The sequence below is a fragment of the Chenopodium album genome, chromosome 11 (assembly GCF_948465745.1).
Source record: "Chenopodium album chromosome 11, dcCheAlbu1.1, whole genome shotgun sequence".
Classification (NCBI taxonomy): domain Eukaryota; kingdom Viridiplantae; phylum Streptophyta; class Magnoliopsida; order Caryophyllales; family Amaranthaceae; genus Chenopodium; species Chenopodium album.
The window spans coordinates 22,335,820-22,403,911 of NC_137844.1; the positions used below are offsets into that span (position 1 = coordinate 22,335,820).

The 68,092-nt window shown below is 33.6% G+C and overlaps 1 protein-coding gene across 5 annotated transcripts; it reads left to right on the forward strand.

Moving 5' to 3' along the window:
* The first annotated feature begins 55,211 nt into the window (after positions 1–55,211).
* Positions 55,212–60,609, forward strand: LOC145568735 (serine acetyltransferase 5-like). Of its 5 annotated transcripts, none has more exons than XM_081628150.1 (3): positions 55,212–55,376; positions 57,831–58,067; positions 59,575–60,609. In XM_081628150.1, the coding sequence occupies exons 1-3, from the start codon at positions 55,257–55,259 to the stop codon at positions 60,493–60,495; spliced, it is 1,278 nt and encodes a 425-aa protein (XP_081484276.1). In that variant the 5' UTR covers positions 55,212–55,256; the 3' UTR covers positions 60,496–60,609. The 5 variants fall into 5 exon arrangements, with proteins under 5 accessions (XP_081484276.1, XP_081484275.1, XP_081484279.1 ...); XM_081628149.1 differs by having other exon boundaries at positions 55,213–55,376; positions 59,572–60,609; XM_081628151.1 differs by having other exon boundaries at positions 55,263–55,376; positions 57,929–58,067; positions 59,572–60,609.
* The last annotated feature ends 7,483 nt before the right edge of the window (positions 60,610–68,092 follow it).

A 68,092-nucleotide genomic window follows, 5' to 3' on the forward strand; every position in this document is an offset into this window, starting at 1 on the left:
TCAACGTAGTGAAACTACTAATAAGTCAGTTTCTCAAAGACTTAATAAGACACAAGGTCTATGTGACTTTTATCATGTTTTTCTTGATGTTGTTTCTTAGTAGAGAAGCAAAGAAGGTGGCAGAGATTTCAATAATTTGAGGGGAAATAGACATTTAGCTTTTGCTAACATTGGGATCTTAGTTCATGCAAGATCTTTGTATACTATTCAAGCTTATGTGCTCTTTGAAGAGAAGTTCATCAAAGGTACTGCATATGATCATCGAGATTCTGGTTTGCGTTTTCCTGAATATTCGTATCATCTTTGGCATCCTGGGAAGGACATGATTAAACATGAAGTTGTTTTTAATAAAGAAACACATACAATCTTTTGCACTTGCATGTTCTTTAGTGAAACTGGTTTGCTTTGCTCTCATTCTCTACGAGTATATCATTTGCATTGTGTGTGCAATATTCCACAAGAGTACATAACGAAACGGTGGACAAAGGCTGCTATGTGTAGTCATGGTATTGAAGAACCAACTTTGAGAACTAATGTTGTGTCTACTAGTGTGTGGAGGTCACAAACACTAAGGAAATTTGTAAAGTTGGTAACAAGTTGTCAAAATTCATTGAATGCAAGGGCATAGGTTGATTGTTATTTTAACCTTCTAAAGGAAAAGGTTGAGAGTGTTTCTGGTGCTATAGATTTTAGTGAGCCTGCTGAAGGTATTGAAATTGTTGGTCATGAAGTCAAGAATTCACCAAAATCAAGGCCTGCTGGTGAGAGGAATTTTAGGCCAAAGAGTGCCTTAGAGAAGGCATGCAACAAAGCAAAGGGTAATTGGAGGAAGAGAAAGGCAATATATACTCCATATATAAGAGCTAAAGGTCAAGCTGTTGTACAGGTAATTATGATCATTTATCTTTTCATATATGTTCATTTAATTCATTACATACAGTTATATCTTCAGGAATGAACATTTATATATTTATATTTGATTATGTATCTGAAATATATTTTTATTTTACTAGGATTTTGATGAGAATGGATTTGCTGTTAGTTATGCCAATTCTATAAATTACCCTTCTGACTTGATTGTAGAGAATAACCCATTACATCAGGTTAATTTATTTATTTTCTATGTTTTATCTTTATTTTATTTTTATTTTATAAACTATTAATTTATAATAATAAATTGTAGGTTGGTAGGAATGTAGTTATAGAAGATATGCCTTCTAGCTCAAAGGATTCTGATCAGAGTGTTCTGAATGATGCTGATCAGGTATCTAAAGAATGTTTAATAGTTGCATTTTGTACTTTTCATTTTATATGTACATTATTAACATTTTTTACATGTGTTATTTCAAAGGCTACTGGTGAAAGCTCTCTTCAATCCAATATATCTGTTGATCCAGATATTTGTGCTATTGCAAAGGTTATATCATCTTATTTGTTTATTTTATATTTTGAAATTGAACATTTAATTGTTTCATAATGTTTAATTATCTTGTGTAGGAAAAGGATTCACATATATCTACAAATGTCCAGAAAAGGGTCCATTTTGGTTCTGTTAATGATAATGCTGTTGTTGGTATTGCTCCAATAGTTCCAATATTTTCTACTGTTGTTCCTTCTATTCAAAAGAATGTTCAAGCCGGTGCTAGTGGACATATATCTACAAATGTTCCGAAAAGGGTCCATGTTGGTTCTGTCAATGATATTGTTGTTGTTAGGGCTCCAATAGTTCCAATACGTTCTACTGTTCTTCCTTTTACTCAAAAGAATGTTCAAGCCGGTGCTATGTCTTCAAGGGTTAATAATGAAAGTGCTTCAAATGTTACAAGAAATGATCATGTACTTTCTGAACAGCTTTCTACCAAGTATGATAGATTTTTAGCTTTTTTTGATACTAATGTAGCTAAGAGATAGGCTAATAGTGGTAAATAAGAGAGCTCATTAGTATTTCATACTTGTAGAAAGAATTATATTGTCAAATTATATATTCTACACCATTAATGATATTATAATGTGTTTCTACAAAATATTATTGTTAATACAATTCATTAATTTATAAAGATTATTATTAACACTTGCAATTTTGTAATATATATGCTAAAAATATATGGTCAAATAAAAGATCATAATTTAATTTATGTTTAAATATGAACATTTATGTTTATATAAATGTTCATACAATTACTTACTACATGTTCATTTTTGAAACGATAAATGTTCATTTTTGAAATGATAAATGTTCATAGAAATATGACTATATTGCTATTTATAAATGAACAATTTATATGTAATATTGTTTATACATAAAATTGATTTATAAGAAATATCCAAATACAAAACTTTGTAAAATAATAAGTACCCGTCTATATATGAAATATAACCAGTCTATATATGAAATATAAAATATGACTATATTGCTATTTATAAATTGAACACTTTATACTACTGTTTTTCCAACATTTTGGCTTTTCTTCTATTAATCATAGACTCAGTGTTTTCTTCAAAAAGCATCAGTTCCGCTGTGTGTTACATCCTTAGTTTCCTTATTTGATCAACCTGTAAATGAGAATGAATTATAAGTTAAGAACAATTCTATGTTATATAAATGAACATTATGTCTTGGATAATTGAACATTTGATGTACTTACATTGTTTGCTTTCAGGTCACAAATCCATTGTTCATTAGGATCAGCAGTGAAAGTTTCCATATGCTTCATGATGTAGACTCCACAGTTTGTGTAATCTGCATTGCTACGCCATTTCATCTTTTCCAATACAATTTGATAATCTTCTATAGAACTTGTATCTTCATACCCAATGTGTTTCATGTATGCAACCATTCCTTTTAACTGATTTGAACATTTAACAATCAACAAATGAATATTTATCAATCCGAAAATGATCATTTAAATTAAACATTTGTCAAAATAGATTTTAATATTTATCAACGAAAAAATGAACATTTAAACAATAAGTCAATTATCAAATTGTTATAAAATTTTAACTTATAATCATTTTTGGTTGGTCGAGATACTTTTGAGGTACTGTAGACACCCAAATGTGTCTCCCCAAAACCAAACCCAGTGATGAATATCCTTCACATCGCTTGGTTATCGAACAAGGTAAAATGTGAAAATTCTAGTGATGTGGTTGTTTTTAATAAAAATACTTCTTTCTGTTTTCGAAAATATTCCTTTTCGTACCCTATTTATGAAAAACTTACAATATTATTTAGTTTGGTCCATGATAAGGGTCCAATAATAGTGTAGTTGGATTGGGCTTGAAAAGACCTTTCCAACGATATATTATAAGCGCAATTCCGATAAATAATGAGGAAGTTATGGCCAAAATATTAAACTGGGCCCAAACCGGATTTTACCTACGACCCAATGATCATGTGGAGGGTCCAAAGGTTTAATACCATTTCTAAACTAATTAGGATCAACTATGAGTTTCTAAAATATCTTAATTATCCTTTTTGAAAAGATAAAATCAAAGAATTTGAAATTGAATAAAACTTTTCTTTTTTAAGTCCTAATTCTATTCGAATTTAAAGATGTTCAAAGACAGTCAGATATTATTTTTGTCCCTCATAATATTTATCCAAATCTTATATGGTTGGATAGATCTTGAAATTATCTTTCCAATGATATATTATAATATTAATTCCGAGGTATAACGAAAAAGATATGAATGGAATACGAAACTCTATCCAAAACTGACACCCTTCCACTATTTTGGCCATATCTTTTATTATACAAAATATTCTAATCTGATTCTAACTGGGTTGGAACGTAGACTTCAAGAGCTTTCCATCGACATATTATATGACTTATTTGGACTTTTGGATCAAAAGATATGATAAAAAAAAAATCTGCAAAAAATTGTCCCAGCGCTAAACGACAGGTCTGTCGCCTGGCGCTAATACCTGTCGCCTGGCGCTGCTCCTGTCGTCTGGCGCTAACTCCTGTCGTTGACGATAGGAGGTCTTTTATTCTGAGTGGGACTCGAACTCTTTTCTATCGTATCCCGAGCTATTTTTTCTATAAATAGGGGTCGTATCTCCCCGTTTTTAATCATTCACAACAATCATCTCTCTCTATTCTCTCTCTAAAAAAGCTAGAAGCTTTTCTTCTCTCTCTAAACCTTCCCTCTTACAAAATTCCACATACATTAGCTCTAGACACACCTAGCCAAGTTTGAGGTTGCCTTCGCCCTAGACGTAAAAGGTTTATAATTTCTGAGGGTTTGGTCCCAAACCTTATTACAATTCTTTGATTAGATTTACTGTTTTAATATTTTTCCTTGAAGTTACTAACGTGTGTATTTTGTGATTAGAAAGAGGTACGAGACATGGAAGTAAGTACTTTAATGGCTTTATTGATATAGAAATAATGCTTAGAGTATTTTGTTGATTCCTAGTATCATGTTAGGATGTTTTATTGCTTTCTAGTATCATGTTTAGGGTTAACTAAAATTTCTAATATCATGTATATTTTGTTATGATGCTTCCTATTTCTTTCCTAATTGTAATGCCCTAAAATTTTCTTTTTTAAGTTTCGAGGACGAAACTTGTTTTAAGGAGGGTAGATTGTAATACCCGGACATTTTACGATTTTATATAATATATTTTATGGAAAAATAAATAAAATAATTTTTAATTCCTATTTTATGTCCAGTAGAACTCTTGTTTACGAACTATAAATTATCTTAAACCCTAATGAAGTTATTGTATTTTAGAAATAAAAAATAAAAAAAATAAAAAAATAAAGAAGGGGAGCAGTGGTTTTCGTTTCTTGTGCGTGGTATTTGTTAACCAATACCAAAACTTTGATTCTTCTTAAAATTTTCTTTTTCGTTCACCAATTTCCATCATCATATCAATTGTTTTGTTTGATGGTTACATCATGATGAGATCAATGGAGAAGCCACATGATATTTTTTTTTTTTTTTTGTAAAATCAAAGCCTACGATAGCCTATTTCTTGCCGTAGTCCGAAGTGAATTCATCCGTATGGTAATCACACAACTTCATGTTTGATTATTATTCATTATATGTAATCACACTTGATCAATTTGGAGATGTTTGATTGTATTATTTATTATGTGTAATCACACGGATTTACTTTGAAATTGTTTGTATAATTATTGCTTTATATTATTGTATGATTTGATATTTATATGTTTGAGTTTATAGCTATGATTGATGTATAATTTTATGATATAATCTGAGTTAATTGTCTTGTTATTATTGCTGTATTGATTGATTGTTCTATTTTTTCTGGGATTTTTTTAATGTTATTGTTATAGGGAGTATTGTTTTATTGAGGTTTTAGGGTTACTAATGCAAAGTATTTTTGGGTTAAGATTTAATTAATTTTGGGAACTAGTTTTATTGCCTTAAGAGTTGAGATATTTATGAATCGAATTGTTATGTTATTTGGGAACATGTGCCAATATTGAGATATTATAAATTAATTTGTGAATGGTTATTTGATCGATGTATGAGATAAAAAGGTTGAGAATTATTGTTTTGTTATTGGTTTGAAGCTCGACGTTATAGACCTTAGTCCTTGGCATATTGGTAATGAGATAATGATCATGAGTTAAAAATGAGGTACAATCTTTATTTATATTTTTATGTGGTCCCCTATAGTGGGAATTGACCCGTATGTGGTCTGGTTTAAGGTGTTTTTTCTGGTTATTGAGAGTATTCAAGTTTTTATACTTGTTGGTTTGTTATTCGAATTACTCATGTCCAAGGCTAGGTTTAGAACAAAGAGTATGGCACACTTATGGGATAGAGATTTGTAAAAAGAATTGTATTTTTATTCGGGGTTGGGTTTGACAAAGGTTACTTCCAGAGTACAATGTGTAATGTAGTTTTAAACTACATTATTTAATTGAGCTAGTAATGTTGATTATCCTATTATACTCTGTATTCTGATATGTGATGATTACTCAGCTTTTTGTTGACGTGTGTGTTGTTTTGTTGTGATACTTGTGTTTGCGGCCATGTCTTTTTCTTATGGTGGCCCTGCGACGATCTATTATGGAATTTGTCCTTAATGGTGAGCAGTCATGTTGTTTAAGCAGGTTGATCAAGTGATCGTAGCTAAAGGAGCTCAAGTGTTTCGATTAGTATGCTATAACGAGTTTGTAAAGTTATATAAATAGCTCACCTAGTTTATTGGGTTGTAATTATTGGGATTTTGTAAGCCTTAAAACTTGACAGGTTGTCGAGTGTGGCAGTAATACCTCCAATTTAGGTGTATGCTTCCGCAATTTTATTCAAAGGTTGTTTATTTTTCCTTTAATTCATATTTATTATTGGTTAGTAAATCGGGGGTGTTACACTAATAGCATGTTAGTGTCATGTTAGGGCTAACTGATTTTTATTGTTTAGTGACATGCTAGATTTTGTTATTGATCTTGTTAGTATCATGCCTAGGATCTTGCTATTATTATTAAGCTTTGATTGTGATGATTATTATTATGTTGCTTGATATATATTGTTGTTATTGCTTGATTACGCCCTCTCTTGCAGGATTAAAGGGAATTTGTACTTTTAATCACGCTTAATAAGATAATTAATAATATTGTTTAGGCTAATATGATTATAATTCAAGTGATCACCAATAATAGATTTGTTTGTGCATTAATATTCAACCAACATAGATTAAACAGGTTTAGGGTAAACCTATTGATTGCATGTTAGTCAGAAAGAGCACATGAATACGAGAAGAATAAAGTAGAGGCCTATTTTTAGGGCAAGTTCAATCTCTTTTAGGTTGGATTTGTACCTTCATCCCCGAACTTCCAGTCATGGTTCCAGACCTATGGAGTTAACGATCTCCTAGATCGTTAAGGGGTGTAACCTTCACCCTGTGAACGGTTTATAAGTTCCTAAAACTTGTTGGCGACTCTTTTACTCTAGCTTCCTTCCCTTTGGACGCCATAATGCTTAAGTGTATGGTCACAGTGGGGCTCAAGTGTGGGATGCTTGAAATATTCCCTACAGTTTTTTGGAGACTCCACTGGGGAGGATTTCTATTTTAATTCCTAAAATTTATTTTGGCAATAATTTAGAATGAGTGGATGAGACTCGAAAAGTTCTAAGTATTTCATGTGTGTAATTTTGATTAAAATTATTGGCATAACCATATAAAAGTTCGCATTGGAAAGACCATCCGTAACGCGTCAAAAACATAGGATTTTTACACGTAGGAAATTAGGGAAATATCTTTCACAACTAAAGTCGAAATAACGCTACGAAAAAAACTGGAAAATTCAAGAACAGAAAGCTGCCGAGGCATGTAGGAATTAGCGCTGAGAAAACAGAGTCAGCACCGAGCGATGGCTCTGTCGCCTGGCGACAGTACTTGTCGTCTGGCGACGGAGGCATCGTCTGGCGACAGACGCTATTTTCTCGCGCCGAATTCTTCCAATACCGAGCCATAAATTTACCTTCTTGTTTCGACTAGTTTTCTAGTACTGTTTGCTCGGTTTTACTTCCTAATTGAGTTTTTCCCTTTTTTCTAAAACCCATATGTGTTCTACATATGGCCATAACCCTCTGGGAATTCACGCTCCATCTACCCAATTGAACGCTCCTGGCAACGACGAGTACATCCGAGTTTGTGAATTCACCAAACCATGAAAGTGAGTTTAACTCGCAGGGTCCCATCCGCTCGCGCCAACCCTTCCAAAGGTAAGGCTTCCGCGCGGTGCATCCGGACTCATAACCATGGACCCTTTTTGACTAACCCATATCCTGAACTTTAGAGAACTAGAGTCATGGTTAGGTTGCAAACTCATTGCATCATGTTGTGACTACTTGACTACTTGTGCATTATTTGCTTGTGCATAACCTATATGTGGTTAAACTAACCGTTTGGTTTGACTTGTAAGTATGAATATGCTTAAATAAACTAACCAAGGACTAAAGGACTTTGCTTAATTAATTGATTAATTAATTTGAGCTAATAAATATGTCTAAAATCGAGTCATAGTTCCTTTGAGTCAACCCGGTTTTTTTCATTCCCGTATACTACACAAGCGTCAACTTGTTTTGGTCATAGCCGGAGTTCTAGATTACGAGTCGTACAAACTATGGATATGTAGCTCTGAGTTTTATCTTTTATTTGGCGTGGTTTCGTCAAATTCGGAGTCACAGATAAAAAGTTATGACTAAAATACTACAGCCTGTCCAGTTTAGTGCACATACGTGAAGTCTTAGCTTAGTCCTTAATTAAGTCTAGTCACATAGTCTAGTCCCATGGTCATGACACGAGTCAAACATGTCACCTACACTCACTAGCCTTAGCACACACTTTGTGTATATGTCATCATGACCATGTCTTAGGTTCATGCACGAGTCGATTTTTCCGTCATTTGAGTTGGGGGTACATTCTATTCCTAATTTTTTCATATCTCTCCATCTACATCGTCTTTTCACTCTCCACATGATTTCTCCATACCTATCATTCTTCTCTTTCTTCCATGATCTTTTCCCATTTATTGTATGTTGAATAGAGCTTGAGTAAAAAAATTTAACAATAAGTATCCCCGATTTTCCTTTCTACAGCACTTGGTCAAGGAGAGAAGGGAGATTAATCAAGGACAACACCATTGTTCAAGTACTACTTTTTGACAAACCAATTAGCCGGAAAAGAAAAGCTAAGAAGATAATGGCGTCTCAGGATGAAGTCAACGAACTTAGGAAGAACGTGGCCAACTGTAGACACCCATTTGTGTCTCCCCAAAACCAAACCCAGTGATGAACGCCTTTCACGTTGAACCATAATCGAATGAGGTGAAAGTGGTTGAAAGTCAAGTGTTGCGGTTTAGTTTTATTAAAATTCTATTCTATCTGTTTTTGAAAATAACTCTATTTATTTGAAAATAGCCAAAAAAGTTTAATTTGGTCCATAATTAAGGTCCAATAATAGTGTAGTTGGATGGGGCTCGAAAAGACCTTTCCAACGATATATTATAAGCCCAATTCCGATGAATATTGAGGAAGTTATGGCCAAAATACTAAACTGGGCCCGGTTAGTTATTTACATACGGCCCAATGATCTAGAGGAGGACCCAATGTTAATTATTATTCCTAAAATTATTAGAATTAATTATAATTTTTCTAGAAGTTTCTATAAGGTTCTTTTTAGTTCTAATAATATTAGATTTAATAATTATTTATTTTAAAACGGACTTTTATTTGGAATAAAACATTATTTTATTATTATTATTATCTTAAATATACGTATTTTATCTTCTGTACGGATTCCGTAGATCAAGTTGATTAAAGATCGGATTCCGCGTGGAAAAAACGCGCTAATACAGGTTGTCGCCAAACGACAAGTCTGTCGCCTCGCGACAGAGTCAATTCCTGGCGACAGCGTGTAGTTTTATTCCTTATCAAATTCTGTGATTTTTCCGGACTATTTCCTTATAAATAGGGTCTCAAACCTCTGTTTTTAATCATCAACTTTCATCAATTCTTACTATCAATTCTCTCTATCAACTCTCCTCAAGAATTACTTAATTCTTATTTTCTCTCTCTTTCTAAACCAACCTTTATTAAACACAATTTTGCATTCACAAGATTTAGAATCACTTAGCCAAGTTCGAAGTTGCCTTCGCCCTAGACGTGCAAGAAAGAGGTACGAGGCTTCAAAGTAAGTAGATTAGCTTACTCCCTATTTTATTCACAATGTCGAAAGCATGTTTATTATTGTTTGATATTCCTAGTATCATGTTAGGATGCTTTTAATGCTTTCTAGTATCATGTTAGGATGTTTTTAATGCTTTCTAGTGTCATGTTTAGGGTGCCTTTACTCTTTCCTAATATTGTGATATCATGTTAGTACCATGTTAGGTTTAAAGCTTTGATCTTTAATGCTTAGTGACATGCTAGGATTTGTTATTAATCTTGTTAGTATCATGCCTAGGATCTTGCTACTATTTTAAGCTTTATTATGCCTTATCATGTTATTATCATCATTATTATTATTTATTGTTTTTTATTATGTTGCTTGATACATTTTATTGTTATTGCTTGATCACACCTTTTATGTATGTTAAAGGGAATTTGTACTTGAAATCACGCTTAATAAGATAATTAATAATTTGGTTTAGGCTAATGTGGTTTTAATTCAGGTGATCGCCAATAATAGTCTTATTTGTGCATTAATATTCAACCAACATAGATAAACAGGTTAGATTTAATATAATGTTTGTATGTTATTCGAAAAGCGCACATAAATGCGAGCAGAACAAAGTAGAGGCCTATTTTATAGGGCGGGTCCTTTCTTTTGTAGATTGGATTCGTACCCTCATCCCCGAACCCTGTTTGGTTCAAGACCTTATGGAGTTGATGGTCCTTTTGGATTGTCTTTTGGGTTTACAAGTTCCTAAAACTTGTTGGCGACTCTTTTGCTCTCTTTTTCTTCCCTTTGGAACGCCACCATACTTAAGTGTATGATCACAGTGGGGTTCAAGTTTGGGGTCATAATGCTTGAAATATTCCCTACACCAACTTAACTAAATTGATGAAGAGTATGGCTCTTCAAATCAATGACTCTGTGAAGCAACAACAAATGGAGCTCATGCAAGAAAGCATGAGCAAAATATCCAATGATTATAGATACCAGGGCATTAGCTCACAAGGGGTCTCAGTGGATAAGGAACTTCTTCCGCAGAAGTTCAGTGCCAATGACATCCCTAAATTCAAGCCAACTGACAATCCTTACTTTCACTTAAGAGCTTTCGAGACTATAATGAACATTAAGGGGATTGATAGGAAGATTTTTCATTCTTTGTTCTCACTATCTTTAGAAACCGTCTATCAACAATGGTTCTTTTCTCTTGAAAAAGAGAAAACCTCTTCTTGGGATTCCATAATAAACGATTTCATAAATAGATATAAGTGCAACATTCAAGATGAAACAAACCATATACAACTTAAGATGCTAAAGCAAAAAGAAAACGAAGGGTTCACTTCTTTCTTCAACAAATGAAGGGAAACTTCTGCTAATATGGTTAAGGTTCCTACTGAAAAAGAGTCTGTAAGGAAGTTCATCAAGAATCTTCAAGAAAAATATGCAAAGCACTTAAAATACAAATACAACTTGAATACTTTCAAGGCTGTCTATAATATAGGCATTGACATTGAAGACGATCTTTTGAAAGATAAAAATGCAAAAGGAAAGAAGAACGACCATCCTTTTTCTTCCTCCCCCATTAATGAAGTACATGCTATGAACACCTCTAAACAACGAATCCAAAGGTCAAAAAGAGTGTTCACTCCACTTGGTATAGTTATGAGGCAACTTTCGAAAAGCTACATTACAAAGGACTAGTCATGCCCATAGGACCCATCAAAGACCCGGTTCTAGAAGCTAGGCCACCTAAGTGGGATCCTAATAAACACTGCAAGTATCACTAAGGAAAGGGTCACGACACTGAGGAGTGTTGGAAACTCAAAGAAGCTATTCAAGACCTGATCGATGACAATAAAACTTCCGAGATTCTAGCCATCGCAGAAGATCAAACATCCTTCGATCCTTCACTCCTTATCACACCTGTAGGTGAGCCCATGATCGAGATAACTTATATAACCTCTATTGATGAAGTGGCCATGATTGAGGAGGATAAAAGAATCTTCTTAGATAATACCGGGGATAATTTGTTAAGTCTAAAAGAAGACGTTCGAAAACTGCAAGATGTCATTGCCATGCTCTGAATGTGGTAGAAGGACTAGCAAATCAGATGATGTTTATCGAACAAAATTCTCACCAAGAATTTAATGAAGAACTCAATGCTCCTAAGCCACGGGCAAAACGGACCATTGAAGAATACACACCAATAGAAATGACTTATGATGAAGCTTTTGAATTTCTTCATGATCAAGGTCTCATTCATCCCGTTGGCCCCAGTCAAGATCCACCCCCCGAGAAACGATCTCCCAATTGGGATCCAAACTCTTATTGCAAATATCATAGAGGCCATGGTCACACCACCGAAAAGTGTTTTACCCTCAAGGATCTCATTGATTCAAATTACCTTCATGTTCCTCTGAGCAACAGGAAGGCCAAGAATAGTAACAATAATAACAGTGGCTGCAAAGAAAAGAAGAACGACAATCATTCTTCTTCCAAAACTACCCACTCAAATAACGTTAGCACGTTTAACTTGGATGAGGTCCTTGCCATGAACAAACGAGGGCAAAAGAGAAACTTCACACTTATTGGTGTAAGTTATGACACAGCATTCGATCGCCCTCATGCTAAAGGTCTCATAACTCCTATTGGACCATTTGAAGATCCACTAGTCGAAAGGAGGACGGCTAGCTGGAACCTCAATGCACACTGCAAATACCATCAAGGTAGGGGTCATACTACTGAGAGCTGTTGGAAGCTAAGGGAGGCCATCCAATATTTAATTGATAATAACAAGCTTCCTATACCTCCAGCCGGCAAGAAGACCAAGTGATAATAAGAGCGCAAGACACGAGGCGAGCTTCAACGACAAGATATCGTGACCTCTTTTTCTATCTTTTTTTATTCCTTTCCCCATTAAGTCTAGCATAGGCACCCTCTTATTTTCCTTAGTTTTTATTTTGTAGGATTTTTCTTTTTTTTTTCCTTTTAATAAAATGAGCATTTCTTTTCTTGCATATGATCATTGCATTGCATTAATAAAAAAAAAAAAAAAAAAAAAAAAAAAAAAAAAAAAAAAAAAAAAAAATCCATGTCGAATTAAGCACAAGGTATACTAATGATTTGAGGTACCCCTTGTAGCCATATCATATTACCTTTCACCCTTCAAATATACAATCCTTTCTTGATAAACCACTTTGAGCCTCGTCTAACGATAGACCTTTCTTTCTTTGACCCACATCTACCTAACCTTGGGATGGGATGGTGTGTAACTTATGCAATTTTCAAAGAACAAAAGCTTGAGTAATTTCAAAAAATTAAAATAAGCAAAAATGATAAAAGTGTACAAAAGGGCAAGTGTTCCAATGTCTTTGATATGAATATATCTTTGATAAGAACACGTCTCAGATTGCGTCTCTTATCGAGTGCCAGGTACCGTGCCTGAGAAACATGAATGCCAAGTGAGTGATAGACCGTATAATCGGGATTGCCCACACTTATCAAAAAACGCAAAAGCAAAAAAAAAAGAGCAAAAAAAAAAAACAAAAGAAATAGAGTTAAAAAAGTGAGGAAACCTCAAGCATAAAAATATAAAGATTTCAAAAGCAAGGTTGCACACCTTGGGGGCTTATCTAGGTCTTGAGCCTTCATCCCCTTCTTCTTCAACCTTTAGCTTAACCACGTTACAACCCTTCAAAGACCTCTTTGAGGTATACACATACTTGTGCGAGGTTCAGCTAGAGCTACGTTCGGCCTGATTCCTAACGGATACGTAGGCAACCTTACATTGGGTGCGGCCGTAATAAAAATGCATTCATATTTACGTTCATAATTGATCATTTCAAGGGATCTCCTATGCTCATACCTATCCATTTAGAAGCTAGACTTGGGGGCTTGATCCCTACATCATTAGCTTACCTAGCCTAAGAGTCACCATCATTTGACTCTTCTTGAAATAATATCTTTCCATACATTTAGCCTTTGCGACCTAACTTTACTATCACTTTCACACACATCACAGATACATGACCAAATAATCCTACCTTTAGGAACCCTTTGTCATGAAATCTTAACACAACGTTGAAGCATGCATGCCTTATCATATCGAAATCACTCATCGGTGTAATCATCATTGCATCACAAAGTATGAAGTGCTTAGCCTCCGTGCCTAAGTTACCCAAATAATTTCATCATCAAATCAACAATTCAAATAGCCTAGGATGAATTAATCCTTTCACTATGAGATACAACGTGGACGCATACATTTGACTAAGCTCATTCAACATACCATCCAACACTTCACTTCTTCCTTTTTGTGTCTTTCTTTTTCGGGAGAAAGTCGGTACCCTCCACAAAAATGACGGAAAATTTTTGCTTTTTTGCATTTTTCGAGTCACACAATCACATTATAATGCACACACGAGTCATGTACGTTGAGTCATGTCACCTCGAATTGAGTCTAACACATGTGTCAAAACACATTAAGTCACACAAGAGTCACACACGTGTCAAAACACATTAAATCACACAAGAGTCACACACATGTCAAAACACATTGAGTCAACCTCAAGTCAGTCAATCACCTTAGGTCAACCCTAAGAAAAACACCAGCAAAGTCTTTTGCAATCTTTTGATTTTTACAGGATACAACCATTCAGCAAAGCTCCTATTCACAGCCAACCGGACGTTCTCAACAAACATTCAAGTATCAAAGCTCTTTTGTTCAGAGACGCGTGGACATTTCTTTTCAAGCTCTTTTGCTCAGAGACGCGTGGGCATCCTATTAAAGCTCTTTGTTTAAAGACACGTGGGCATTTCTTTTCAAGCTCTTTTGCTCAGAGACGCGTGGGCATCCTATTAAAGCTCTTTGTTTAGAGACACATGGACATTTCTTATCAAGCTCTTTTTCTCAGAGACGCGTGGGCATCCTATTAAAGCTCTTTGTTCAGAGACGCGTGGACATTTCTTTTCAAGCTCTTTTACTCAAAGACGCGTGGGCATCCTATTAAAGCTCTTTTGTTCAGTGACGAGTGAACATCCCTCCAAAAGCTCCATTGTTCAGAGACGAGTGAACATCCCTCTAAAAGCTCCATTATTCAGAGACGAGTGAACATTCCTCAAAAAGAAGCTCTTATGTTCAGAGACGAATGAACATCAACGGCGACGAAGCACAACCACAACATCAACAACGGCAAGATGGCGTTCCCTAGCTAGTGGAACGTTGTCACAACAACAATGCAACAACAAAAATCGATTACTCCAGAGACGTGTGCTTGTCGGTGCAAGATACGCGTTTCTTAACTCTTTTATCTGATTAACTAACGCTAGTTTGCAGGTATCGGCGTTACAAGAATGATTGAGGATCGCAGAACGTTTTGAATCATTCTCCGTCCCTATCGCTACTTTGACTTTTGTTTTCGAAACTTGCGTTTCATCAAACTCAGTCAAAGTGGGGGCTTCTGTAGACACCCAAATGTGTCTCCCCAAATCCAAACCCAGTGATGAATATCCTTCACGTCGCTTGGTTATCGAACAAGGTAAAATGTGAAAAGTCTAGTGATGTGGTTGTTTTTAATAAAAATACTTATTTCTGTTTTCGAAAATATTCCTTTTCGTACCCTATTTATGAAAAACGTCCAATCCAGTTTAGTTTGGTCCATGATAAGGGTCCAATAATAGTGTAGTTGGATTTTTCTTGAAAATACCTTTCCAACGATATATTATAAGCGCAATTCCGATAAATAATGAGGAAGTTATGGCCAAAATACTAAAATGGGCTCAAACCGGATTTTACCTACGACCCAATGATCATGTGGAGGGTCCGAAGGTTTAATCCCATTCATTAAATAATTAGAATTAATTAGAAGCTTCTATTAGTTTCTAAAAGATCTTAATTATCCTTTTTGAAAAGATAAAATCAAAGAATTTAAAATTGAATAAAACTTTCCTTTTTTAAGTCCTAATTCTATTCGAATTTAAAGATGTTCAAAGACAGTCAGATATTATTTTTTTGCCTCGTAATATTTATCGAAATCTTATGTGATTGGATAGATCTTGAAATTATCTTTCCAATGATATATTATAATATTAATTCCGACCTATAACGAAAAAGATATGAATGGAATACAAAACTCTATCCAAAAATGACATCCTTCCACTATTTCGACCATATATTTTATTATACAAAATATTTTAATCTGATTCTAATTGCGTTGAAACGTAGACTTCAAGAGCTTTCAAATGACATATTATATGACTTATTTCGACTTCTGGATCAAAATATATGATAAAAACAAAATCCGCAAAAAACTGTCCCAGCGCCAAACGACAGGTCTGTCACATGGCGCTAATACCTGTCGCCTGGCGTTGCTTCTGTCGTCTGGCGCTAACTCCTGTCGTTGACGACATGAGGTTTTTTATTCTGAATGGGACTCGAACTCTTTTCTATCGTATCCCGAGCTATTTTTTCTATAAATAGGGGTCGTATCTCCCCGTTTTTAATCATTCACAACAATCTTCTTTCTCTATTATCTCTCTAAAAAAGCTAGAAGCTTTCCTTCTGTCTCTAAACCTTCCCTCTAACAAAATTCCACATACATTAGCTCTAGATACACCTAGCCAAGTTTGAGGTTGCGTTCGCCCTAGACGTGAAAGGTTGATAATTTCTGAGGGTTTGGTGCCAAACCTTATTACAATTCTTTGATTAGATTTACTGTTTTAATATTTTTCCTTGAAGTTACTAACGTGTGTATTTTGTGATTATAAAGAGGTACGAGGCATAGAAGTACGTACTTTAATGGCTTTATTGATATAGAAATAATGCTTAGAGTATTTTGTTAATTTATAGTATCATGTTAGGATGTTTTATTGCTTTCTAGTATCATGTTTAGGGTTAACTAAAATTTCTAATATCATGTATATTTTATTATGATGCTTCCTATTTCTTCCTAATAGCATATTAATGTCATGTTAGGGCTAACTGATCTTTATTGTTTAATGACATGCTAGAGTTTGTTATTGATCTTGTTAGTATCATGCCTAGGATCTTGCTATTATTATTAAGCTTTGATTATGATGATGATTAATATGTTGCTTGATATATATTATTATTATTATAGCTTGATCACGCCCTCTCTTGCAGGATTAAAGGGAATTTGTACTTGTAATCACGCTTAATAAGATAATTAATAATCTTGTTTAGGCTAATATGATTATAATTCAAGTGATCACCAATAATAGATTTGTTTGTGCATTAATATTCAACCAACATAGATTAAACAGGTTTTGGGTAAACCTATTGATTGCATGTTAGTCAGAAAGCGCACATGAATACGAGAAGAATAAAGTAGATGCCTATTTTTAGAGCAAGTTCAATCTCTTTTAGGTTGAATTTGTACTTTCATCCCCGAACTTCCAGTCATGGTTCCAGATCTATGGAGTTAACGATCTCCTGGATCGTTAAGGGGTGTAACCTTCACCCTGTGAACGGTTTACAAGTTCCTAAAACTTTTTGGCGACTCTTTTACTCTAGCTTCGTTCCCTGTGGACGCTACCATGCTTAAGTGTATGATCACAGTGGGGCTCAAGTGTGGGATACTTGAAATATTCCCTACAGGTACTGACACATGTTGTGGTAGCTTTCTATTGTCGATGATATGGATGGTATCCTTCATATGATTGATGCACAATACGAAAAAATGATTGGCATTTGCTACTGGAAAAAATATCTGAACAAATAATAAATTGTTAGTGAACATTTAATTCATTATAATTGAACATTTAATTTATTATAATTGAGCAAATTATAAATTGTTACCTGTTTGTATCCAACAATGCTTTTGATTTTGTACAGCTGCAACTCGTTGTCTGTTCTTTCTACGAATTCTTTAAATCTTTTTTCCATTGTTGACCCTTCCTTGTAGACTCTATTTGTGCCCATAATTTGCTGCATTGTTGTACATGTAAACATTAATTAATAAATCATTTGTTGAGTAATACATATCAAAAATAATTGATGTCAACTTACATGTGGCATTGTTGAGAAATATATCTTGTTTTTTGTGCTCTAATGATTTAGGATTGTAGCCCATGAATCAATGACACAATTCATAACTTGTACATCATCTCCAAGTGTTTTCATTTATTGAGTCCATCATGATATAAAAGTGCACTGGAAATGAACATTAAGCAATGTATAAATGAGTAATTTCCCAAGAAAATTATAAAAAAATTAATGCAGTATGAATAAATTACCTTTCATATTCTCCACTATAAGCAAAGTCACATACAAGTTGATTCATTGTTTTCTCATCCTTAAAAAGATCTTTGTATTTGACCATGTATGGAGATCTAAAAGCAAGAGGAAGAGTTTGGGATTGACGCTGTGGCCTCTTTGATGAACTGAACATATAATGAATTAAATGTAATCATATATGTATATACAAATGAACATTTAATACAATTTGAAAATAAAGGTTTGTAATTTATACCTCTCATCTATGTTCTTTGCAAATTTTTTTTGCTCTTCTCTGATTGTGTTTCATTTGAGTTCTCTTTAATTTTTTTCATATTTTCTTCCCTGAACAAAAAGTTATTTATATATGAACATATTGGTTCCCACAAATGTTCATTTATTTATTGAGGGAGATATATAATATATTTACCTTTGGTCAGTCTCTGAGGAAGATATATCTTTCTTCTTGTTCTTCATTGTCAGAATTTTCTTCTCTATCTCCACTGTTAGAATTTTCTTTTGTTTTCTGAAAAATCAAATCAAGTTAGTAACATAATGTTATGTTTATATTTTAACAACCAAATGATTAATAGAAATCATTTAAAATTAGTTTACATAACATAAAAACTAATTAATATTACAATAACATATTAAAATTCATAAATTACATAAACCTTAATTGTTCTTGATTAAATAAAACATTCTTCAGAGTTACATAAACCTTAATTGTTTTTCGATTTAACAAAATAAACTACATTATTATTAATAATACATAGAGCATCACTAATTGCTGGGGGTTTTGTTTTTTACCCCTGTTCCTATTCACTTTCCTTGTCCTCCATAACTTCACTAATTGCTGGAGTTTTGTTTTCTGAAATGTCTTCTCCATTTTTTTCTTTAAGAGGCTCATTTTCAACTTCTACAGAAGCAGAGGCTTGATTTTCAGTGCTTTTTGGATTTGTCAATCCTGCAGTTTTTAAAATGAATATTAACAAATATAAATATGAACATTATCAAATATAAATATGAAAATTATATATAATAATTATGAAAATATTATTTTCTTTTTAATTTACCTGTAGGAGAAGATTTTCCAGTATCATTTTCAACTGCTATAGAAGCAGAGGCTTCAGCTGCAATAACACCCATTGTTGTAGATGTTGGATGACTTGGATCTGATTTTGTTTTTTACAAAAATTTGTTAGTTAAACATATCATTAGATATATTGAGTATAACATTTAAAAATTTATATTTTGCTCCTACCAATTTGTGGAGATGGAGGAGTAAGTCCCAAACTGAATGCTTTGTTGATATTGTACTCCTCCTGTTTCTGTTTTTCTTTTTTGTTTTTTTCCATATCAGCTGCTTTAAAAAACTCCCTTTCAGCTTCTGCAATCGCATTCAAGAAATCTTCTGAGCTATAGATTTCTTCATCTTGGCTTAAGATTGATGGTTCTCTTGCCACTTTCCTCATAACCACAACAACTTTTTTTACCAAGTCATTTTCGGGGAATATTTCCATTGCTTTCAACAATTTATTTGATAGTTTTGACAAGGAACGACCAGTTTCAATCACCACATCAATGAAATCATTCATGAAAATCTAGATTATAAAGAAATTATTAGATTTTAAACAATACATTTCATATTAAAGAAATGAACATTTATGTATTTCAAAGTGTTCATTTTAAATCAAAAACATATTGACACCAATTCAAGTTGTTAATTCTTTCCTTGTGCATTGTTGAATAGAGAAACTTGTAGTGGCACCGATTGTTTTGTATGCACTTTATCAATACATTCACTGCCACCACCAAAAAGTTTGTAATGAAATCTTCATTGTCAGGTCTGTCTTTCTCAAACTTTTTGTCAGTGTATTTTGCCACAATTTGGCTTACAGAAGGAATATTTCCATTCCATTTTCCTCTCCACTTCTTCATAAAACTTTCAAACTCCTCACTTGCTTTTTCTGATTTTGCTTCAAAAATGGATATTTCTCCTATTGGTAGACCATATACTACTCTAATATCCTCTACTTCCACTTCAATCGATTGATTTTTTGGAAGTTCAAAAGTTTGACTATTTTCTTCAAAACTGTTCAAAATCCAATAACAGAAACTTTGGTCCAACTGAGGTAACTGGATTTGAAGTAGGGGTCCTAATTCAATCTCCTCTATCACTAATTTCTATTCTTTACTCATTATTTTATCCATTGCATCAACTTCACATGCCCCCTTCTTGTTGATGCTTTCTCTTCCTGAAACTCCTCTTCATCAATTTTCTCAACTTCCTCCACCTCAACTATTTCTGTTTTTTGTTTCCTTTTTCTCCTACCCTCACCTTCTGGCTTAATACACAACCAAATCTTGCACCTTCTTCTCAGCCTTTACTAGCTTCTCCTCCTTCTCCTTCTTTGCCTTTTTCTTCTTTGGCTTTATTTCAACCTCCTCCTCCTCCTCCTCTTCCAATTCATCTTGTTCCTCACTGACAGGTTCTTGTTCAGCTTTATAGACAGATTCTTCACTATCATCACCAATGTCAGTTGAACTTTCATCAAAAGGATCTTAAGATGGTTCATCAGATGATACTTCTTGTATTTTTTTTTCTCTTCCCAACATTTTTCTTGGCAGGGCTGACAGCTGAAAATTGAAATCAATATAAAAGTCATCATATATGATTATTCAATGTATTGAAATGAATTTTAATCAAATGATAAAATGAACAAAAAAAGTTTTTATATGTGATCATTATATACATTGAAATTGAACATTTATCACATATCATTATATACCTGCTTTTCTTTTGTCAGCAACCTTAGAAGTTTTCTGAAGTTGTCATGTAGATCTCTTTTTTCCGCCTACATAAATTTTAAAGTTTTGTATGTTACATACAAATTTTATATTTTATAATACATAACAAACTTTTAATATATTGAACATTTACCCTTTTTGCCTTGTTGTTCTACAACTTTTTCAGCAGAAGCACCAGCCATTTTTTTTAATAGGTGTTGCAGCATATTTAGCAGGGGCAACTGCCATTTTTTTTTATTGGAGTAGGTGCTGCAGAAGGTGCACCAGCTCTCTTTTGAATAGTAGAAGTCCTTGGAGAAATTCTTTTTTTCAGACCTTTTTTTGCGGATCCTTCAGCAGGCTAAGCAGTTCCTTCCTTCTAGTCTCCCTTAGCAGATTCATCTAACAGAACATCTATTGTGTTTTTAAATTTTTTGTTAGTAAAGTTAAAAATTTTCTATTTAACATTAAATACAAAAGTATTATCTTTACCTTGGCTTCTTGTAACTCTTCCACTTGGCACTACAGGGGTTTTATTTTTGTTTTTTCTTGCAACTGTTTTGTATCTTGATTTCCTTTGGCTTGATTATTCACTCTTTTGAGATGATGGACCTGGCTCCTCACTTACATGTGTTGTAACCATATCTTCAGATATCAGATCAGTCTCATCCTTAATTCGATAATAATTATATGTCATTTCTGCTGCATATTAAATGATCAAATATAAAATAGTAAATGAACATTTATGTAAATAGAATCAAAAGTGTTTATTATATACAATATAAATGAACATTTTATATAATGAATATTACCATTCTCATTTCCAGTAGTATCTTTCATCTCTGTAGGCTTTGGCATATCTTCCTTTTGTCCTTCTATGCAAATTTTATCAATGAAATTAATTAATCTTCTTGAACATTAAATATTATGCAGATCCAAAATGAACATTGTATGTAATAAATATGTACATTTTACATTTTTACCTTTTAGCTCTGTTGTCTTTTGAGAGACATCTTCCACAATTTCTATTCAGGGCTTTTCTCATTTTCTGTCCCTTTTTCCCCTCGACCTTCTATGAAAATTATATCAGGGAAAATTAAAATTATTAATCTTTTTGAATATTAAATATTATGCAGATAAAAAATGAACATTTTATTTAATAAATATGTATGTTTTACATTTTTTACCTTTCTGTTCTATTGACTTTTGAAAGACATCTTCCACAGTATTCTTTTCAGGGCTTTTCTTCATTTCTGTCCCTTTTTCCTCTTGTCCTTCTATGAAAATTTATTCAGTGAAAATTGAAATTGAATAATCTTCTTCAACATTAAAATTAATAACTATACATGTCCAAAATGAACATTTTAAGTAATAATATATGTACATTTTTTATTTTTTACCTTTAATCTGTGTTGTCTTAGCTAAGACATCTTCCACATTTTTCTTTTCAGGGATTTTCTTTTCAACAAGCCCTTTTTCCTTCTGTTTTTCTTCATCTGCAAAATTAGTAGTATTATTATAATTTATATATATAAACATTAAACAGAAATATTCAATATATGTGAACATTTACCTTTCTTTAACTTCTTGCTTGCCTTCTCCATTATTTTGAGATTTTTCATAATTCTGATTGTTGATTCTTTGTGCTTCCTGTAAATGTGAGATAGTATTATGAAATTTTCATATATATACATTATTTATTTAATTTAATTTAGTTATTTAAATTTGAACATACTTTGGGTTTTCCTCTATGTCTAAATGTATTTGTTGCATCTTCGCCTTTAAAGTTGTTGTTTTTGGCTTCTGTTGATCATCATTTTTGGGTTTTCTGATAATATATTAAAAATATGTTTGAATTTATAACTTTGACTAAATCAATATAAAATGAACATAAAGTCTATAGAAAATGAACATTCAATTTATCTAACATTTGGCCAGGAGTATTCTTTTCAATATTGCTCTGACTCTCTGATTGAACTTCTTTTAGCTTGCTGAAATCAATATTAAGTAATACTATTAACAAAAATGCACATAAATGGTACACAAAATAGAATTTGAATTATAAAAAAATGAACAAATTTTGTATGAAAAATGAACATTTGTGAATACAAAAGTGAGCATTACCATACCTTTGATTCCTACTCTCTTTGTCAGTTGTGGTATGAGTAGCAGACATACTCTCAGTTGTGTTATGAGTAGCAGAGACTTTCTCACTTTTTTCAATAAAAAAATTAGAATTATTTTATATAATAAGTTTGATATATATAAACAATTTACAATTATTGCATATAATATATTTATACATATAAACTTAATTGTTTAAAGTGTATCTTTGATAACTACTACCAAATTCATTTTGTTCTATAACCTTATTTAGAGTTAATGGTTCAGATTTTCCATCTCTAAATTGAAGCAAGTGTTTCACTCTAAATGGTACATCACTATAATATAAATTAATTACAGGGTATTAGTTTGAATGTATACAATTGAGATGATTATTATCATATTTATATATTTTCAAGATGTTTCAATGAAATGTACATTTGTTGTTTAAGTCTCAAAAGAACAAATACAAATACAAATATATGATCATAACTATATCTATAAATGAACATTATCAGTATCAAATATGAACATTTTTAATGATATAACCAAAATCATCATAACATTATATATGATCAAATACAAATAGCATACTAAACAATGATCAAATACAAATACCATATTAAACAATGATATAACCAAAATATGATCAAATTCAAATAGCATATTGAACAATGATATAACCAAACTTATTATAACATTATATAATAAACAAATGAACATAATATATTCTGTAAATGATTATATACCTTAGAATTGGAGACATTTTTAAATCCGTACCACTTTTGGCAATATCTTTTAAAAGTTCAGGATCTACAATTGGAGTCTTTTCGCGGTTTTTTTTTCAATTTTTCTACTCTTGACTGAAGAGGTTCCTCATCATCATCTCTGTTTTGTTTAATTAGTTGTTAATATTTTTACTCATTTGTTAATTTTCAGTAAAATCGCACTACAATCGCAAGAAATTTAACAAAAATTATGGTTCATACATAAATTCGCAAGAAATTGAACAAAATTAGGGTTCATACATTTCGTCAGCATTTTTCACCGAAGTACTCATCTCTAAAGTGTTCTTCTGCAAAATTTTCTTCTCTGAAGTGTTCTTCTAGAAACTCACACTACAATTGCAATAAATTGAACAAAAATTAGGTTTCATACTTAAAATCGTACTACAATTGCAAAAAAAATGAACAAAATTAACAAAATTACTTACTCTTTTGCTAAATCTTGTTCCGATTCTGCAGTTTCACCTTGAATGTCAGACATTTGTACTAATTTTCGAGTAATTTTGTGCAATTTTTTCCTGGAATTGCTTCGATTGTTTGAATTTTATGAGAGAGAAAATGGAAGAATGTTGTAGAAGAAGGTTTTAGAGAGAGAAAATGCTGGGTTTTTTTTATTGTATATATAGGTGTGGTAGGGGCGGTTTTTAACTAGTTACTGTGCGGTTAGTGTGTTACTGCGGTTAATGTGCGATTAGTGGGGTATTATACGCTGCGTTTAAGGGGGGGTGTAGGTGTGCACTAGGGGGTAGGTGTTAGTGATTAGTTATATCCTTATAAGGCCCATTAATGGGCCTCTAACTTGTTTAACCCAATACCCTTGTTGTGTGACCTCATAGGATCCATTCTATTAGGCTTTGGACTATTTGACTAGCCCAAAGATCATTTATCATATATAGCAACAGACAATGACGACCTAAAAGAATGAACTTATTATCTCCTAATAGTGATCCTTAATATATCTAGTAATTGTACTTATCGAAGACATAATTTCTTCAATCTCCCACTTGTCTGAGGCAAGTGCGCAATATTCAAATTACTTAAGTCAATGTGCGTCGATTTGATAACATGATTGCATCTCATGTCGTGATCATATTAATCTACAAATCTTTTCTTGAAATCTGAGTTAGAATTACAAAACAAATGATTACTATGTAATCTATTTGAGCACGACCATGCATTTTCTGAATTCTCCCTCTTCAAGAGGCCAAGATATATTCCTAATTAAATAGGTAGAATCAATCCAATCTTGTGACAACCAAAGCTCCCAATCAATTCTTGAACTAACCAGTAAACATCCTATACAATCTCTAGTTACCGGCAGACGTTTGAATGTACCACAGTTAAATCAATCATTGAATGGAATCAGTGTTCCACTCATATTATAGGAATCCACTAATATATCTGAAAGCTCTATACTTGAACTTCAAATTAGGTCTATAATTCGATCATGCATCACTCATGCATATCCATGTGATTGGCCGAGAATCACTACGCTCCTATAGCCCATGAAATTGCGCTATCCAATCAAGCTTACATGCTAGTCCTTTTATTGAAATCATTTATGTCCACTTTAATGATTTCGAACTAGGAACTTAAATAATTTATGAACTTTGTTCACCTGTGGGGTTTCATTCACCAGGTCATCAACCTGATAAGCTCATCAACCCATAATTATTTTGGACAGTTTATTTAATATCAAAGTCATGATTAAATAAGATTAAAACTTTGTTTTAATTAATAAATATAATTCTACAAGTTGATGTATTGCTTTTGTGATATGTTTTCTCAAAACATATTGTAATACCCCATATTGTTTGTGACGTAAGTATTTTTAAAATGTATATTTATACTAGTATTTTCTTCAAATTAGTGCGAATTTTATTTTCTTATTTAAATAATAAAAATGATATATATTATTATTTTGAGTATTAATCGTCATAGTGCTAATTCGTCGTAGTAGTAATTTTAAGTTAAGCATGCGAATTAGTTTAATAGAGTATTGGACCGACCAAACTATATTACTCACTAATGTTGACCCATTTTTTTTTACTAAGTCACGTAAAAGGGAGAAATTAAAGGGTTTTGCTGGCTACTAATGCTCCTTGTAACCCCCCATTCTAATTACCTCTATTGATGATTGTAACCCCCAATTCCTTTAATTTTGCCTAACCCTCAAACTTTCCTCCTTCCCCTCTATTTTACCCTCACGCTGCCCATCCATATTACATTATTCTTGCTGCATTCTAGTTTCTAAACTCATGAAATTTCTCACAAAAAAATCCACAAAGTAATGGGTTTCCATTGGAAGGCGTTTGAAGTTTCGATCCTTGTTCGTTGGGGCTCGTTGTACTCGTTCGTGCACTCTACTTTCAAGGTAACTAGTACTATCCCTTAGACTACCGATTTTGTGCGAATTATATGCATCATGTGCCTACTATCTTCCAGTTTTAATGTCTAATTCAAGGATTAAAACCCATGTATAAATAATGATATAATGATCATTGTAGTAGATTTCTGTTTGTGTGGACTCGATTTGCGTGGTTTATTTCTCCATCATGTTTGGTGCATTATATCATATTGGACCTACAAGTTCCTATGAATCTATGTGTGTTACGGAGTTGACTGTCATGGATTATGATGATTAAATCTAATTGCTTGAATTTCTAGTTTGGTTGGTAATAATTTTAACTAGCATAATTGTTGTTCCGAGAGGTTGTATCTTCGGTTTCGTGGAGTAAGGTGGAGCGAACTGATGTATGATATTCTTATAAAAATAGTGTGAGTTTAGAAGTCTAACTGTCACTTAGAAACCATGTTAGGAGGCCTTGTTACATGATGTATTTCATATATTTAATTTGTACTATGACTAGTGATTAAAATATGTGATTTTTGGCTTGATTATGTCGTATTAAAATCTGAACTTTCATGTAAGCTGCTGGTTGGACTTAATTTAAGGTATATAGTCATGTTTAAAACCTTGTTTTGGCTCATATTATACTTTATAATACTAGTGTCAATGTTTGGGTCAATGTGTGTAAGTTTGGTAATTTTTAGAGCGATATTCCAATAATTGTGATATTTAGAAGTATGCATTTATAATTTGTAAAAATTGGACAGCATGCATATGTATGTGTATAGTGTGCGTATTTTCGATTAAAAGACTTATCATGGTGTTGGTAACACACTATTTAACCTATGCATATTGCGGTGTTTGATTTGATAATTCTTGAGTATAAGACCATATGTGGCATCTCTGCTGATCATTGATAATTTTTGATTAAAAATTATATTATTTTATCGATTCTTATATTGATTGTAAGTTAGGAGCCATTGGATTGCGGGATTTTAATGGTTAGGACATGCCAACTACTTGGCTGCGGGATTCAAGTAGTATAACCAGGGTTAATTGTTGTCGTCCGGGAGGTTCGGAGGTGTAAGACCATATTTGGCTTCTACCCGGAACCGGGAGTTTGGCCATTCTTAGACACAGTCTCCTGTGAGTTGATTGGTGGTTCGCCTGACAAACCTTAAGAAGTGGACTGCGGGCTTCCACTAGCGTTCGATCCTACTTTAGTCAAATTGTTTTTCTATGATTTAAATATTATTACAAAAATTGTTTTGTCTGTTTTGCCTGTTTGAATTATTAAATGAACTTTAACAATTATTTTAATCCATTTTCAAGTTTTAATTTACTAAGTAACCCTATTTTCCATTGAATAGTTTCTTTCTAATATCTATATTTTCTTCCAGTTCATGTCATGTGACTTTGTTTTCATATGCCTTTTTCTTTATTCTTACCTTGTCTTGATTCTTACTATTTGATCTTTTTGTCTTAGGGAGAACTGCTAGTTACTCCCCATTGATTGTGGAACCTAAATGTTATTTGCAGGTGAAAAGTAGCTTCTGTTGAGTCTGGGCTGAGAGTAGAGTGTTTAGTTTGTTTCTTAACAGTTTTATAGACTTCCCTATGTTATCTTTAGGCCATCTCTTTTGGGACAATTGAATTTGAGGTTGTTCTGCCTCGTTTGAAGTTTTTCATGTTTATTGAGTTTTCTTTCCCTTAAATATTTTTTATATAGGCTATTTATTTCTTCCCTTTATTTTTAGTAATCTTTAGAGTGACATTACCGTCTTGACGTTATTTCCGCTAACGTCTCACCTTCTATTTTAGATAGGGTGTTACACATACACAACTTAAATTACATAACTTGCTTCAATCCAAGAACCTTGGTATGACTTTCATACCTTGGTCATGGAAGGGGTTTAGTAAGTACAATTCATGAGACATTCTCATAAATATGAATTTTGCAACTTCTAAATTTTATAATATTATTCATCTCCATACACTAAGAATCTTCCTTCGTCCTTTCGCAAGGAACTTAGGAATTTCTAATTTGTATTCCAACGTTACATTGATTTCGATTGAAATCTATCATCACTTGTTCTTAAAACACGTGAATCAAATAAACGAGTATAGTCCATGAAATGCATGATGCATCCTTTGCAATCTGCATAAGGAGCATCACTCAAAACCTTAATCTCATCAACCTTTCTCAAAGCATTTAATCATGTTAAGCTTTAAGCCATGTTATATGGGATTGAAACTCTTTTCAATATAATGTTGAACCTTATAAGAATCTTATCAATATAAGCTTCTTAACCAAGCTCAAACATACTTTGAGACCTATCTATATAGATCTTAGCTTGAATCCCAACTGTACTCATCTTCCTCTTCAAGGTTTTTCATACAAAATGCATTAGCCATTACTTGACTTTTCAAGCAATGAATAATTGCTCTTTATACTAGACCAAGAAAACTTTATAGCTCCCACAGTCCCACTAAACATCTTGTATACATAACACTTTTTTTCATTTTATGAGAACATTAAAAAATTTTGATTAACTCACAAAAATTAAGAACATCAATTAACTCCATGATGCTAACTTCAATCCATTAAAGAATCTTTATGCATCCCTAGGATTATTGGTTCTTCAAAATCATTTTGATTGTATCCTATACAAATCTTCTTTCATGAGCAATTTCAAGAAAGTGTTTTGAAATCCATCTACCAAATTTCATAAGATAGAAATCACTAAAATATCTTTAATAGATCTTTGCAACGTGACTAATGTAAAGGTTTCATTGTAGCCATAGTCATACTATGAATTAGTTGAATTCTTTAACAAGTCTTTGCTTTGTTAGAAAACACTTTTCTTTCTTGTCTAATTTGCTTATAATGAGTCTTACCCAATTAGGCAAATTAATCAGGTGTCATACACTTGCTTACAGACTTAGAATCTATTTCAAATTCCATGGTTTTTAAACCATTGGAGTTATAACTTGTCAAATCATCTTTATTTCTTGCATATTTATGTTCCAAAATAAATATTTTAGAACTCTTAGTTAATATGAAATCATATTTCTTTGGTAGTTTTACATATTCTAGTCATCACTGTGGGTTTTTATGCAACAATTGAAACCTATACAACAACTTTGTTTAGTTTTCAATGAGAAACGACAATAGAGGATGTGCACTTGGAATGTACTGAAGGATTTATCTCTTCGTCAAGTGCAATTACTAGATATATAAAAAGAACAAATGGAGAAAATTAAGTTCGTTCATTTGGGTCATCGTTATATCATAGCTAGAGGTACTAACAACCTTGGGGCTAGTAAAAAAGGCCAAAGCCCAATAGGACGAATCCTATAAGGTCACACAAAGGGCCTAGATCGAGCACAAAGAGGACGAGGCCCATGATGGGCCTCATCCCTAAGGTGGCCGGCCATATGGAGTACTATGGAGGGTTTTGGGCTTCGTGACCAGTCTAATTATAATATGATGATATATAGACTAGATGCCTAGGGTTTTGGGTAAGTAATTCATTAATCAGTAAGATCAAACCCGAGTTAGCAAACACGAAACCAAGCCCCTCAAATCTCTCTCTCTCTCACACAGCTCTCTCCTCCTCCCTTGCGCCAGTTGTGGTGGTTCGTGGTGGTCAGTTTAGTCCATTAAAGGTACGGTGATCGTGGTTTTCCCCTTCACTTGACCAATCTAGTATTGGTGGAGGGCTCGTTCGAATCTCGTGGACTAAGTAGAGGAGCATCGCTTGAGGCTCTATTCTCTCCCTGATTTGCCAATTAAATAGCTTCGTAGAGATCACGCTTCATAGGTATGATTATGTGTCTTGTGTGTTATGCATGTGATCTTGGGATAGGTTCTTATGAATATGATTCATGTTTTTCCGCATATAGTACCTATAAACTCCTACAGTGGTATCGATTAGCCTCTTGCATGAACACGCTTGATTATAACAATACGATTATTTGAATTTCATTTTCATAATTTTATAATCAATTAAGAGGGAGAAATTTATTTAATTATGGTTCAATTATTATATTTAATGTGATTAAACTTTTGGAATTGATTAAATATGATTTAATTATGCTCAAAATAGCCATGAAGAGGACCGATTTTTCCCCTAATATGATTCGAACATTTCGAACCCTATACCCTAATATTCAAATTTTTCGAAATTCAAAGCCCTAAAATTTGATTTTTGTGCTTGTTTTTTATATAATTCCAATTGGTTTACGTTTCATAATTTTAATTGGATTGATTTATGCATAAAAGTGTTTTGTGTATGATCATCAATTTAATTTTAAGAGTTAGAATTAAATTGGGATTAATTTTATGATGAACCCTAATTTTAAAATTGAATGGGATTCAATTTTAATTTTTGAACTGATTTCATTTAATTTTTATAAAAGTTATTTTAATGAAATTAAAAAAAAAAGAATTTAGAGGCGGTAGCCACGGCTGGGTGGCGCAGCCATGGTGGCTGCCACCGCTGCTGGTCTTAAGGGGAGGGGAAGGGGAGGGTAGGTGGGCTGTGGCTGTGCGCAGCTGCGTGCAAGCATTGCACGACTGATGCCACGATTGTGTTGTTGTTGTTGTTGCTGATTCTTACGGCAGTGGCTGCCGTAAGGCAGTTAGCTAACATGGCTAGCCTTAGTTGGCTACGCACGGTGGCCTGCAGTGACAGTAGATGCTACTGCCACCCTGCTTTTATTGCGGCAGTGGCTGCTTTAAAAGGCAGCCAGCCACGTGGCTAGCCTCGGCTAGCCAACCACGGTGGCCGGTATAGTGGTGCACGGTTTTCAAAAAAAAATTATTTTGTTTTAAATTTATTTCAAGATAGATAAAAATTATTTTAGGATAAAATTATTTGATTTGAGATAAAATCTTTTATTTTAGAATAAAATCAAATCTTTCAAAAGTTGATTAATTTGATATTATCCATATTTAAAGTTATTAAATTTAGTGATTATCCATAATTAAAGTGTTAATTTCGGATAAGATCTATTAGGATATTTTGAGCATATTCCAAAAGGATAATAATCTATTTAAATAATGTGAATATCCCATAATTAGATTAGGATATAATGGATTCTAAAATTATTTGATTCGCTAGTAATTAGGATAGTATCTCCTAAATTTGTTAGGATAATCATGGAAGATTAAATATGATTTATCTTTCGAGATTAAAATATGATTTGATTCTATCTCATGCCTAAATTAAAATATATGGTATTTTATAAACGGTTATGAATAATATACGATATTATCTGATTATGATTTAAAATATGAGATATTTTAGGAAATACGTTAACTTAATTATGAACATTCGATGTTGTAGCTTGGACAAGCATGTTGAGTGATTTATTATATGGCATTTTATATAATATATGATATTATGTTGCTATATATAGACTAGTATGGCCCATAGATTCTAAATACGATCTGTGCATCGTGATATATTTTTGTAATCTAAATACGGTATGCAAACCGGTAAGTATTTTTGTAACGTTTATTTAAAGTAAATAGATTAGTTTTTTAAATAGATTAGTCCAAAGAAGCCCATAAAGTGAAGGCCCAAAGGAGCAAAGTGGATGGAGATCCATAAAGGTTCAAGCAGGAGCTTTTCATTTCTAGTTTTCTTAGGACTAAAGGACCATACTATGTCATGTTTATTGCATTAGTAGATTATGCATGTTAGATTTTACTTATGTTTATTGATGATGCGCTAGAGTTCACTAAATAATCACAACATAGTAAATCTAAGTCCCAGTAATATTGAGATTGTTTTTCCATTTATATACCCAATAATCCTTCGATCGTGAGTGATGGGTCGGCCTCAGCAGAGTGTCACTTGTTATCTTGGGTAATTTGGGGTAGACATAACAATGATGATAGTAATGCTTTACCACCAATAATGAAAAAACAAGGCTTAATTTCACAACTTCAACAATTGGGAAAGCGAACTTAGAAGTGTTCTAAGGAACGAAAAGCTCGAATTTCGTTTAGACTTATCAATCGAGGGCAGACTTAGTCTAGGCATGACTCCTGAGAAGCATTTGACAAATGTTTCAGAATCTAAGAGAGTCACTGTAGGAAATATATCTAGCATCGATCACAAACTTGAGCCCCAATGTGATCATACACTTAAGAAAGGTGACATCCAAAGGGAAAGAAGCTAGAGCAAAAGAGTCGCCAACAAGTTTTAGGAACTTGTAAACCATTCATAATCACAGAGATCGCTAACTCCATAGTGGTCCCGAACCATGACTGGATATTCGGGGTTGAAGGTAAAAATCCAACCCAAATGAGATTGAACCTACCCTAAATTGGCCTCTACTTTATTCTTCTCATATTCATGTGCGCTTTCCAATCAACATACAATCAATATATTAATCCTAAACCTATTTAATCTATGTTGGTTGATTATTAATGCACAAACAAACCTATTATTGGTGATCACTTAAATTAAAATTATATTAGCCTAAATAAAATTATTAATGATCTTATTAAGTGTGATTTCAAGTACAAAATCCTTCTAAACCTGCAAGAGAGGGCGTAATCAAACAATAACAATAATAATCAAGCAACATAATAATTATATTGACACAACAATCATCATCATCATAATAATCTCATCAAAGGATAATAATAATGTTAGCAAGATCCTAGGCATGATACTAACATGATTAATAACAAACCCTAGATGTCACTAAACAGTAAAGATCAAAGCTTTATCCCTAACATGATACTAGAAAGATACATGATATTAGAAATATTAGTTAATTCCCTAAACATGATACTAGGAATTAATAAAATAATCTAAGCATGATTTCTATATCAAAAGAATAATTAAGTAATCAAATTACTTACTTTGATGTCTCGTGCCTCTTTCTATCAAAATAATACACACGTTAGTAACTTCAATGAAAATATTAAATAAAACAATAATAATAATATGAATTGAAATTAGATTTGTGACCAAACTCTCAGAACTATCAACCTTTCATGTCGAGGTCTAAGGCAACTTCGAGCTTGGTTATGTATGTCTAAGTCTCGTGATGGACGTATGGTGTATTTTGAAAAGGCTAGGCTTAGTTTTTAAGAGAGAGAAAGAACGAATAAGCTTTAGCTTAGAGAGAGAAAGAAAGAATAGATGATTGTTGATGATTGAAAACGGAGGAAATCGACCCTATTTATAGAGAAAAACCGACTGTAAACAATAGAAAAAAGTTAGAATCAGACTCGGATTAAACTTGGCTCCATCGCGGCGCGACAGGGCTATCGCGACGCATTAGCTCTATCGCATGGCGATAAGCCCGGCGCGATGGTTGCTGTACAATAAAGTTCTCGTACGGAGTCCTTCTAATCGAATTAGGTTACTTAGAGTCCGTACTTATCTTTAATCAAACCGGATTTAATTTTTTTTTAAAACACTTGTTTTATTCCAAATAGAATTCTTTATCCTTTCAAAATCAATCATAATTATAATTAATAATCCTAATCCCTTTAAAACTTAAAATAACCTTCTAAAAGATTCTAGAAGATCAAGATAAATCCCAATGACTTTAGGAATACTATTAAAATTAATGGACCCTCCACATGATCATTGGGCCGCCCATAAAACTCATTTAGGACCCAGTTTAGTATTTTCGCCATAACTTCCTCGTTATAACTCGAAATTAGGCTTGTAATATATCGTTGGAAAGGTCTTTTCAAACCCCATCCAACTACACAATTATTGGACCCATATTATGGACCAAACTATACCATATTGGACGATTTTTATAAATAGGATACAAAGTAAATGATTTTCGAAAACAGAAATGAATTATTTTTAATAAAAACATTTAGAAAATAGAAGAATTCACAAGACTTTTCAACATTTCACCTCATTCGATATTCAATGACGTGAAAAGTATTCATCACTGGGTTTGGTTTTTGGGGAGACACAATCAGGTGTCTACAGAAGCCCCCACTTTGACTGAGTTTGGAGAAACGTAAGTTTTGAAAACAAAAGTAAAAGTAGCGATAAAGACGAAGAATGCTTCAGAACGTTCTACGATTCTAAATCATTCTTGTAACGCCGATACCTGCAAACTAGCATCAGTTAAAATAGATAAAAGAGTTGGAAACGTGTATCTTGCACTGTCGAGCACACGTCTATGAAGTAACTGATTTGCCGCTGCATTTTGTTGTGACGACCTCCACAGTGCCTCGTGAATGTCATCTTGAAGGTAACAGTGCCTTGCTATCTTCATTTGTTGTGACAATCTTCCTCATCCTAGGGAACACCGTCGAAGGTGACCATGCCTCCCCATCTTAAGTTTTGTGGTCGTACCTTGCCTCGCCGCTGTAGACAATCTCCTCTGTGCCTTGGGACATCGCTGAAAATCTCGTCTTTGCCTCTTGACTCGACCAATTTGATTGAAAACCTTCACACCCTAGTGAAAGCCATCAAAGACCACCTCATCATGAACCGCTCTCCTCAAATCTGGGTGACAACCTTCACAATCATAGCGAACGTTGTCGAAGACCGCTCATTTCGTGCTATCTAACCTCCACAATCTTAACGAAAGCTGTCGAAGATCGCCCATCTCGTGCTATCTTCTTGAATCGAATGACAACCCCCACAATCTTAGCGAAAGCCGTTGAAGATCGCCCATCTCGTGCTATCTTCTCAAATCAAATGAGAACCCCCACAATCTTAAAGAAAGCCGTCGAAGATCGCCCATCTCGTGCCATCTTCTCAAATCAAATGATAACCTCCCCAATCATAGTGAAAGCTACCGAAGACCGCTTTGTCTCGAACCGTTCCTCTCAAATCAAATGATAACCTCCCCAATCATAGAGAATGCTATCAAGACTGCTTATCACAAACCGTCTTTCTCAAATCAAATGACATACCCCTTAATCTATAGCACCCTATCGTCAAATTTTCTTGTCTTTACTCCAAGAAGTAATAGACCTTCCATCTTTGGAAAATTCATCTTCAGAACCATATCTAGGATTCTTAGAGTCTTTAAATTGATTTCTTATAAATCTTCCAATCTTAAGTATCAATCAACATGCTTAATCCGTACTCAAATGTGCTCAATTATGATCGTCGTCAGGTCGATCATCAATCAAATGTGATCATAATCGGGCCAATCACTTATCAAGGGTGTTCACTCCATGTGTAATCAAAATGTGATCATCATTAGGCCGATCATCAATTAAAACTGTAATCGGGCCGATTACCAATCAAATATCTATCAATCACTCAAAAGAATCAAGTGCTCATCAAAAGGCTCAAATGGATTAGTTATGGACCAACCAACCAAGTTGTGAGACCATCAAAAGCTGACGCAGGCGAAATTAAAGTCATCGTGCAGCGACAGGTCTATCGCATTGTGTCATAGTGTATTGCGCCGTGTTAGGGTGTTCCGTGCTGCGTTGTTTATGTTGTCTATTGGTTCTCTTGAGCTCAATCAAATTGCCTTTAATCCTTCGTAAAAATTACCTACATCTATATTCTTGGACTATAGGACTTTGCTCATTTTTATAATTATCTTGGGGTTGACACAAGGTTTTGTGTTACTCAACTTATTGTGCTACCTAACCAACTCGACTCAATGTGTTTTGACACGTGTGACTCAACATGACTCAAGCTGCAAACTCCACTCGATGTGATATGACATGACATGAGTCATGACTTGTGTGTGCATTGTATTGTGATTGTGCTTGTGCGAATCGAAAATGCAGAAAAAACAAAAAATTTCCTTCATTTTTGTGGAGGGTACCGACTTTCTCCCGAAAAAGAAAGACGTGAAAAGAAAGAAGTAAAGTGTTGGATCTTCCTCAAAGGGAAAAAAGATGCAAAGAATTGAATCAAGTGATGATGCATGTTGTATGAGCTTAATCAGATGTATGTGTTGATGTTGTATCTCATGGTGCAAGGATTGTAACATCCTAAACTTTCTCAGTTGATATCTCGATGATGAAAGTATTTAGGTAACTTAGGCACGGAGGCTAAGTATTTCATACTTTGTGATGCAATGATGATTATGAGTAATGAATAACTCTAAGATGACAAGGCATGCTTCAAAGTTGTATCAAGATTGCATGACAAAAGGTTCCTAAGGGAAGGATTATTTGGCTATGTATCTGTAACGTGTGTGAAGGTGACACTACAGTTAGGCTGCAATGGCTAAAGTTTTGGAAAATATTTTGAGAAGAGTCAAATGATGGTTGACTCTTAGGCTGGGTAGGCTAATAAAGTAGGGATCAAGCCCCCAAATCTAGCTCTAAATGGATAGAGATGAGCATTGGAAATCCCTTGATATGATCATTTATAAATGTAAATATGAATGTGAATGCATTATTATTACGGCCGCACCCCAATATGAGGTTGCCTACGTATCCGTTAGGAATCAGGCCGAAAGTAGCTCTAGCCGAACCTTGCACAAGTGTGTGCATACCTCAAAGAGGTCTTTTGAAGGGTTGTAACGGGGTTAGGCTAAAGGTTGAAGAAGAAAGGATAAAATCTCAAGACCCAATATAAGCCCCCAAGGTGTGCAATCTTGCATTTGAATCTTTATATTTGTATGCTTGAGGTTTGTTACTTTTGTAGTCTTTTTACTTTATTTTTTTGCTCTTCTTTTTTTACTTTTTTCTTTTGCATTTTCTTCAAATCCTTTTTTATAAGTGTGGGCCATCCCGAGCATGCGGTCTATCAATCACTTGGCATTCATGTTTATCAAGCAGGGTACCGAGCACTCAATAAGAGACGCAATATGAGACGTTTTCTTATCAAAGACATATTTATACCAAACACATTGGAACACTTGCCCTTTTGCACACTTTTATTGCTATTTGTTTTTTTTTTGAATTTTTGACATCTAGGTAAAATCACTCAAGCTTTTGTATGTGAAAATTGCATATGTTGCATACCATCCCATCCCAAGGTTAGGTAGATGTGGGTTGAAAAAAGAAAGGTCAATTGTTAGAAGAGCTCAAAGTGGTTTATCAAGAAAGGAATTATATATTTGAAAAGGTGAAAGTGATATGATATGGCTACAAGGGGTGCCTCAAATCATTGGTATACCTTGTCTTAGTTCGATAATTTTTTTTTTAATGCAATGAAATGATCATATGCATGAAACAAATGCTCATTTTATTAAAATAAAAAGGATAAAATCAAACTTTAATAAATCTAAGGAAAATGATGGGTGCCTATGCTAGACTTATTAAGGGCAAGGGAAATTAAAAAAAAAAAGAAAAGAAATCATGAAATCTTGTCATTGAAGCCCGCCTCGTGCTTTGTGCTTTTCATCACTCGGTCTTCTTGCCAGTTGAAGGAGTGGGAAGCTTGTTATTATCGATCAAATATTGGATGGCCTCTTTTAGCTTCTAACAACTCTCGGTAGTATGACCCCTAACTTGATGGTACTTGCAGTGTGCATTTGGATTTCAACTAAGAAACCTTTTCTCAGGTGCGGGATCTTGAATAGGTCTAATAGGAGTGATAAGTCCCTTAGCATGAAGGCGATCGAAGGCAATATCGTAGCTCATCCCAATAGGGGTGAACTCTTTCCTTAGTTGCTTTTTATGTCTTTGATCATCCATGGCTAAGACATCATTAAGGTCAAAGGTATTAACATTGTTATTAGAGGGGTGTTTTCGAAAGAAGAAGGAATATCGTTCTTCTTTCCTTTCTAGCCATTGTCGTTACTATGGTTAGTAGCTTTTTGTTTTGCAATGTCATCTTCAATGTCAATGTATTCAAGTTGTTTTGGTATTTTAAGTACTTTGAATACTTTTCTTGGAGGTTTTCGATGAACATCCTCACAGACTCTTTCTCACTTGGAACTTCAACCATCCTAGCGGAAGTTTCCCTCCACTAATTGAAGAAAGCAGTAAATCCTTCGTTTTCTTTCTTTTTAAGTATTTCAAGTTCTCTATAATAGGTTTCGACTTGGATGTTGCCCTTGTACCTATCTATGAAAGCGTTTGTAATAGTTTCCCAAGAAGAAATCTTCTCCTTGTCTAGGGAGAAAAACCATTGTTGACAAACGATTTCAAGACAGTGATAAAAGTGAGGGAAAGATCTTTTTATCGACTTCCTTAATACTCATTATGGTCTCGAAATATCTCAAGTGAAAGTAAGGGTTATCGATTGGTTTGAACTTAGGGATGTCATTGGCAAAGAACTTCTGCAGAAGAAGTTCCTTGTCCACTGAGACCCCTTGTGAGCTAATTCCCTAGAACTTATAGTCATTGGAAATTTTGTTGAGGCTTTCCTCTATGCGCTCAAGTTATAGTTGCCTGCTAGGATCATTGACTTGAAGAGCAAGAGTCTTCATCATCTCAGTCAGGTTAGCGATGTTTTGTCTCATCTCATCAACTTCCTGTTAGGTAGCCATTACTACAAACTTTTTTCTATGACTTATTGGTTTGTCAAAGAGTAGAACCTGGACAAAAGTGTTGTCCTTGATTAAACGCCCTTCTCTTCTTGACCGAGTGCTATGGAAAGAGAAGTCATGGATACTTATTGTTAATCATTTGACTCAAACTCGATTCAGCATGCATGGATGGGAAAAGATCATGGAGTATGAGCATGTAAGAAGAAAGTGGTGTATGAATGTGGAATGTATTTAAGAAGGACAGTGTGAGATATATAATGTATGGAAAACTGATGTAGATGGAAAGATATGGAAGAATTTGGAAATAGAATAGACCATCAACTCAAATGACGGAAAAGACGACTCATGCATGGACCTAAGACATGGTCATGGTGACATATATAAAAATTGTATGCTAAGACTTGTGAGTGAAAGTGATATGTTCAAGACTCGTGTAATGACCATGGTACTAGACATGTGGTTAGACTCGAACAAAGACTAAGTTAAGACCTCATGTATATGCACTAAGCTGGACAGGCTGTAGTATTTTACTCATAACTTTTTATTTGTGACTCTGAATTGGACGAAACCAATGTCAAATGAAAGACAAAATCCGGGGATACAGATCCATAGGTCGCACGACACATAACTCTATCTAGAACTCCGGCTATGACCAAAACAAGTTGACGTTTGTGCAGGATATGGGAATAAAAATCTGGGTTGACTCAAAGGAACTATGACTCGTTTTTAGACATATTTATTAGTTCAAATTAATTAATCAATTAATTAAGCAAAATCCTTTAGTCATTGGTTAGTTTATTTAAGCATATTTATAATCACAAGTCAAACAAACAGTTAGCTTAATCACACATAGGTTATGCACAAGCAAGAGTTGCACAAGTAGTCAAATAGTCACAATATGATGCAATGAGTTTGCAACCTAGCCATGGCTCTAGTTCTCTAAAGTTCAAGGATTATGGTAGTCAAAGAGGATCCATAGTTATGATTCCGGATGCATCGCACGGAAGCTTTACCTTTGGAAGGGTTGGCGCGTATGCATGGGACCCCGCAAGCTAGACTTGCTTCCATGGTTTGGTTAATTGACAAACTCGGATGTACCCTTCGTTGCACGGAGCGTTCGATTGGGTAGATGGAGCGTGAATTCCCAAGGGCTAAAGCCACATGTAGAACACATATAAGTTTCAAAAAAGAAGGAAAAACTCAAAAAGGAAGTAAAATCGGCCAAACAGTACTCGAATCGAGAAAAACAAGAAGGCAGATTACTGGCTCGGTATTGGAAGAACCCGACGCGAGAGAACATAGTCCATCGCACAGCGATGACTCTAACGCGCCGCGATGAAACCATGGTCTTTCCAATGCCGACCTTTTTATGCTTATGCAATAATGTCAATCAAAATTACGCACATGAATATTTAGGAGTTAAAATAAAAATCCCCCCCAATGGAGTTGCCAAAAACTATAGGGAATATTTCAAGCATCCCGAACTTGAGTCCCATTGTGATCATACACTTAAGCATTGTGGCGTCCAAAGGGAAGAAAGCTAGAGCAAAAGAGTCGCCAACAAGTTTTAGGAACTTGTAAACTATTCACGATCACAGAGATCGCTAACTCCATAGTGGTCCTGAACCATGACTGGATATTCAGGGATGAAAGTACAAATTCAACCTAAAAGATATTGAACCTGCCGTAAATAGGTCTCTACTTTATTCTTCTCATATTCTTGTGCGCTATCCAATCAACATGCAATCAATATATTAATCCTAAACCTGTTTAATCTATGTTGGTTGATTATTAATGCACAAACAAATATATTATTGGTGATCACTTGAATTAAAATCATATTAGCCTAAATAATATTATTAATTATCTTATTAAGCGTGATTTCAAGTACAAATTCCCTTTAAACCTGCAAGAGAGGGCGTGATCAAGCAATAACAATAATAATCAAGCAACATAATAGTTATATTGACACAACAATCATCATCATAATAATAATGTTAGCAAGATCCTAGGCATGATACTAACATGATTAATAACAAACCCTAACAAGTCACTAAACAATAAAGATCATAGCTTTATCCCTAACATGATACTAGAAAGATACATGGTATTAGAAATATTAGTTAATTCCCTAAACATGATACTAGAAAGCAATAAAAGCATCCTAACATGATACTAGGAATTAATAAAATAATCTAAGCATGATTTCTATATCAAAAGAATAATTAAGTAATCAAATTACTTAATTTGATGCCTCGTACCTCTTTCTATCAAAATAATACACACGTTAGTAACTTCAATGAAAATATTAAATCAAACAATAATAATAATATGAATTGAAATTATATTTGTGACCAAACTCTCAGAAGTATCAACCTTTCATGTCGAAGTCTAAGGCAACTTCGAGCTTGGTTATGTGTGTCTAAGTCTCGTGATGGACGTATGGTGTATTTTGAAATGGCTAGTTTTAGTATTTAAGAGAGAGAAAGAAAGAATAAGCTTTAGCTTAGAGAGAGAAAGAAAGAATAGATGATTGATGATGATTGAAAACGGGGGAAATCGACCCTATTTATAGAGAAAAACTGACTGTAAACAATAGAAAAGAGTCAGAATCAGACTTGGAGTAAAACTAGCTCCATCGCGGCGCGACAGGGCTATCGCGATGCGATAGCTCTATCGCATGATGATAAGCCCATTGCGGTGCGATGGTTGTTGTACGATAAAGTTTCCGTACGGAGTCCTTCTCCTAATCAAATTAGGTTACTTAGAGTCCGTACTTATCTTTAATCAAATCGGATTTAATCTTTTTTTAAAACACTTGTTTTATTCCAAATAGAATTCTTTATCTTTTCAAAATCAATCATAATTATAATTAATAATCCTAATCCCTTAAGAACTTAAAATAACCTTCTAGCAGATTCTAGAAGATTAAGATAAATCCCAATGACTTTATCAATACTATTAAAATTAATAGACCCTCCAAATGATCATTGGTCCGCCCATAAAACTCATTTAGGACCCATTTTAGTATTTTGGCCATAACTTTCTCGTTATAACTCGGAATTAGGCTTGTAATATATCGTTGAAAAGGTCTTTTCAAACCCCATCTAAATACACTATATTGGACCCATATTATGGTCCAACTATACTAGATTGGGTAATTTTAAATGATTTTTGAAAACAAAAATGAATTATTTTTATTAAAAATATTTAAAAAAACAGAAATTCACGAGACTTTTCAACATTTCACCTCATTCGATATTCAATGATGTGGTGAAAAGTACTCATCACTGGGTTTGGGTTTTGGGGAGACACAATCAGGCGTCTACAGTCATGTATGTCATGTTGTCTTTTATTACAGAGGATTGGGATAGAAGATTTATTGACTATGAACCTTATCTCTTATTCAAATGCTTACGTGATGTTTGCAATGGATTACTGAATTCCAATGTTCATGGGGAATTGGATGGAAACATCGAGGAAATCATAAACATGGTTCCCAAGAATGACGACTCCTAGACTGGAAATATTAGGTTTGAAACCTATAAGATTACTGGTGAGATAATTAATAGAAAACTCATGCCAAGACAATCAGTACAAATTCATGTGGACATGATAGTTCAACTATTCAACCACATGAGTATGTTAGGGAGACCATTCAAAAACAATGAGGTTCGTGACATAATTTTGCATTCTCTACATGATGGTTTTGACCACGAGAAACTTTGTCAAGATGATGAGGATTCTGCGGTTAAACTAGTTGATTTACTCAAAAATCATGCAGAGAATTACCTGAAAGGAGAATAAGTCATTGCTTGAACAAGGATGTCCCCACTACAATGAAGTGACAGGTAAAAGTTACCTAATATTCTTGTTATAAACATTTTAACTTTCACTTAGGTATGTGATACCAAGTTGCAGTGCTTAACATTATTAATGTTGTGCTAAAGCTGCAAAGAAGTGAGGATAGAATGGAAATGGAGCTTGAGGGTGCACTAGAAGTGTTCGAGTGGCCAGAGAAAGCTTCATAGTTTTAATTTTTGATTGTTTTATGATGATTTTAGACAATTTGCATTTTTTATGAGACAATATTTTGGTTACCTGTTGAGATACTGATTGTTTTACTTGGCTTGGACAAGTGTTGATCCATGACCAAGGTGATAAATTGTTTTCATTTTCGCTAAATATGAGTTAATTTTGTTTATGACATTGATATAATTAGATCACAAAAACAAAATTAGATGATTTAAGACAAACTTACTTATAACAAAGTAAGGGTAGGTCACATAAACCAATTGCGCATCCAAAGATTACAATTGGATGGACTCTTATTCTTAATTGATTATGAATCACTTGAGAATTAAAAGTCATGCTTGATAAGGTAAGATGACCAAGTTGCCTTTTAGTTGAAAGGGTGAAGGAGCTAATGACCTTTTGGAACTCATACATATGATGTGTGTGGACCAATAAGTTCAAGAATTAGCAAAGAGATTTAACTATTTCGTTGGTTTTACTAACGATTTAAGTAAATATGTGCATAGTTACTTAATTAAGTAAAGCTTGGAATCATTGAAAAGTTCAAAGTTCCTGAATGAAATGCAAAATCAGTTTGAGATGAACAATTTAACACTACAATATGATTGTTGTGATAAATATTTAACTCAAAATTAATGATCATCTAAAGGGAATTATTGAATTAATTCACAATCTAGAAACACTACAAATAAAATGTGTGTTAGAAAGAAGGAATCAAACTTTGCTCGCCATGGTTCGATCTAAGATTAACTTTAATGATTTACAAATATCGTTTTGAGGATATACATTAGAACAACAATTACGAATATACTAAATAGAAACTCAACCAAAGCAGTTGAAAAGACATCATAAGAGTTATGAATTGGGAATGTTCCAAAAGTTTTCTTTTCTAAATATGATTAAGGGTTATGGAATTGATGTAAAATGTTAACAAAGATGACATAATAAACCTTAAATAAAGTAAATAGTTCTTCGTGGGTTTTTCCCATGGAAACTAAGAGGTATTATTCCTACAATCGCGTAGATAACAAAGTGTTTTTTGCTCGCGATAGTGTCTTTATAGAAAGAAGTCTCTTCCTACAAAGCCAAGTGAGATTAAAGTTAGATCTCGATGATTTTCAAGACGAGCAACAAATGGATGTGGATAACACTACATTAGAGACGAAGGCACATGAAATCAGCTAATTTGATAAATCATGTGTCGAAGCAAGCTAATTCAACTAGCGAGGCTTCAATCGTTCTACTTGAATGAAGGGCTTCAAAGAGTTGAAGAGAATAATTCTATTGTTGCTCATACCTATCATAGGTTACTTAGGATCAAAATAAATAGTTTGTTGAAATTCTGAGAAAAGGTGGATTCTAAAATTTTCCTATTGGAATGGTTGAAACCCACAGCCTACAAGTAAGCTTTGGTAAGTACCAACTCAGAAAGTGGCTTAAAGCCATGAAGTCTAGAATGGACTCCATGTCTATAAAGATGTGTTAGTCTGTGGTAGTCTTACAAATGGGTCAAATCTGTTAGCTGCGTAAGCCTATTCGGATTCTTCTAGTGATTGCTGATTTTCGATTACAAAGTTTGGCATAGGATATCAAAATCGCCTTCTTGAAATGTTCTTGATGGAGGATATGTATATGATACAACCTAAGGGTTTTGAAAATCTAGAAATTCCTAGAAAGTTTTGCAAACTTCAAAAATTCATTTATGGATTGAAGTAAGCATCAGGGAGTTGGAACATTCGTTTCGATTAGGCAATCAAATAGGTTGATTTTCTCAAAGAACGAAAAGGAATCTTGTAGAGACAAGAAGTTTAGTAGGAGCAATTGGTCTTCTTAGTCTTGTATGTAGATGACACACAATTCATGAGAAATGACATATCAATCCTTGTATTAGTCAAGTAATGGTTAAAGAGTTGTTTCTATATGAAAGAATTAGGAGATGTTGAGTACATATGTGGAATCAAGATCCATAAAATGAATCTTGAAGAATGATTAGACTAAATCAAGAGACTTAAGTTGATTAGGTTCTTAACAAGTTCAAGAAGCAAGACTCTAAAAGAGGATGTCTTCCCATGTTTCATGGTATTACGCTCAGTAAAACTCAGTGGCTTAAAAAACCAAGAGAGTTGAGTCGTATGTATAGTGTACCTTATGCTTCTGCAAAAGGGTCCATTATATAGGCCATGATATGTACAAAGCAAGATGTTACATATGACTTGTGCATGTGTAGCAGGTTTCAAGCAAATTCAGAATAAGCATACTGAAAGTTACTATGAACAAATCCTTGAGTACTTGTGAAGGACTAAAGGAATGTTTTTAGTTTATGGTGGCAAGAGTGAACTAGTTGTCAAATGATACACAGATGCAAGTTTTCAAAACAGACAAGATGACTTTTTGGATCAAATTGTCCTGTGACTAAAAGGATACCTTTGCCAAAACAAAGGAGCCAAGGTCACATCACGAATCCAAACAAATAGATATGAGATATCACCTCGGTTATGAGATCTGCAAAGTTTATTATGAGTCAGAGTATCGCTTATTTACTTATTAAACCCCTTCCACAGACTAAGGTATGAGATTCATACTAAAGTCTTGGATTGTAGCAAGATATGTAATTTAAGTTGTGTATGTTTTGAGAAAACATATTACATAAGTAATATATTAATTTGCAGGATTATGTTTAAATAGAAATATCATTTATCTTATTTAATAATGGTTTTGGAAATTAAATAAAATGTCCAAAGTAATTATGAATTGATGGGCTCATCAGGTTGATGACCTGGTGAATGAAACCCCACAAGTGAATAAAATTCATATATTATTTAAATTCCTAGTTCTGAAATCATTAAAGCGGACATAAATGATTTCAATGAACGGACTAGCATGTAAGATTGATTGGATAGAGCAGTTTCATGGGCTATAGGGACATAGTGATGCTCAGTCAATCACTTGGATAGGCATGAATGATGCATGATCGAACTATTGACCTAGTTTGAAGTTCAAGTATAGAGCTTCCGGATATATTAGTGGATTCCTTTGACATGAGTGGAACATTAATTGCATCTCGGCATGGGATGCAATCATATTATCAAATCGACACACATTGACTTAAGGAATTTGAATATTGCACACTTGTCTCAGACAAGTGGGAGATTGAAGGATTTATGTCTTCGTCAAGTGCAATTACTAGATATATAAATGGATCAAATTATGGATATTATTAATTTCGTTCATTTAGGTCGTCGTTATATCATAGCTAGAGGTACTAACGATCTTTGGGATAGTAAAATAGGCTGAAGCACAATTGGACAGATCCTATAGGGTCACACAAAGGGCCTAGATCGAGCACGAGAGGACGAGGCCCATGATGGGCCTCATCCCTAAGGTGGCCGGCCATATGGAGTAGTATGGAGGGTTTTAGGCTTCGTGACCTAGTCTAATTATAATAGGATTATATATAGACTAGGTGCCTAGGGTTTTGGGTAAGTAATTCAATGATCAGTAAGATCAAACCCAAGTTAGCAAACACGAAACCAAGCCCCTGGCTTTCTCCTCCTCCCTTGCGCTAGTTGTGGTGGTTCGTGGTGGTCGGTTTAGTCCAGTAAAGGTGGTGATCATGGTTTTCCTCTTCACTCGAGCAATCTAGTATTGGTGGATGACTCGTTCAAATCCCGTGGACTAAGTAAAGGAGCAACGCTTGGGGCTCTATTCTCTCTCTGATTTGCCAGTTGAATAGCTTCGTGGAGATCACGCTTCAAAGGTATGATTATGTGTCTTGTGTGTTTTGCATGCGATCTTGGGATAGGTGCTTATGAATATGATTCATGTTTTTCCGCATATAGTACCTATAAACTCCTACATGTACTACCTTCGATACATGGTTATTATTCCCATTACACTTAATGAGACCACGCGTTGTCATTTGTAACATGAGATGAATCATGCTCATACTGTTGCTTTTATTCTATTATTTCTCGAATTTCTTCAAGATTTTCAAATCAGCTTTTCTTGAACTCTTTCAAGGCTCTAGAACTTTTCGAGATTCTTATACTCCCACTTGCCTTCTTGAAGAGACACATTTTGCATAGGGTGAACCAACCATATTTTGAACCATGTTTGTTTATTGCTTTTCCCGAACTCTTTCGAGATTTACACTACTCCTACTTGACCTTTTGGAAATGACATCTTTTCTATAAGGGCATTTACTTGAGCAACAAACATTTTGTGCTGAATATGACTTGTGTAGTAGTACCTCATGCTCTGTATAGGAATCGAACGTGTATCAAACGATTTTATACAACTTTTATTCCTTGCTTTGTAGAAATACTTTATAAGAACTTTTCTTATCCATATCACATATGATGCCTTTGTTACATTTTGATTTGACATATGTAATTTTGTTTAGTTTTGTAGCTCATCTTAAAAGTGTATCCCCTGAACAATGGTTGGAAGATAAGGTATTTTCATCCATTATCAAAATATATCTCATATAGATTGATAGCTCCTCCTCATTGACACTTCATAAGTTTTCTTTCGGAGTTTGTTGTAAAATGATTTCATCAAGGTCTTGGCTCAAATTCTTTATTATAATCATATCGCAATGTTTTGAATATATATTGCCAAGTAAAGTCTTGACTCAAACTTTCACCATTATAATCATATTGTAGTGTATTTATTGTCTTGTTAAGTTGATTCTAAACTTCATATTGAACCTATTGAACTTTTCAAAATTTTCACACTCTAGCTTCAACTAAGCACAAGTGATCATATCACAAATAAAGTTTCATTGTCCGTTTCTAGTCTTTGAACCTCTGGTTTTGTTATATCGATATGTATTAAACCTTGAGTTCACATCATCATTTCTCTAAATGGTGACTTTGTCAAAATTTTCAAATTAGAATGATATTTACATATATCAATGGATTCATAATCTAATGATATTGAAAGTCCATCCCTTTGGATCTTCCGCATGCAATCATTTTCATTTGAATTAATTGACATTTTAGATACAATCTATATATGTAGAACTGGTTTATCTATATCTATCATATAAAACTTTTAAACCTATTTAGTTTTTCAAAACACATCGTGACTCAATAAAGCATAGAATAACATTTACTCCATGTTTTTGAATCTTCAATGCTTAGTCATTACTAACATTGAATGGTGTTTTGATAATGGAAAGAATAAATAACATTTATTTAATTCTAATCAATTACTAGGTAAGGTGAAATGTTGTTCTACTTGTAAAGTTGCAACTTTTGTTTCTACACTTGTAGATTCTACTTGTGAAGTAGCAACATTTGCTTCTGAACTTGTAGAGTTATTTCTCCCTTAGCCATATTTCTTCATTTAGTTCAACCACATTCTCAATAAGAGTGAACTAAAGATTACATCACATGTCCAAGAAGTAGTAATATGCTAAATCAATTTCTATAATATACTTCTTAAATTGGAACATTTCCCTTCTTTTACCTTTTAACTGTATGAGGTTGTTTCTAATCAATTGGAATTGGTCCATTTAATTGGAAACATTTGTTGTTCATAACAACATTTAGCATTTAAGTAGTCTTAGGTTTTATAACTAGCAACGTGCTTGCATTTCTTAGCTTATGACTTCTTAGTGTATTCCTCATATATTCTTAAACATTTCCCTGTGAGCCACTTAAAATATTTCTCTTAAGTTCAAAATGATGCGTTGCTTAACTTCTTTAAGCACTTTTCATGATTTTGCTAAGTCCATTCAATCATTATTCATATTTGAGTTTTATCTACTATTTAACTCTATATGAAAGGGATGAAGAATAATGTCTTTTAATCAACTTTTGATCATAGAGATTTCCAATCACTTTCTTATATTCAATTATATTGAAGATAAGAGATTTTATTGGATTTCTATACTTGTCCTTTAGAGGGTTTGTACCTCCCATCTCATTATATCCCTTGAAACACTTTTCAAAATGAAGATGTGTTGACATTTTACTTAAACATTTTGAATGAACTCAACCTTAGACATTTGACATGGGTTTCTAAAACTTGCCTTTTAGAACCATCTTAGTAAAATTGGAATATAGGTTTATGGATTATCTTTTAATCTTTTGAGAATGTTTCTCGACTTTATTTTCAATCGAGGAGATTATATATAATAATAAAATTAGAATAAAATATTACTTATAAATAAACACAAAATTCAATTATGTTTAATATTTAAAGTACCATAAACAAATTAAATAGGTAACTTTAAAACACTCCATTCAATTTAAATGATCCCAATTTGAATTAAGTGATTCCAAGACACTTTATTTGTGCAATAATTAACCGGAGTTTGGCCCTACCATCAACCATTACATTTTAAGGTGAGTAAACTCTTTACTGATTACAACTCTCATAACTCCTAGTTGATTAACAAACCATCACATGTTTAATTATTACCCTTTGCTTCAATGTTCTAAACTCTTTAGGTAACCTTGTTGAGTATAACCAATTAAAATTGTAAAACATGATTTACCCCAACTCTCCCAAGATATAAAATGACACCTAGTTTTGGCATGACCTATCATAAATATTAAAGGTTTATTGGGTTTTTAATTGGAAAAGCAACCTCAATATTATCGGGACCTAAATTCATTATGTTTGTGATTATTTTAGTGAACTTTAGCCCATCATCATAAGCATCAATAAAATCTAACATGCATAATCTACTAATGCATAAATAAAAGCATGACATAGTATGGCCCCTTAATCCTAAAAAAAACTAATAAAACAAAACTCTCACTTGAACAGTTGAACCTTCATGGATCTCATCCATCTAACTCCTTTGAGCCTTCACTCCATTGGCTTCTTGGATTAACTGCAACCTGTAATACTATTTTATTTTATCTATTACTTAAATAAATTACAAAAAATACTTAACGGTACACAGACCGTATTTAGATTACAAAAATACGTCACGATGCGCAGATCGTATTTAGAATCTATGGGTCATACTAGTCTATATATAGCAATGAATAACATTATATATTATAAAGTGGCATATAATAAATCACTCATCATGCTTTCCTAAACTACAACATCAAATGTTCATAATTAAGGAAACATGGCATCTAAATATCTCATATTTTAATTAAATTACGGCAATTAGATAATATTATATATTATTCATTACCAATCATAAAATATCATATATTCTATTTTAGGTATGAGATAGAATCAAATCATATTTTAATTATGGAAGATAAATCATATTTATTTTCCATGATTATCCTAACAAATGTAGGAGATTCTATCCTAATTATCTAGCCAATCACAAAATTTTAAATCAATTATATCCTAAAATAATTATGGGATAATCTCATTATTTAATCAATTATTATCCATACAGAATCTTTTGCTAAAAAATTATCCAAACTTAATAAAATTACCAACTTCCATTTTGACAATTTATCTTTTCAAATTTTAAAACTTATCTTTTATTTCAAAAAAATCTGATTTTTATTAAAATAAAATAATTTTTTTTTTTGAAAATATGCGTCAGCGACCTTGGTGTGGCCAGCCGAAGCTAGCCACGGTGGTCGCACACGGTGTTGGTGTATGTTGCACAGCAGCGACGCAAGGCAGCAGCAGCAGTGTGCACAACCCTTACATGGCGCTGCTATTGCTGCCACTTCTGCCCGAGCCTCCTGCCCCGCCCCACCCTTCCTCCTGGACTACCAGCGCCACCCAGCCGCGGATGCCGCACAAAAACTCCTTTTTTAATTTAAATTTAAAACAAATATTTTGTTAAAAAATAAACTAACTTAATGTGGTCCAATTAATCTTAAAATTAAATCATATTCAATTTTAAAATTAGGGTTCTTCATGAAATTAATCCCTAATTCAATTTAACTCTTAAATTAAATAATTTGATCATGAAACATTCACAATTTAACATGAAATCAAATAGATTAAATTCATGAATCACATAGCAATCGAATTAAATCAAAACAAAAACACAAAAATCAAAATTTAGGGGTTTAGGGTTTCGAAATTTTCGAATTTTAAGGCTAGAGAGTTTGAAATTTTCGAACTTTATAGGGCAAATTCGGAACTTTTAATGGCTAATTTTGAGCAAATTAAAAAACTTTTAATTATTTCATATGTTAAATCATATTTAAAATAATAATTGACCCATAATTAAATTATTCACCCACCTAATTGAATTAAAATTGTGGACATTCAAAGAATTAATAATTCAATGTGTGCACATGCAAAGGCTAACTGATACCATTGTAGGACTTTAGATACTATAAGCGGAATTGCATGAATCATATTAATAAGCATCTAAACACCAAGATCAATGCATAACACATAAAGAACAAATAATAATACCTTTGAAGCGTGAATCCATGTGCAATCGAGCAAGAACTATGGGTGATAAGGAACCTCAAGCGTGATTCCTTTACTTGGTCCACGGGCACAGATAAACCTCCACTAATGCTAGTTAGTCGTGATTGAACCTTTCAATCAACCTTCTACGGAGAAGAGAGGAACGAACCAACCAAGATCCACCACCACGAGTACCACACGCCACCTAGGGTGGCCGGCCGTACGGAGGGGGTGAGAGGGGAGGGCGTGCGTGAGAGAGAGAGAGAGAGAGAGAGAGAGAGAGAGAGAGAGAGAGAGAAAGAGAAAGAGAGAGACATCATAGGGTTTTTGGGAATTAGTTGCTTGTTTCACAATTAACTGACTGGTGAATTGTGACTTAATTCAACTGATTGTCATGGACTTTATTTATAGATCATATCTAAAATAAGAGTCCATGTCAAGCCCAAAATCCTAACTCTAATCTAATTACTCTAGCCCAACACCAATCATGATCTAATTATTTATGGCTAGACTCTAGTCTAGGCATCTTCCTCTACACCACTCCCTAAACGCATCGTATATCACCCCTTCCCCCAAATACCCACTTTTACAGAATCTGCTCATACAGTAATCATACTATATACACAAAAAAAAAAAAAAAAAAAAAAAAAAAAAAAAAATCAAACTACTATTCTCATTTCACTTTCTCTCTCCTCACTCATTTTCTATATTTTCTCTCTACACCATTTTTGCATTTTCAAATCAGAAAATTTCTACGTATTTGTCACAAATTATCAAAAAAAAAAAAATTATTCAATTACTATAGAATTTAGCAAATCAAGGTCGAAATTCAAAGGAGTAAGTTATTTTGTTTAGATTTTGTTCGAAAAAAAAGAGTATAAACCCTTTAATAATTTTTTGTTGCAATTGTGTTACGACAACATCATCGAAGCTTAAAACATGGAAATAGAGTATGAACTATTGGATTTTAGTAATTTTTACTAATTTTCGTTTAAAAACTAATAATCTAAACAAGTACATTTTGATTTTTGAGTATGAAGTATATTTTTTATATTATTTTTTTTTTTTTTTTTTTTTTTTTTTTTTTTTTTTTTTTTTTTGCAGCATGAAGGAAATAGTTTCGGAGAAGAACATCAAAGAATATGGAGAAAAATAAGCATTAATTAAGGGCTTTTTGGTATTGTTTTTTGTTTTTAGTTTTCTGTTTTTTTTTAAAACCAAAAACAGAAAACAAGAAAAAGGTGTTTCCACTTTTCTGTTGTCAGTTTTCAAATTTATCATAATTTTAATAAGTTTGTCTAATTTTTGTTTTATTATATGATATATATCATATGACTTTGAAATCCAAAAAATCAAAAAACAGAAAACCACAGCGATGCCAAACGAACCCTTCATAGTGGTTTTTTTTTATTTTTTTATAAATGTTCATTTGTATTTTGATAAATGCTCATTTATGGAGTATATATTAGTATAATGTCATTCACATGTTAATAGATGATTAATACTCCATAAATGTTCATTTATATATTACTACACATAGTCATTATAGTAATGTTCATTCTTTTTCAAAGTTTGGAGTGGAAAATTATTTTGATGAATGTTCATATTTATTTTGGTGGATGTTCAATTACATAAATTTATATGGATTTCACATATTAATATATGATTATCAGAATTTTGATAAATATTGATATTTGCTTTCATCTGAATATTTCATGCTCAATTTAATTTTGAGTTTCAATATATTTCATGCTCAGTAGTATGTCTTTTCTCATATGGATAAATGGTATGGTAAATCACATATTGATAGCTTCAAGAATTATTCATGTACATATTTCATATTCATTGATTGATATCTTTCATATATAGGCATTTTTAAACTAATGCATGTTTATTTATATATTAATAGATGCTCATTTCCATATTCAATTACATAAATATGTTCATTAATGTATTGATAGTTGTTCATTTCCATATTAATGGATGGTCAAAACCACAGTAATATATGTTCATTTATATATATACTGATAAATATTCATTTCCATATCGATCATTTTAATTGTTATACTATTCATATATTCATATGAAACTTGGTTCATTTCAACACTTATTGTTGCTCAAATCTAACTAATAATTCATTTTTTTTTTCTATTAATTAATCAAATAATCGTGGATATAGTGAGTTGGACCCCACAATAGCAAGGAAAAAAAAAGACGAAAAAAATTGAGGAGATCAAGAAGGCATGGATTTGCGCAACATGAACCAATAACACGAGCTTGCATTTTTTGATTTTGGATCAAGAAGTTTATTGTGTATAATAATATATGTGGAATTGTGTTGTATATTTTAATTTCCAATATTTCAATTTTTTGATGATATACGATTTCTATTTGATTTTAATAATAATGAAATAAACTTTTTTTTTCCCGATCCCTATGTAATATTATAAATCAAATATTTCAAAAGCAAATATTTATTAGATAGTATATATATAATGTTCATATTTTTAACGACTTAAATAATGTTCATATTAGGAAAACAACATGTTCATAAATAAAAAAACTAAATATTCAACAACTTGAATTTGTGGTTGAGCATTTACAATTGTCAACTTTGAACCTTCATTCAATAACTATATTAGAATATTTGACATACATGTTCATAAACACACCTGAACGATCAGTAGAAAATTAAACTGTACAAAAGCTAAACATTCAATTCTTGTATCAAGTCTCTCATAGGACCTAATATTTCTACACTTATCATCTTTATAAACCTCATTAGAACAAACAAATCTTTTTCATAGAAAATGAGTATCCCTTCGCCTCTTACATACTCCTCTCAACTCTAATTTCAAAACCTTTCATAGAAGCATATTCATTATACATTTTATAAGCATCATCTTTAGAAAGAAATTGTTTCCCCCAATGCTCAGACTGACTTGCTTCTTCAAAAATAACAACATCCTCTTTTCCCACTTCAATAATCAAACATGTAACAAATGAACACATACAATAGCAATAATGTATTTGATCAATTACAATAATGTATTTGATCAATTACAGTTAAATTGCCATTTGTAAAAATATAAATGATCATCTACAGTTACATAACTGAACATTATATATGAAACTACAAAACAATGATAATCTTTAAAAGTCACATGGACAAATATATATATATATATATATATATATATATATATATATATATATATATATATATATATATATATATATATATATATATATAAAAGAATGAAAATCATTAAAATTCACATGTACGACATATATATTCAAATACAACTATAATAAACGTATAGTTTACTACTTAAAACATAAGTTAAACATAAATGAACATTTACTATTACAAAAGTGAGCCTTTTTTTAAGCTAAGATTATTTTTATATGACACACGAAATTGGTAAAAAAAATTGATTAGCAAAATAATAGTTATAGATGTTCATATAAGACGCACATAAGAAACAATTAAATAATATGTTCATTATCAATTCCACAAGCTGAACATAAATATATGGTGGATGGAAATAATTTACTCATCTCCTTCTCTCCTCTTCATCAATCCTCTGATATATACTAGCTATTTTGTCTAACACAACTTCAACTTTGGCCACAATAATTGTAATTGTCGTCATCGTTGTCGTTGTCGCTGCCACCACAGTACATCAATACCAATTAAAAATCATCATCGTTACAACCTTTGTGTAAATCTTCATCCCAACCAAAATTAAGGAGTTATGGCTTAAATTCTCTATACTATTCATGTGTTATTTGCTTATTTTTTCTTCGATTAGGCTTGTTGTTTGCTTGTTGAATTGATTGAATATAAGTTAGGATCATCAATATGGGCGAACTCGATTGAGACGCGTATTTACTCGACATCTTCTCTGAATTGCTGCTGTTGTGATTTCTGTAGAAGCAGGGGGTGTACCTACAGAGACAGCAGGGCGAGGAGAGTATTAGAGAGTGGGTGTGTGTGAAGTGCGGCTAGGCGGAGTTGAAATGCAAATCATATGGTCGTTCGGAATGGGATGCAAATCATATGCATTTTTGCCTAAGGCTCATTAATGGGCCTCTAACTTGTTTAACCCAATACCCTTATTGTGTGACCTCATAGGATCCATTCTATTGAGATTTGGATTATTTGACTAGTTCAAATATCATTTATCATATCTAACAACACACAATGATGACCCAAAAAATGAACTTATTATGTCCATAATAGTGATCCTTAATATACCTAATAATTGCATTTGTCGAAGACATAATTCCTTCGATATTTACTAATCAAACTCCATACATAAATGGACAAATGTTGGAAAAAAAATCTGACCATGTCAAATATTTTGATATGAAAGGAATTTAAGGATTTTCCAAATCTAATTTAAAGGGACACCACCCGATTTTATAATTGGACTTGTGAAAAGTGTTACATTAAAAAAAAGAAGGGAGGAAAAAAAAAACATACATCGTGCCACCAATTTTACTTCTAAATATTCATTTTTCATGTGTCTTTTTTGCCCCTTTCGGAGTTTTTCACTTATACGCTGCACCCCTCTCTCCCTCTATCTATTCTCCATTGAAGCAGCTTCACCCTTTCTCTTCTCCATTGAAGAATATTCTGTGGTAAGATTCGTTTATCTTTCTTTTATAATCGAATATCAATTTCATAATCTAGGTTTTATCGTTGATTTAATTATTAGTGTAGTCAATTGAAGGGTTCATCTTAGCTAGATTATTAAATTTTTGATTATAATTACTCAAATTATGAAAGATTATAGTGAGCAATTTTGTTGATTATCGTAAGCGAGAGGAATTATATGTGATTTTGGAACATAATTTGATGATTTAAGTCAAATTTGGTTGGCTGCTAATGTGTTGCATGCTTTGTTTATAACCCTTCAATGTTTGGATGGAAGTATGAAATTGGATTTTTTTTTTCTCTCACTAATCTCAGGGCATTACCCCTCATGTCCCAGCTTAGTGCCGGGGTCGAATACGATTAAATTTGAAATTAAACTACATTTTGATTGTTATCATTATTCATTGACAAGAATTAGTTCATTAGTTGATAAAATCAATTGGATATATAAAATGGTTGATGGTTTACATTGTTATCATTTTGTATTTGACAAAATTTGATAATTCAATCTAGTTAAGCATTTATACGTATATGAATTACGTTTCAGAATGGAAAGGAAATATAAGAGGATTTGTTATTTGAAATGTTAAAATCTTGTTACCTAGAAAATTCCTTGTTTTAATCCTCCTCCACTTCAAGAGAAATTTGAAAAACCATTTCCACTCCTAATAAGTGAACAAAATATTCCTCCAAATCTAGCAAGTCAACAATATTTCTCTCCATAACACAATTTATTTTTAGTTTGTTTGAAAGTTTATTAGGTTTTGTGTTTATTTAGTACGTGGTGGTGGCTGGTGGTGCCCTACCATTGCTAAATTCTTGGATTCACTACTGATTTCAACCTTCTTTTCTTAATGTACTTCATCTTTCTAGTTTGTATTGTTTTCTGGATTTATTTTTGTTGATTTTATTATTTTAGTCTAATGTGGGGATGATGGCTTATGCTTGATATGATATTTTTAATGTTGGATTCTTGTTTTTAAATTCTTGTATATTTTATTAGGTTTTTGTTGACATTGTTTTGTTGGTGTTTTATGTCTAATTAGTCTATGATTAAGGGGTGATTTGTCTTATTATATTTGACCTGTATATTTGATTTTGGTTGAAAAATTTATGGTACAAGAGTTTTTGTAGATCTTACAAGCATGACCAAATTGTGTACTATGATTTTGGCTTTGATTTAAAGTTTGAATATGTTTTTAATGTTCATGGCTCTATTAAATTTATATTAACTTACTGAAGAATTTCGAAAGGAAAGCTTGTTGAATTGTTTTGAATATCTTCAGTTTGGTAATAATAAATGTATTTTGTATTGGTTGGATACGTGTTACTTTTGTCTTATTCCCTTGTAAGTAAAGAATTTAATGCTACCCCGTTGTGGAAATATTATATCCGTCCTTGATATTATAGGATTAGAAGTCATCGACCAACATTTCTGTGATAAAATAAGAAAATTTTATGGGACAAAACAATTTCAAAATGCATACTTTGAAATCTATCTCTTCTTTTCATCTTTGGTACCAATTATCTTTAATTTGGCTGTAACCTTGATGTTTCCTATGATTAATAAATTAGTGCTAGTATATTGTAAGGCTGAAATGTTAGAATATTTTAATGGTAATTTTTTTTTGAATTATCTGAATGGTTCCCCCCACCCCCCCCCCCCCCCCCCTCCCCACAACCGTGTCATAAAATTAATGTAACTTACATACTTGATAGTATTCTAAAGATACCTTACTGCTTTCTTTGAATCTGTGTTTGAAAGATTTTCTTTAATCATAAGGGTAATAGGAGTTCTTACAAGACAACCCCTAGAGCCTAAACTAGTTATCATGGCCATGTAGGGACTTATACACTGCTAGTGGCACTTTCTAATTAACTTTAAAAGAGTGTTAGAAAAGAACAAAATTAATGTCAAATATTGCTATAATTTTTGAAAAGTAGAAGGATCAATGATGTCAAACTTGTATTTCCTGCACAATTAACGAAAAAAATGTTGTATGATATAGAGCTTGAGAACGACTTAATATGTTTTCAAGATGGAGGGAGCAACTTTGAGTGAGAGAAGAAATTCTGAATGTTTCCCATACAAACACAAATAATGACTGACAAACACACAAAGTGACATTTAATGTTTTCAAAAAACAAAAACAAAAAAAAAATACAAAAAAAAAAAGGTGACATTTAGTGGATTTTCTCTAATCATCCATTATTGGGGCATATTATTGTACATGACAAAGAATTTCATTGATGTGTTTATGCGATTGTTTTGTTTTTTTTTTTTCTAACATGTAATTAAAGATAACAATCGTCAAGTTGCCCTTTGGAGACCGGTAAAAAGAAAATTTTAGCTGAAATTGAAGCACCTCGTGTTAGTTAGGCTTAGATGATCCTGTCGAACTCTTTGCCACTTTATCTCAACACCAATTCTTATTTAGGTTGCTTGGAAATTTGGATATTGGAGAAGCATCCCCTTAAGAAGAAACCTAGGATCTTTTGAGAAAAACTTCTCTCACCATTTCACAGTGTCATCCAGACAGATGTTGGCGGTTTCATATGCCATTCCGTCTATCTGCATTAACAGATTTTACGTCCAAGATTTTTCAAGTGATCTCCAACCGGCCTATCACCACCTTAAATACAAGAAGAGATTCAGGTGCTGCTCCACCAATCAGGTTCCTTGTAATCTCTCTTGTAGTTAGGTTAGGGTTTTCCTATTCTAATTACATTTGTTCATTATGTGTTAAAAATCTGCTTGTACTTTAATAAGCTGAAACCTATAGATTCAATCATTTTATAATATTAAAATCTTAGAATGTTATTGAAACGCTTGTGGTTTACTTGTTTGAAAATTATGTCTGTATCGTCATATCACATGCCAGCAACAATAATACCTTGTGCTCATTGTGTGCTTATAATCTTTGAGAATCATTCTAGTGATAGGATGCAGAAAGTACAATTTGAATAAGACAACAGTTAATGTTTTATTTCAAACTATATGTTAATTTCCATTTAGTTTAATGATACTATTAATGTTTTATAAGTCTCACATTAGCATTAATAACATTCTGTAAATTTAATTTTTAGTCTAAGCCTCTTCCCTTACTGATTGATATTGGTCCCTTACAAAATGTGTATTATGTGTTTTGCTCATGATGTGTCTTGGTCGTTTCATAATAGTGAAATTTCACTATTCCATTTCAATACAAAAGGAATAGTGAAAATTTATTTTTTCTGAATAAGGAATATATGCCCTTTAAGCTGCTCCTCACCAAAAATCTCGTCATCCAGGCCAAAAACAGAACATAGCCCATGTTGCCTTAAGCCACCTTGTATGAAATAGTTAAAAGGACAGATCATCACGAGAACTATGATTGATTACTATGGTTATTAGAGTCTAAGATAGTTTTGAATTCAGATTGTTAAGCTAAGACAAGATCTCATGGATATAACACCTTTGGAAAATGACATTTAAGTTTTTTTTTTTTTTGGATGAAATCATGGATTGATTGTCCTTTTCGCTCTCTTAGCATGGACTTTTAGTGGTTTTTCCAAGAGATTGTTTCCAGCCTCTAGACTGACACCGTATTAGATAGAGATATGATCAAGTTGATATGCTGGTGCAAATACCACTAGTGTAAAAATCAAGTAAGATAGTTTTTGCCAATTCAACATAAAGTTGGTACTTGGTCACGGATAAAGAAACTGCCTGAAGAGCAAATAGAGATAGGAAACTCTAGGTATTGAATAACCACTGAGGGGATTGGCAGATTAATACTTAATCTATAATCCTCAAAAAATTTCACAACTAGTGTCTTTATTTTTACATTTTTCGTAACGCTCTCCACAATATTTCCTGATTTATTAATTGTGACTTTGTGGGTGTTATTTTTCTTAACCTGTACCTCCAAAGTATCATTTTGTTATTTGAGAGAACCTTCTATCAACTGATAAAAGAATGTTGTTTTGCTTTAAGAAGTAATAATATGTTAGGTCAATGTCTGTATAATGCATGCATGGATGTTGTATTATGTTATTAGTCAACTATAAATTTTGGACCTTGGCACTTTAAGTATATTTAGAAAATCATTTTGGGACTAAGGCTTTGTTGTTGTATTTGAACATTTACAGTTTTGTATGTTGGTTTTGTTTCTGACAATTTTTGTTCAAACCTTTCAGCAGGAAAATTGCAGTTTAGGTTCTGCCACCCATCTTCCTACAATGCCAGGAGGGGAATTTAATGTGTCTCCATCAGTGCCTCAGCTGCCAGCAGAGTCCAATGGAAATGACGAGGCTTGGTTGTGGGCTCAGATCAAGGCTGAAGCCCGTCGTGACGCTGATTCTGAACCTGCACTTGCTTCCTACCTCTACTCCACAATCCTTTCTCACTCCTCTCTTGAACGATCGCTCTCCTTTCACCTGGGAAATAAGCTTTGCTCCTCAACTTTGCTGTCAACCCTCCTATATGATCTCTTCCTTGACATCTTATCTTCTGATTCTTCACTGCTTGCCGCTGTTGTTGCTGATTTACGTGCTGCCAGAGTCCGTGACCCGGCTTGTGTCTCCTTTTCTCACTGCCTTCTCAACTACAAGGGCTTCTTAGCATGCCAATCTCACCGTGTGGCCCACAAGCTCTGGAATCAGGATAGACGCCCCCTTGCTCTTGCCCTTCACTCCAGAATATCTGATGTCTTTGCTGTTGACATCCACCCTGCTGCTAGAATTGGAAAGGGGATCCTCTTCGATCATGCCACTGGGGTAGTTATTGGAGAGACGGCAACAATTGGTGACAACTGTTCGATTTTACACCATGTAACTCTTGGGGGAACGGGAAAAGCTGGAGGTGATCGTCACCCCAAGGTTGGGGATGGAGTTTTAATAGGTGCTGGGGCAACAATCTTGGGTAATGTGAGGATTGGTGACGGGGCAAAGATAGGGGCAGGATCAGTGGTGCTGATTGATGTTCCTCCGAGAACAACAGCTGTGGGGAACCCGGCAAGATTAGTCGGAGGGAAAGAGAAACCGTCACAGAATGCAGATGTGCCAGGAGAGTCTATGGATCATACCTCATTTATTTCAGAGTGGTCAGATTATATCATATGATAGATAGATTGTTATAATTCATCTATGTACAAATTCTTGTTTACTCTTCCCCTGTAGGCTGTAGTAATGTCCTTGTTTTAAAAAGTTATACCATTTTGAATCATTACATTTAAATTTATAACTAATCTACTCCCTCCGTGTTTTAATAAGTGTAATAGTTTGACCGGCACATAGTTTTAGGCAATTAATTGACTTAAATAAAATAAGATGTAAGTGGGGTAGTTGGAGTATTAAAAAACTTGTTTTGTCCCCGTGCAATGCACGGATTTATAAAATATGATATAATAATAGTCAATTGAAATAGAATTAATTGAAATTAAATGACTTTTGTAACACATTTTTTTTTTTTAAATTGAATTTAATAATGTTTATCCTTTAATTTTTTTAATAATTTTTTTTTTAAAAAAAAGAAGAGCATTTTGAAGGAATTTTTTTTTCATAAAATCATGCCAAGTGCTCCTTCGATGATAAGATTGTATTTTTTTAAAATATTTTACCAAGATTATATTTTCCATATTAGTTAATTGAATTCCTAAATATAAAAAAAGAAAGGGAAATATCATTGCTATTTATATAGTAATTAAATTTTACAAATAATTTCCTTAAATAAATTTTCTATTAAATTATTTTTTTTTTAAAAAAAAAAATACTAAGGACACACCAGAAACTGACATGTGTCATTTCTGGTGTGTCTTTTAATACTACCTCCGTTTTTTTTAGTTGACACATTTTGAATTTAGCACTATTCACACACTTTCCTTTGACCGTGTTTTGTGATTTGTACGTAATGAAAAATATAGTCATGTGGGGTCTTGTTAGATTCGTCACGATATATAATTTCAAAATATCAACTTTTTATAATTTTTGTCAATAATTAAAGATATTAACGACTGAATATGTGTATTGGCAAACGTAACTAAAAAAACGTGTCAACTAAAAAGAAACGGAGAAAGTATATAGTTATTGATTGTAAAAGAAAGATAATGGAGTTAATAGTTTATTGAAAAGTAATGAATGTGAGAGAAAGTATATAATAAAAAAAAGTAGTAGTGGGTTTGAGTGGGGATCATGAGAGGAGATAGATATAATATTTAAAAGTAGCTTTTTGACAAAAAAGAAAGTGTAACATTTATTAAAACATGGTCGGATTTGGTAAGTGTAAGAGCAAGATTAGCCCTAAGTCTTAAGACTTAGGATAACCTCATCATTTTTAAAGTTTTTGGTCTTAAGAAAAGACTTTTATTTTTTATTTTTTATTTATGCATTTAAGAAGCCAAGTCTTAACAAAATCTGAAGCAAAGTCTTGAAAACTCAAGACTCAACTTAAGACTCAACTCTATACTCTATGTATAGTGTTTTCCTATATATATCAAAACATTGTGTTTTGATTAAAAAAAAACTTTTTTAATTCACCTTGAAAAATAGTTACAATAATTAAATGAGCGCGGCTCCGTAACCGTAGTTGGGTTTCGTGATGTCCAACACCACGCGGAACTAAACCCATTCCCAATACCCGCACATAAATTAAAGCAACTAAAACATGCATATTAATTAACAACATAATTAATTAACAAAAAAGGGAAAGACGCAATTACCCTTAACGCGTGCTTTGCTCACAAAGAGCTTTTACTTGAAAGCTAGCTGAGCTTCGCAAATGCGAGAGCCTCCTATGGCTTACACCCTCAAGCCCGACCCGCCCGTACGGCCCCTACCCCAGAGCTTAGCCGGGGATAGACCAAAACTTAGAGTATTACGAGCAAAAGTGTTCACGCCTTTGGTGATCCTTTCAAGCTCACAACTCAAAGTGGATTTTCTCAATTCCCAAGGTTGGGTATATATTGAGAAAATCCCTTGAACATTCCCCTCTCTTATCAATGTGGGAGAGTTGGTAAAATCCCTTTTCCTAATTTAATTTAAATCCAAAATCAAAAGAAAAAGGCAAACTAATCAACAATCAACAAGTGTCACAATGTGACTAAGGGTAGGTGAGGACCACCTAGGGGACCAATTTCCCTTGCTCCCCAAGGCTCTCTCACAAACCGACTTCCCTAGGCACGGCCAATAGCCGTGGGCCAGCTGAGGCGCCAAGCCTACCCAACTGGCTGCCTAGCCCCTTGGCTGGGCTTGCCAGCTGGTCGCATGGGTTGGCAGCCCGCGCCAGCAAGCACGCATCAATGCGGGCTGCTGGACGCTGCTACCTTCGCTCATGCGCACAAGCCCAGCAAGCCTTGCCTGCTTGTTGCGAACTACGGTGCGGGGCTACGCATGCAGCGCTAGCAAGACCCAGCATGCTAGCACGCGCACTTGCTAGCATTGCTAGCATGGCTACCCACACCAGCCAGCGATGCTAGCATGCTCGGCTGGGTGCGGCTGCCACGCCTCTAACACTCGGTTTGCTCGGGGCATTTCGATGCTAGGGGTATTTGTGACTTTGTTGATTGCTTGATTTTACCGTCTCGTCGTTTCCTAAATTCGACTCGAGTTTAAACGCTCGGTTTCGACGCTCCTGGCACGATATCCGATGTCTATGCTCATAATACTCTAACAACTCATTAATTCCTTCAGATTAATTCGTCGTCACGGATCGATTAGTTGACTGAGTGTGACCCGAAGGTTTCAGTCAAGATTAAGTTGAATATTAATTATACATTAATATTACTAATTGAAAGCGGCCTCCAATTAGGCGTTTTGATCACTTGACCTCACTTAATAATTAGCTTTCTAATGATTTTGAACCCTCATCCGAATAATACACTTGTTTGAAGGACACCATTTCTATCAGTTTTGCCTTAGTGTCGACCGGGGTCGAGGACGGCTTGCACGATGACATATTGGCTCGGGCAATTATGTCTTGAGCATAGGATTTCCGAGATAAAAATAACCCATTTGCGTGATGTGTGACTAATATGCTGAGGAAAGAGTTCAGCTTGCCAAGATCCTTCATTGCAATATTCGAATTTAATTGAGCCATAATTGATTTTTGAAGATTGTCGGATGAAGCAGTGAGTATTATGTCGTCAACATACAAGAGAATATAGGCTATCTCCTTGCCATGGCAGTATATGAAGAGGAGGATTTGCTATGAATAAACCCAATTGTAGACACAAAGGTAGCAAACCGACGATACAACGCACGTGGTGCTTGCTTGAGGCCATATAAAGCCTTCTTAAGAAGGCAAACATGACCCGGTTTGTTGCTATCACGAAACCCGGGTGGCGGGTACATGTATACTGTTTCCTCAATGTCGCCATTCAAGCGTCCATTTGATGGAGGGACCAAGACTTGGAGAGGGAGATGCTAAGGACGGTGCGGATGGTTGGCGGTTTGACAATCGGACTAAAGGTCTCGTCACAATCGACTTCAACCTGTTGATTCTTGCCATTAACAACAAGTCAGGCTTTATGCCTCTCAAAAACACCGTTAGCATCTTTCTTGTGGAGATATAGCCACATACATGGAATGATATTGACATTAGAAGGACGAGGCACCAACTCCAAGTCTTAGTTTTAGTTAGAGCATTGTATTCATCAAGCATGACATTTTTCAAATTTCAGGTCATCTAAGGCGGTGATCTAGTTGCGCGGGAGTGGGGATGGAGATGCCGAAGCATGAAGGTTAAATGGCAATTTTGGCTTGAAAATTCCATGAGAGCTGCGTGTGCCCATTTGTGGTGAAAGAGAGGGGGTTATGTTTTGGGAGTGGGCTGCAATATTGGGCCGGATTGGAGAGGACAGGTTAGTTGATTGGGATTGTGGGGACGCGGGCTGGGCTTCTATTTGTGGTGGGGAAGCAGGCCAGTCTGGAGAAAGAGGGTGAGGAGGAGACTGGGCCATAGGGGATGGAGGTGTGATAGGGCCCATGAGAGTGGGTTAGGCCTGTAGAGCAGTTGAGTGAGTATTCATTTGATGCAGAATGGCGAAAGAGAGGCCATGATCCAAAAAATCATATGTGTTGGCAAAAGGTGTATGAATTTTGGAGAAGGGGAATTGAGTCTCATCAAAGATAACATGTCGAGAAGTGAAAATTTTGTGGCTTGACATGTCATAGCATTTGTAGCCATGATGATCGGGAGGATATCCCAAGAACACACACGGAGTGGACTGGGCTTGGAGTTTATTAATAGAAGTAGAGGGAAAGAAAAGGTAGCAAAGACAATAAAAAAACCCAAAGGTATGAGTATGATGGATCCTTTTGATGAATAATTTTTGTTGGTGAATTTAGAGCTATAGTTTTTTATGGAAGGATTTTATGTAAGTAGGTGGCCATTTGTAAGGAATGGTGTCAAAAGGAAGGAGGCATGGAGGAGTGAGCGACAAGAGTTCGAATCATGTTGTTTATGGTACGGATATTGCGTTCCGCCTTACCATTTTAAGGTAACGTGTAAGGACATGAGAAACTGAATAGCATACTGTTTTGTTCAAAGAAATGTTAAAATAGTTCATTATCATATTCTTTTCCATTACCGCATTGGAATAATTTAACTTCCCTTTCAAATTGAGTTTTAACATAAGCACGAAATTGAAGATAATATGAATGAACTTTGGGTTTTTTGCAAATAGGAAATGTCCATAAAAAGTTATTAAAATCATCCAAGAACAATACATAACAAAGATGTCCTGCCGAATTCAATTTTGGAGACGTCCAAATTGAAGGACATTAGATACCCTAAGAGGAATTGCATGAATGACATTCATAAGCATCTAAACACCAAGATCAATGCATAACACATAAACACCAAATAATAATACCTTTGAAGCGTGAATCCTCTACTTGGTCCACGGGCACAGATTAAACCTCCACTAATGCTAGTGAGTCATGATTGAACCTTTAATCAACCTTCTACGGAGATGAGAGGAACGAACCAACAAAGATCCACCACCACGAACACCACACACCACCTAAGGGTGGCCAACCGTACGGAGGGGGTGATCGAGAGGGGAGGGCGTGCGTGAGAGAGGAGAGAAAGAGCTTAGGGTTTTTGGGAATTGGTTGCCTTGTTTCACAATTTACTGACTTGTTAATTATGACTTCATTCAACCTTAGTCATGGACTTTATTTATAGATCATATCTAGAAATAAGAGTCCATGTCAAGCCCAAATTCCTAACTCTAATCTAACTACTCTAGCTCAACTCCATTCATGGTCCATCATATCCTCATAAGGCTCATTAATGAGCCTCTTACTTTTTTAACCTAATAACCTTGTTGTGGGACCTCATAGGATCCATTTTATTGGGCTTTGGACTATTTGACTACCCAAAGATCATTTATCATATCTAGAAACAAATAATGATGACCCAAAAGAATGAACTTATTATCTCCATAATAGCGATCCTTGATATATCTAGTATTTGCACATAACGAAGACATAATTCATTGAATCTCCAACTTGTCTGAGACAAGTAAGCAATATTCAAATTTCTTAAGTCAATGTGCATGTCGTAATCATATTAATCTACAAATCTTTTCTTGAAATCTGAGTTAGAATTACAAAACAAATGATTACTGTGTAATCCATTTGAGCACGACTTTGCATTTTCTGAATTATCCCTCTTCAAGGGGCCAAGACACATTCCTAATGAAATAGGTAGACTCAATCCAATCTTGTGGCAATCAAGGCTTCCACTCAATTCTTGAAGTAACCAGGAAACATCCTTTATAATCTCCAGTTACGAGCAAACATTTGAATGTACCACAGTTAAATCAATCATTGAATGGAATCAGTGTTCCACTCATTTAAAAGGAATCCACTAATATATCTGAAAGCTCTATACTTGAACTTCAAAGTAGCTCTATATTTCGATCATGCATAATTCATGCATATCCATGTGATTGACCGAGCATCACTATGCCCCTATAGCCCATGAAACTGCTCTATCCAATCAATCTTACATGCTAGTCCATTTATTAAAATCAATTATGTCCACTTTAATGATTCCGAAGTAGGAACTTAAATAATATATGAATTTTGTTAACCTATGGGGTTTCATTCACCAGGTCATCAACCTGATGAGCCCATCGACCCATAATTATTTTGGACATTTTATTTAATATTAAAACCATAATTATATAAGAGAAATAATAAATTTCTGATTAAACATATTTCTGCAAATGAATGTATTACATATGTAATAAATTTTTCTCAAAAACAATACAACTTAAATTAAATCATCAGCTTCAATCTGGTTGCTCTAGTATGAGTGTAGGGAATATTTTAAGTCACCCAAACTTTGAAGCCCAATGTGATCATACATTTAATCATGGTGGCGTTTAAAGGGAAAGAAGCTAGAGTAAAAGAGTCGCCAACAAGTTTTAGGAACTTGTAAACCATTCACGAGGTGAAAGTTACACCCCATTCACGATGACAGAGATCGCTAACTCCATAGTGGTCCTGAACCATGACTGGATATTCGGGGATGATGGTACAAATCCAACATAAAAGAGATTGAACCTGCCCTAAATAGGCCTCTATTTTGTTCTCGTCATATTCATGTGCGCTTTTCGATCAACATACAATCAATATGTTAATCCTAAACTTATTTAATTTATGTTGGTTGATTATTAATGAACAAATAAATCTATTATTGGTGATCACTTGAATTAAAATCATATTAGCCTAAATAAAATTATTAATTATCTTATTAAGCATGATTTCAAGTACAAATTCCCATTAAACCTGCAAGAGAGGGCGTGATCAATAAATAACAATAATAATATCAAGCAGCATAATAATAACTCTACAAATCATCATCATAATAATCTCATCAAAGCATAATAATATTAGCAAGATCCTAGGCATGATACTAACAAGATTAATAACAAATCCTAGCATGTCACTAAACATTAAAAATCAATGCTTTATCCTAACATGATACTAGAAAGCAATAAAAGCATCCTATCATGATTAAGTAATTAAATTACTTACTTTGATGCCTCGTACCTCTTTCTATCAAAACAATACACTCGTTAGTAACTTCAAGGAAAATATTAAATCAAAAAATCAAAATAATAATTGAAATTAGATTTGGGACCAAACCCTCGGAACTATCAACCTTTCATGTTGAGGTCTAAGGCAACTTCGAGCTTGGTTATGTGTATTCGAGTCTCGTGATGGACGTATGGTGTATTTTGAAAAGGCTAGGCTTAGAAATCAAGAGAGAAAGAAAGAATAAGCTTTAGCTTAGAGAGAGAAAGAGAGATGATGATTCTAGGTGAATTGAAAACGGGGAAAATCGACCCTATTTATAGAGAAAAACGACCGAAACGATAAGAAAAGAGTCAGAATTTGACTCGGAGTAAAACCAGCTCCATCGTGGCGCGACAGGGCTATCGCACAGCGACAGGCCTATCGCGCCGCGATAGATTCTGTACGATAGAATTCCACACGGAGTCCTTCCAATTGAATTGGGTTACTTAGAGTCCGTATTTATCTTCTATTAAACCGGATTTAATCCTTTTAAACAAATGTTTTATTCCAAATAGAATTCTTTATCTTTTCAAAATCAATAATAATAATAATTACTAATCCTAATCCCTTTAGAACTCAAAATAACCTTCCAGATAATTCTAGAAGACTAAGATAAATCCTAATGACTTCA

What these genes read in the sequence shown, in the direction of transcription:
- LOC145568735 (XM_081628149.1), top strand. Translation starts at nt 55,257, where the DNA reads ATGTGTCTTTTTTGCCCCTTTCGGAGTTTTTCACTTATACGCTGCACC. An exon ending in CCATTGAAGAATATTCTGTG is followed by an intron (nt 55,377 to 57,830) that starts GTAAGATTCGTT and finishes ATTCTTATTTAG; the next exon opens with GTTGCTTGGAAATTTGGATA. An exon ending in GGTGCTGCTCCACCAATCAG is followed by an intron (nt 58,068 to 59,571) that starts GTTCCTTGTAAT and finishes CAAACCTTTCAG; the next exon opens with CAGGAAAATTGCAGTTTAGG.